The sequence below is a fragment of the Archocentrus centrarchus genome, chromosome 15 (assembly GCF_007364275.1).
Source record: "Archocentrus centrarchus isolate MPI-CPG fArcCen1 chromosome 15, fArcCen1, whole genome shotgun sequence".
Classification (NCBI taxonomy): Eukaryota; Metazoa; Chordata; class Actinopteri; order Cichliformes; family Cichlidae; genus Archocentrus; species Archocentrus centrarchus.
The window spans coordinates 21241925-21302872 of NC_044360.1; the positions used below are offsets into that span (position 1 = coordinate 21241925).

The 60948-nt window shown below is 40.9% G+C and overlaps 2 protein-coding genes across 2 annotated transcripts in view; both read left to right on the forward strand.

Moving 5' to 3' along the window:
- Nucleotides 1-10938, forward strand: part of golga4 (golgin A4) — a 22964-nt gene extending 12026 nt beyond the window's left edge. The window contains exons 14-24 of the mRNA XM_030748796.1: nucleotides 1-18; nucleotides 486-4267; nucleotides 4383-4504; nucleotides 4928-5058; nucleotides 5411-5497; nucleotides 6886-6912; nucleotides 7036-7104; nucleotides 7451-7526; nucleotides 9682-9779; nucleotides 10596-10682; nucleotides 10771-10938. The exon at nucleotides 1-18 is cut by the window's left edge and continues 138 nt beyond it. Of these exons, the coding sequence (XP_030604656.1) occupies nucleotides 1-18; nucleotides 486-4267; nucleotides 4383-4504; nucleotides 4928-5058; nucleotides 5411-5497; nucleotides 6886-6912; nucleotides 7036-7104; nucleotides 7451-7526; nucleotides 9682-9779; nucleotides 10596-10682; nucleotides 10771-10785 (4512 nt within the window). The 3' untranslated portion in view covers nucleotides 10786-10938. The remainder of the gene's footprint in view (nucleotides 19-485; nucleotides 4268-4382; nucleotides 4505-4927; nucleotides 5059-5410; nucleotides 5498-6885; nucleotides 6913-7035; nucleotides 7105-7450; nucleotides 7527-9681; nucleotides 9780-10595; nucleotides 10683-10770) is intronic.
- A 2344-nt stretch (nucleotides 10939-13282) lies between these two features.
- itga9 (integrin, alpha 9) lies at nucleotides 13283-60722 on the forward strand. The gene is made up of 28 exons (XM_030748799.1): nucleotides 13283-13470; nucleotides 13705-13832; nucleotides 15976-16082; nucleotides 18296-18419; nucleotides 20312-20379; nucleotides 22539-22668; nucleotides 22755-22840; nucleotides 22928-22990; nucleotides 23367-23504; nucleotides 23866-23971; nucleotides 25229-25323; nucleotides 25535-25625; nucleotides 25934-25979; nucleotides 26115-26269; nucleotides 28723-28883; nucleotides 46237-46389; nucleotides 47433-47509; nucleotides 47934-48081; nucleotides 51658-51744; nucleotides 51970-52049; nucleotides 52174-52257; nucleotides 52712-52820; nucleotides 52914-53021; nucleotides 54215-54340; nucleotides 54495-54614; nucleotides 54705-54800; nucleotides 57980-58099; nucleotides 60460-60722. The coding sequence occupies exons 1-28, from the start codon at nucleotides 13283-13285 to the stop codon at nucleotides 60556-60558; spliced, it is 3093 nt and encodes a 1030-aa protein (XP_030604659.1). The 3' UTR covers nucleotides 60559-60722.
- The last annotated feature ends 226 nt before the right edge of the window (nucleotides 60723-60948 follow it).

Below are 60948 nucleotides of genomic sequence, written 5' to 3' on the forward strand. Positions count from 1 at the left end.
CTTGAAGCTGCAAGGACAGTGAGTTTGTTTGTTTTTTGGATTATTTTAACTTTTTCTTTTAGATGGTGTTCTTTCAGTTTGAGAAAATCAACAGCTGACACACTGCTGAACTTTACTTTTACCTGTCTGTTGCATCTTGGAAGTTGTAATGTAGTGTAATGTCACTGGCTGAATGCTTCAAGGTTCAAAACTTATTTTCATTTAAATATAGAGCAAAAGAGCATTTATGTGATTTGGGTATTTATTTGGTCCTGCAGGAACACACCTCACAGACACACACACACACGCACACAGAAGTGAACAGGTTTCAACATTAAATCCTCAATATTCGTGAAGCTTTTCAAAAGTTGGTAGTGTCACAGCTTCATTGTTAAACAAATACCTTAATAACTGTCAGTGTGCTTTCATAGCTGTCTCATTCTGTGAATGATTAACTGTAGCAGCTTAGTAGAATAATCTAACCACCGACATGTATGTGATTGCAGCGGATACTGGAATTGGAGAGCTCTGTGAACAAAGTCACACAAGATGAAGCGAGTCTCTCCCATGAACTTTCCAGTCAGCTGGAGGAGCTGAAGAATAAACACAAAGAGCAAATCTCTGCATTAGAGGAAAAGCACCGCGAGCAGCTGGAAAAGCACAAGGGCACCATAACCCAGCAGCATAATGCTGCCCTTGAGGAGCTCAAGGAAAGACACAGGGCTGAAATGGAAACCCTTCTGAAAGACAAGGAGCTGCAGTTCCAAGTACACGTCGAAGAGATGAACCAGAAAACTTTGGAGAAGCTGGATGCCAAGCAGGCAGAGTTAGAGGCACTTTCTGCTGAGCTTTCAGAGGTGCTGAAGAGTAAACAGCTTCTGGAGGAGAAGCTGGTGGCTGCTGAAGATGTCCATAGTTTAGCCCTACAGGAACACGAGAAGAGGTTTCAAGATCAGGTGGCAAACCACAGTAAAGAGCTTGAAAATGTCAAACGTGAGCATGACCAATCACTTGGAGGAATAGAGAAAACTTTGAAGGAGGAACTTAATGCATTGAAAATTGTTCTGAATGAAAAGAAGAAGGAAATTGAACAATATATTCTTAAAGAAAAAACACTACAGGAAGAGTCACATTCCACTGCACAGGCCTTAGAAAGCAAGATTAAAGAAATGGAGGTGTTGCAGCAGACTTTATCAGAGTCCCAGCAGGAAAATGGGAGGTTAAAGGAAACTAATGCACAGTTAAGTAAGATATCAGAAAATCTTGATAAGTCAAAGAAAGAACTGACAGATTTGGAGCATCTGTTGGAAGCTGCAAAGAATGAATGCCAACAAAAAGAGAAGTCACTTCAAGAAATGGAGCATCAGTTACAAGAGACCAAGAAGGAGCTCTTAGAGAAAGAGAAGTCATTTACAAAAGAACTGAACACTAAGCTGGAGGAGCAAACACACCTCAAGAAACAGCTGGATGAGGAAAAAGCTGCCCACGAAGCAAGGTTGAAAAGCAGTATAAGTGATATGGAAGCTAAGCTGAAATCACAGGAAACCAAAATGGAAAAATTCAAACAGAAGGCCAAAGAAATGCAAGAGAATTTTAAGAAAAAGCTTCAGCAGACTGAAGAAAACATGAAGAAGGAGCTTGCAAAGAAGGAGGAGGAGCTGCAACAGAAAGAACAGCAAGTTCAAGAGAAAATTGTGGAGATGGCCCAGAAAAGTTCCCAAGGCCTCAGCAGTACAGTGTCAGAGCTGCAGGCCAACCATAAGGAGGAACTTGAGAAACTGCATGCCAATCATAAGCATGAGATTGAAGAGCTGGAGCATCGTTGGCAGGAGCGATTAGGACAGCAGGAGGAAGAATTAATGGAGAAACATTCAGTCATACTACAGGAGAAGAGTCAGGAACTGGAAGAACTGTCTCAGCAGCTGAGCAGAAGCAGAGCGGAGAACGAGCAAGTAAAGGGTGAAATAAAGGGTTTAAAGGAGGACCTGGTGATCCGAGAAACCACTGTGCAGAAGCTGCAAGAAGAGCTTAATGATGCGGCACTTAAGCTTGAAAGTTTGGCTCAGGGTGAGGCGTTGCTAAAAGAACAAATGGAGTCAGTGGAGAGGAACCTTAACCAGGCACTCAATGAGAGAAACGTTCTCCAAGACAAGCTGAACACAACAGAGGAAGAGAGCAGAGAGAAGCTGAAGGCTTGGTCAGATAAGTTGAATGAAGCGGAAAAACAGCTTGAAGCGCTGGAAGGTGCCAGATGTAAGGAAAATGCGGACTTCCAGAGCCAATTTGAGGATACTTCTATTCAACTAAAAGCCAAGGAAGCAGAGTTCCAGCAGCAAATGATTAAGATGAGCAACCAAGTGGGCCATTACTGTGAGGAGCTTCAGTCTAAAGTTGAGTGTGGATCTAATGAACTCCTGCAAAGAGTGGAGCCTAGGCTGAAAGAGCTGGAAGATAAACTGCTCTCTAGTCAGAACAAAGTGGGGCATCTCAAAAACATTATCCTTACTAAAGTAGATCAAATGTGCACTTTAGAGGAGAGTCTTCAGCAGCAAACGGAGGAGAATAAAAATCTATGCATTTCATTAGAACAGATGACTGCTCAGGTAAACGCTCATATGGAGCATATCAAAGCCTTAACACATGAGGGAGATACTCATTCTCAGTCCATTTGTGAACATGTACAGAAGATTGAGGAGCTCAACGAAGCAAACAGAGTCATATCAGAAACTATGAAAACACACGAGCTGCATATCATTAGCTTGGAAAGCATCGTCAGTGACTTGAAAAATCAGCTAGCAAGTAGCATAAAAGAGAAGGAGGAAGCCATAAATCAGCTGAAGCAGCAGTATGAAGAGGAGAGACAACAGGCCACTGCTCAAATGGAGAGATTAGAGCAGGAGAGAGAGTCTGCTTTAGAGCAGGCAGATGCACTCAGGAGCAGTCTGTCTGAGTTTGAGATAAAATTCACACAGAATGACAACACTATTACGTCTCTACAGACTAGGCTTGAAGAACTGGAGCAAGAGATCTCCAAAAAGAATGACGCTCTGCAACGGCTGACAGCAACTATTGACAATCAGTCCATCAGCAAGTCTGAGATGGACCAAGTGTTGAGTGAGAAGGAGCAGAAAGTCAGTGGGCTTACCTTGGAGCTTGAGAGCTCCGTCAGTCGACTTGGTGAGCTTCAAGAGCAGTTAGCGTTAAAGACTAAAGAGTGTGAACAGCTCACTTCTGACCTCAAACTGCAACACAGCATCAGGGAGAATGAAAAGCGGGAGTTGGTAGAGCAGATGCAGATGCAGTGCACTCAGAATGGTACTTTGGGGCAAGAGATGGCAGAAAAACTCCATGCCCTGGAGGAAGACAACCAGCAGTATAAACACAAGCTTGAAAGTCAAAGGGAGGAATTTGAAAGGCTAAAAAATGAGATTATCAAGAGCAAGGAGGAGAGTCTGAAGGAAACTGAGGAGAGGTTATCTGCAGAGAGCACTCGGAAAGTATCAGAGCTGAAGAAAAAAGCTGAGCAGAAAATCAGCCAAATTAAAAAACAGCTAACCTCGCAGCTTGAGGAAAAAGAGCAGATGATTACAGCTCTTCAGACTAGCTTGGAAGAACTTAAGAGTAATGAAACGTCTGGCAAAAAACACATCGAGATGTTAGAAGAGAAAACAAAATCACTCGAGGATGCTCTCATCAAGCTTAAGGAAGAGCAGGCCAAACAACTTGAGCAGATTCTGAATAACGAGAGGCTTGAGAAAGAAAAGTCTTTCGAGGAATTGAAAGTCATGTATGAAGACAAGCTGACATCACTTCAGAGCGACACAGTGCAACAAGGGCAGCTCAGAGAAGCCGAATCTGCATTACACGAAATTGAGGCGAAGCTAAAAGAAGCAGAGGAGCGGAATGGCGACCTTGTTGCAGAAATAAATCGCCTGCGAGGAGAAATAAATGAGAAGGATGCACAGCAGGACCAACATCAGGCGACTATTAAGGAGGTCCAGAATCCATCAGAAAGTGAGATGAAGGTGGAATGCAGCAGCGTACAGCAAACCAAGAGTGTGCTGGAAAATGAATTGGAAAACCATTCTCCCACGCAAGAGGTGGATGATGATGATGACTCTTTACAGTCTCTCAAGAACAAGCTGAGCCAGGTGAAGAATGAGAGAGAGAAAATCCAGAAGGACTTCATCAGGCTACAGAAAGACATGCGATCACTGAGGAAGGAGCACGAACATGACCTAGAATACATGAAGAAGGAGCTGTTGGAGGAGAATGAGAAAAAGCTAAAGTAAGGGCTTACACAGTTACAATTAAAAAAAAACTTCTGTTCATTTTCTTGTATTTATAATGAGATTTATCTAAGTAGTTAATGATTACATTTCCTTTGCCCTCTGTTCAAATAGGCTGGAGTTAGAAGATTTGGAAATGAAGCACAACTCTGCTATGAAGCAGATAATGAGGGAGTTCAACACACAGATGTCTTTGAAAGAGAAGGAGCTTGACACAGCAGTGAAGGAGGCCATTGGTGAGGCAAAAGAAAATAATCCTTGACCAAATTAAACTGACAAGATTTACAAGCAGAGGAAACAAGCGGTTGAAATTGTTCGCTTTTGCTGTGGTCGGAGTCTTTCAGTACTACACTCTGCCCATGGTTAAAACAAATGACTGGCTTAATCTGGAAGATAAAAGCAAATATGATTCACATTCTTGTACAACAGTAGGATGGGATGACTGCATTGAGACATTATGTACTTTTTAAAAAATCTTGACGCAGAGTGGAACAACATCAAGGGATTATCGCTTGTGGAAGAAATGTGTTTTTCTCTATTGCTCTGTGTTAAACTCGCATTCCGAATGGGATGGGAGTGAAAATTTTGGAATATAAATTGTGTTTTTATGCGCCTACTCTGGTTTCTTCATCCTTTTTTTTTTTTCTTCCTTGACTCAGCAAAAGCCCAGAATGTTGAAGAAGAGCTTATCAGTAGCCATCGGGAAGAAGCCAGCCAGCTGAGGATGGTGATTTCACAGAAAGAGGATGATTTGCACAAAACTGTTCAGAAATATGAACAGGTTATACAGGTACTATGAAAAATCATCTTTTTTTTTTTAATGGGTTTGGTGATGGAAAGGGGATTAGCACAGCTGCAGCTAACTCCGATAGTTTAACACAAGCAGGCTCGAGTACTCCTTTGTAGACACCACCCATCAGCTGTTAATGTTTGGGGTTATACGTCATGTCAAATATTAAACCATCTTTCTGATTGCCTTTAAACATAATTAAAGTGCAAAAAAGAATCTGAGGTCTGAAACAAGGCAGTGCCCTCACTGAGTGATTTGCAACATACTTGAGTTGTGATGCTGAGATGATGCATGGGAAATGACTCAGTCATTGTTACTTCTTATTTATTTGTTGGGTTTTTTTTTTTTCCAGAGTCGAGAAGAGGAGATGGGAGACAGAGTGTGGCAAGTTCAGAAACAACTGGAGGAGTTGCAAGCAAGAACGCGTGACACCTCTGAGGTACAAATAATTCCGACGCATTGTTATTCATTGGCCAAACATCTGTTATAGCTGTCACAATTGGCTGTATTTTGGATGTTTTTACTCAGATGTAGATTTGAGACCGGGGGGGTTTGGATTAAATTTAAGTAGTGATTCTGTTGGAGTCATAAGTCACTTCACTCTAGCTGTATGAAATCGCAGTATTTCAGCTTCCTTCTGGGAAAAGGCTGGAGCTGAAGGGAAGCATTTCCAGTTTTGAATGGCAGCCTAATCCAGATGCATTTTTGTGTCTATAAAGCCCTTTTCAAATGGCCTATTAGACAGTTCACGTCCAGGTTAACAGGCTAAGCAGTTATCGTTCATCTTTTTTCTTTGGGTTGCTTCATAATTGAAGATATCCGTCTAGGAGCTCAGGGACAGTTTTCTTACATACTTTTCTGTGATCAGTCTCTCGCTCCGGTCGTGTGGCCTCTCTCCAAAGCACGCCGGATGCTGTGAGGATCGTTTGAATCACTCAGGAATGTTCTCCGGAGAAAATGGAGATTGTCAGGCAGCAGCCAGTGTATGTCCCTGTTCTCAATTAACATCATGCGAGGTGATTGTAGACCTTAGATTTATTCTGCAGCAATACTCTCATGCAACATGTGCATGATGGAAAGCGGCCAGATAAGACAAAAGCACTCCGGGGAAACATTTTAGCCAAGTGTTGAGGTGCCATGAGACCCCTGCAGTGATTCTTCTACCTTTTGCGCACATGTCTGCATGCACACAAAGACAAGAATTATGCTGCTCTCTCTGCTGCATTTTTCCCAGGTGAGGTAATAACTTTAGGGGTGTATTGTGTGGCGTTCAGCTCAGGGAGGCCTTTTCTTGGGCCTCACAGTGGGTCAGTGTGTCCCTCCACAGAGAGAGAAGACTAAATACAAGTACATTTTAGACTGTGCAGACTAGAGTGGATTTAAACAATGCGGTTCGTCCATCTTTTAAAACATTATGACTTTTGTCTTTGACTCTTAACTTAGAGTATATTAATTTCTAGTGGAGGCATCAGTCTTTGTGACTGGTCATCCATGTGTGTATTATATATACACATCATTTCCTAAAGCAGCTCAGAGCTTTAGTTTTAGAAAAAGTTATTCAAACAATACTAAATTGCCTATTCTTTGGGAACTATTTTCAGCGGTGGATAAATACACATTTGAGTCTTGGTCATGTGAGTAAATGCAATACTGTTCTCAGTGTGTGAGACAACACTGTATGTGTTGCTGTAGTTTTCACATTTTTGTTACCAGGTTAAAATAAGCAGATAATGTATTTTGATGGTATAAAGAATTAAAGAAACTGCACAAACATTTTCATTGTGGGTCTAACATACAGTGTCTTCTTTCTCTTTTTCATTTTTTTAGGAACAGATGACCCCAGAAGAACTAAAGGTACACTTGTTTGTTATATGCTGGTTTCACTGTTTCTAGTATACAGTTAAAATTACTAACAAGACAAAGTGTGCCCCGCTTAATGTTCATGCGTCATGTTTGTTCTGTCCCTCTCGACCTTAGGCTCAGCTGTCTGAAAAGACGACTTTACTGAGTGAGGCTCGACTGAGGGAGCAGGAGTTCGTCGAGAGAGTGAGTGTCGGACCCCCTTGTTTGCTCTTTCGGAGGACAGCAAATCCATCGCAGTGTATTCCCAGGATTCTGTGGCCTCCAGCAAGAGCAGCTACTGCTCTCCTGCTGCATCAACTTAATTACACAGCACATCTGTTTACATTTGGTTTAACCCCATAAACAATCACAGCAACGCCTCCAACAGTTTTCTCACACACATCATCGTTCTCACAAGCATCCATCCCCCGAGGATGACCACCAAAATGCTTATGTCCTATTCAGCAATTACTCTAATGCATAGAATTAACCCACTGGGTTAAAGAGTTTTTAAATAATCTGTGCGTGCTTGTTTGTTTCTCCACACTAGATTCACTCGCTTGAGGACAAGATTAAATGTTTCCATCGAAACACTGTTGTAACTCATCTCGGGAGCACATTTAAAGGTAACACCATGAATCACTTAGTTCTGCTACTTGATCCAATTTCCTTATAGATTATCCCAGCAGAGGACATGTGTAACGCTTGAGCACAGCCCAGTCTCATGGGAAAGGGGAACAAATGCTGCCTTTTTTTTTTTTTTTTTTTTTTTTTTTTTAAAAAGAGGGTCACCTAACCTTTTTTTTAATTTTTTTTATTGTAATAGGGATTTTAGGGATACTATGTGATTATATTTTGTGCCAACATGTGAAACTTACAGTAAGAGTCAAGCTCCTCTATAAGATCTTAGAGTTGATATATTGACACTGCCAGTAATCTGCCTAATCTGACGGTTAACACATTGCTTCACAAATCAGAGATCGGGCAGGAGATGCAAATCCTCAGCAGCGCGTGCCGGTCTGGTTTAGCTGCGCTTTTGATTCCCGTTCAGCCAACGAAGCAGGATTTTAGCCTTGCTGGTAAAGATAAGAGCTGTGGTTATAATTAAGGTTTGGTTAAGGTTAGATTAAAGGTTGAGGGTGTACATATGGCCATGGTGGTTTAGGTTGAGGGAAACCTCTGGAGGTTAACCGTAAGTCAGTGCAGTCTCTTCAAGTATACCATGACCCAACTGTGTTTCGTCTGTGTGAGCATATTTGGAGAGATTGAGTGAGTCCTCTTGGACCATCGCTGCTGCTGTAATAAAGAGAATCTGCTGTCAAAAGGGGGGCGGTGAAGAAGCCATGCTTGGATTTAATGGGTTTTGCAGATTGTGGCCCAAATGTTTCCTACACAGGAGCCTGCAGCACACAGATTGCTTGAACCCTTCATATCCAGTACATATACTATGCTACCATGTCTTTTATTTTCATATTGAAGCTCGCTGATGACTCAGTTGAGCTTGCATAAACCACTTTTAGTTGTATTTTTAGGTAGGGAACTGATCAGAAAGCTGTTGATATCTGCTCTCCTGTTGGTAGCTGTGTGGTTGATGGGAAGGTCGTCTTAGCTGGGGCAGCACAGGGTCAGGAGGACAAAGGCCATGGGATTTATTGGTGACCCATTACTCCACGCCACAGATCAAAGAGTTGTTTGCACTGCTCTATCACCTTTTCCTGTACTCTAATCGCACAGTCACTCTGGGCACACACAGGCACATTTGATGATGTTTGAGTGATTATTTTGAATAAGCACAAAGCAACTGGATGTTGCTCCGTAATAAAGGTCTTTCCTTCAGCGGTGAAAGTGTTAGCAGCCCTGTCCAAGTTGTAACTCAGTCATTTCCATTCATAGCTTTTAAAGGGATAATTGTGTTATGTCTTTGGGCGCAGAGTTAAAAACTCTTGTGATATTAAAGTGCTCGTGCTGAGCCTTGCCATTCTTTCCTGTACTCAGCCTTAGTGCATAATTTGAACTGTGTAAAAGGTGGTTTTGAATTTGTTTGCCTGCACAAACCTAATTGTTTTTGTTTTTTGTTTGTGTGTGTGTGTGTGTGTGTGTGTGTGTGTGTGTGTGTGTGTGTGTGTGTGTGTGTGTGTTCATTTTCCAGCCTGAGTATTAGACAGTGCTATACAGTAATCCCTCACTTATCGTGGTGTTACGTTCCAGGACCACCCGCGATAAGTGAAAATCCACGAAGTAGGGACGCTATATTTATTTTAATACTTATACATTATTTTAGTAGTTATACACTATTTTAAGTTTTTATAAACCTTCCCCACACACTTATACACCAAATATATACATTGCTGTACAACACGTACTACGCATGTGAAGAACGAGTACCGCAAAACCCTGCGAAACAGCGAAAATACAGCAATAAATATTTTACACTAATATTGATTGAAAACCCGTGAAACAGCGAGTCTGCAAAAAGCGAACCGCGAAGTAGCGAGGGATTACTGTACTTTAAAACTAGAGGAAAAGCACCCTACATACACTAACCTTCAGATCTCACAGCTATGATTTTTCTGGGTTAACTGTGTCTCGAGCCTGGATTTTCCTTCCCCAAAGAAATGCGAACAAAGTGTCAGCGTAGAGTAGTTGACATGCAGTCATATTTGATACATTTAAGGTAATTACAGGTGTCACAATAATGGGATAGAGAGATTTTAAAGAAAGAAAAGTTTGACAGTTCTAGCCATTATGAAAGATTTGATTTGTTTTTGCTTGTTGTTACAGATCCTGGACTCAGTGCCTCCGATGCCTTCTCTGAGCCCACAGAGATGGAGTACCTGAGGAAGGTGCTGTTTGAGTACATGATGGGAAGGGAAACAAAAGTATGTGGTTATTTTTTTTTTTTTCCCCATACATATTCTTTTTTTTGTGTGTGTGTGTGTGTGTGTGTGGGGGGGTTAATAATTCAGTATTTTTTTCTCATTTTTCTGTCTCTATCTTGGCTGATTGTCTTGAGCTTTGATTGTCTAAAAATGTCTGTAATTATAAACACATTAGAATATTGTGAATAAATTAAACTGCCATATTAAAAAAGTAGCTTTTTTTTTTTTTTTTTTTTAAAGCTGGTGACCTCCATCTGCTCCTCGTTTAGGAAGCTATATAAAACTCATGTTGTGTCCAGTCTTGATGGATATAATCAACAGCGATCTCCCTAATTATCAGTGCTGTTGACATGGTCCTAAAGTCAGCGGGAGTTTCCCAGCTCCTCAACAAACACCCATTATAACAACATGGCAGACCTCCTCCGTGTGGAGGATGTCCGGCAGGCTGCCCGCGAGCTCATACATCTTGCATGACGCAGATTTGCCATTTAAAGGCATGCTGGCCTTGTTTAGTGTTTGCTGAGCAGTTGGGTTTCCTACACAGCACAGGAGCCCTGTTTCTGATTAGCCCCTGTGTTTATAGGGAAATGCATGCTCCCTGGCAGATAGGCCTGGAGTTGATTATGCAGATAATTTTCATTCTTTTTGAGCTTTTTTTTCTTGGGCTTCAGTTGTATCAGAACAAGCTTGATTTGACTGGATGATGTCAAAGGCAGAGGTGCCAGATGACTCCTGCCTTGAAAGTAATTTGTCTTAAAAAGGTGACGATCAGGGGCTCATTCAGGAAAATTCTGCCTTTTTTTTTTTTTCCCGTAGACAATGGCCAAAGTGATTACCTCCATGCTCAAGTTTCCTCCAGACCAAGCGCAAAAGGTTTTGGACAAAGAAGACTCAAAAACAATTGTAAGCATCTTTTTACTACTTGAGGATATTTAAATGAGCTCAAATCTGTATCAATATTTGAATTTATTTCACATCCATCTCTCCACAGCCTTGGCTACGATGAGTGTTTGAATGATTCCAGTACTCCTGGATCTGCTACTGCTGCTGAAGGGGAAGACTGCCATTATCTCTTTGCATTTCTTGTCATTTTATTCATTTTATATGTGTGTGTGTGTGTGTGTGTGTGTGTGTGTGTGTGTGTGTGTGTGTGTGTGTGTGTGTGAGAGAGGGAGAGGGAGGGAGAGGGAGAGGGAAAGAGGGAGCAAAATCTGGGGCATAAGTGTGTGTGTGTGTGTGTGTGTGTGTGTGTGTGTGTGTGTGTGTGTGTGTGCAGTATGTGTGAATACGCTACAGGTATGAGGGAATAAGAGAATTTGACAGAAACACAACTCTTCCATAAATCCAGTTTTACTTTGAATCTAAGTTTAATTTATATGTTTTAGATGAGAATAAATGGGTTTTCCTTTTATTTTAGGATGTGTTTATAAAGATTTGCTTGTGCAATAAATGATCAGCATCACATGGATGCCGATGGTCAGTTGATTTGTAGATCTCTCTGTTGTGCGGTTGTCTGAATCACTCCCTTTGTAAAACTGTAAACGACCCTTTAACTGTGCACTCGCACCACATTAAAATACTGGCCTCTGGACCTCTTTAACACAGCTTTTCTATGCTTTATATTTTGACACTGACAGAAACAAAATTGTAAATTGTATTATGATAATTAAAACTGTACTATAAGACACTATATGTCTTGCTATAGTGTTTTTTTTTTTTTTTTTCAGAGTAACAAATTAAATCCTATTTACAGAAACAACTTTTGTCACTCCTTTATCCTCATCACAATACAGAATGTTATCCAGTAGCTTATTTAATTACCTGGTTTTGTATTACTCAAGGTGTCTGATAGAGGACAATGTATGATAACACCTGGTTAAAAAGACACATGGCATGCAGACAACAAATCTGGGTTTAAAGATCCCTGTCAGACATATCACTGCTAACCTTTGTTTGACCTTTATTTCTTTTCTCCACAACCGCAATACAGACAACACAAAAGTATATTAGACCACTGACACCTTCATTTAATAAGAATCAGAATAAAATTTCTTTTTGATTCTGTACATCAACATATCTAAAACATGTTAGTGTCACTGAAAATGCTTAAATCACAGATTTACAGGTGGATACCAGAAAGAAAGGGGTTTAAAGATTACTTGCTTTTAACTTAAGTTCAAAATTGTATCGCAAACTCTGAATCTTTGTATGTTGTTAATGCAGCTGGCAACTCGTGAAATCATGCCAGTCATTTAACGTTTGCTAGAAGATGATCTCCAGAAAGATCAGCTGACTTTCAAACTCGCCTTTCAGCAACTGACTGCACATGATTTGTTATGTGCAAGGTCAAATATCCAGTAAAATTTTCATGATGCAAAGCAGTGAGGAAATGGATGTGGGACTTGTAGAGTGCAGTAAACAAATTTACAGGTGCAGCTAAATACGTTACTTGCAGTTCGAGCTCTGCAAAAACTGCTGTATGCAGAGGTCAGCTTATCAGTATCTACTTAGCCTGTAGTACAGGCAGTTTATGGCTCTGTCCAAAGAATACTTAAGTAATGTATATGGCTCAAACTCGGGACATATTGTGTGTAAATATGTGTATCAATGCCTACAGCTGTGCACTGCAGTACAAGGGGATCCCAAAACGGGAAAGATCAAACTGATGAATGAAAGAGAAAAGCAGAAGAAATGTGTAAACATGATTTTTCCCAGATTATTCTTCAGTCTTTCCTCTTTTTTTTTCTTCTTTGACTTTCGAATTCCTTGTCTAATTGCGCATACTTTGAATGCATCATCTGATTTGAGTTAAGAATCTTCGATCCCTACTGAGTAATAGCCATGAGATGTAAATCTATAGCTTTTAAAAATTATGAAACTGTCACTGTTCATCGTGACTGGAAAACGTCAGGGGGCAGCAGTGCGCCCTCATCCCCCAGTGTTGGAGAATCCAAAGCCCCCCAAAGCCCACGGGTGAAATGTGATGCTTTCTAAACCATTCTCGTCTCTCCATGACCACGTTACCAGCGTCCGTGGATCACAGTAAAAAAAAAAAAAAAAAAAAAAAAAAAAAAAAACTCGTTCCGGCTGCACCTTTCACATTAAAACCTCAACTTTTCTTCAAAAGTTGGAGCCGTGGTTAAACCAAACAGCCATGCTCTTATTTTAAGTAAAACGCCCCTTACTTCCAGGATATCTGTGGTTAACTTGACAGCTGACTGCCTTTATCTCCTCGACAGGGAGCTTGCGAGCAAGAACGTCCTCAGATTGACACAGAATGGAGAGAAGCTGACGCACCGTTATTAACCGGACCGTTAACTTTTCCTTCTCGAGCCTTTCCTCATGCCATCACAGTCTGCATGCTGTGCAAGACCCAGGAAAAAAAACCCCTGAAAGCTAGTTTGTAACAGTTTGACCACTGAAGAACTCACAACTCCTTAGCTTTTTTTTTTTCGCCCCACTCTTATTATTTTTTTTTGGAAACTACTGCGTTATTACGCACGATGCGCAAAGGGATGGCTCCTCTGCGGAGGCACAGAACGGGAGTACGAAATGTTTTTTATGTTTATCTCTCCATTTCAGTGGCTTATTCTTACAATATAGACTTAGAACATCCTTTGGTGTTCCGCGGACCAAATTCTAGTTTTTTTGGCTATTCTGTGCTGGAGCATTATTATGACAACACACGCTGGTGAGTCCCATTTTGCGGTGTTCCTGGAAGTGATGTGATTTTCTGTCAGTGATGCAATGAACTTGTGCTTTTTGAGAAATGTTTAAATGTCTCTTGAGCTCAACTTTCATCCACACCCATATGCTTAAGTACCGGTAATGTCAGTGGTATATTAAAGATATGTTAAGTGTTTGTCCGATTAAAAAAAAAGAAACTAAACTATGCCCTTCCTCTCCCTTCTTCTCGTGTATGTAGGATAATAGTAGGCGCACCAAAGGCAAACTCTTCCTACAGTAGCTCTGTGCGCTCTCCCGGAGCTCTATATAAGTGTCGAGTTCACAGCAACCCTGAACGCCGCTGCACAGAGATGGATCTAGGAAGAGGTCGGTCACTACACCCCACAGCATCCATACAAAACACCACATATTGACGCACACTCAAGGCAATGCATACACTCATACACAACTACAGGTTAAAAATAAAAGAGTTCACCAACTGGTGCTCTGTCCCGCTGCTCTCCTCCTGCTGTTTCTCACCGTTAACTGCTTAAACTGCCCCAAGCCTATGTTTTGTTTAACCAGAATAATGAAGCCTTATACTGCCTGTAACACTGTGCACTGTTGTCTTTGTAGCCCATAACCTACTACATCAAGACATGCAAAAAGACAAGAGGGTTCTGTGTGCAGAGGTCCATCAATATTTTGATAGTTATGATTTATGCTTTTGCTAATATTTTCCAAGCAAGTGAGCCAAAAACTGGCGCTTCAAGACACCCCACCCCCCACCAACCATCCACCTACCCACCACACACGCACACACACACACACACACACACACACAGCCTATCTATGTATGGCTGCAACACAGTGCTACAGAGAAACACTTAGATGTGCAATTTCCCTCCAATAATTGTTGAAATAGAGAATATTGCTTGAAAAAAAATGTGCCTGAAATTGATATGTAATATACATATTTGTCTTTTGTTAACTTTATTCTCCTGCTGATGTTGATTTACTTATCCTGGAACTATGATCCTTATCACGTGTTCGTCCAGTATTTCAAGCCACTTGTGCTAATAAAGTATTAAAATAACTGCATATATATTTTTTCTTACACCCAACTGTTTTTTATATTGAGCTGCATGTTGCAGATACTGCACGTCTCTTGAAGCTTCCATTCAAAGTTTGATTTCCTGCTTCTGTGTTGATGAGTCCTGAACCTGCTATAACCTTTAAGCCCGCCCAAGCTGTACAGTATCTGCAAATATTAACTTGTTTAGAAGAGTTTAGAACAGTAGTGGGCGTGAGCAGCCTTTAACTTTAAAGCAAAGCATCAGTTCTCCTCAGTGAACTTTTTAAGGTTAGTGTTTTAAGGTGATTGGCAGATACAGTGCTGTGCAAAAGTCTTGAGCCCCCCAAAAAGCCAGACTTTGTTGTCTTTTTTTTTTTTTGTTAAAGTGGTCTTGAGCCACCTAACTCAAGGGATAAACCAGCGTTGTGTCTACCCATCACAGACACTTAGCAAAGAACCAATTTTAAATTGTATCTTTCAATAAATTGTTTCAGTGTTTCAATAAATGTTGCACCTAGTTCCCATTTTCCTAGCAAAATATAAAGAAATGAAGGGGTGACTTAAGACTTTTGCACAGTACTGTGGGTTGTTCCAATCATCTTGGATTAAGGCTTTCTCATGATGACAGCCTAAATCCATGTAAACCCAAGCTGACTCCATGATGTTGAGATCAGAGGCGTGTGGAGGCCATACCATCTGCTGCAGATGTTGTTGGTGACGATAGATCTTTGTGACTCTGAGTGTACACCTCGGGTTGTCATGCTGTAGAATGAATCTGGGACCAATCTGATGCCTCACTAATGACAGTAATAGATAAGAATCTAAATAGAGCCTGAAACCTTTGCACATGACTGTATCTTGGTTAGAAAGCTCAATTCAGAGATCTGGAGCTAAGGCAATCAATTGATCAGGTAGTCACTTCAAAGAAAATTGAACTGCAACAGTTGATGAATTAATCATTTGATTGTTCTGGCATTGCTAATGTGGGGATTTGGTTGTTGTCTGTGTTTCAGCATTACAGTGACTGTGAGTATTGTAAGTTGGTGATATTTTGTGGTATTTCCTTGGACTGAGGTCAGATTCGCTTACTGCAGCTTTTTTGTGCCTTTTCTATTTTTTTCATAATGATTCATTAAGAAAGCAATCAGCACTTTGCTTGAAAATAGTCATTGGTTACAAACAAAAATATCTGCTTATAAAAAAAAGTGAATGAGTTTTGTGTGTAAGAGCTGTAGAGGAGTCATTGCTAAATACTCTAGACACAGACCTTTTTTTATCTCCAGTTGTTGAAACAATCAGCTGTGTAACAATCACTTGCACATTCTGCAGAAATAACAGAGTAAACGCCGGATCTCTAAAAGCTGACAATAGTTGACGAGAGACAAGTCGCTCGCTCCAAGACGTCCTCCTTCCCCCGTGACTCAATGTCTGCAAACTGCCCTCATTGTCTTTCAGGAAACAGGCAGAGAGAGTCGTGTGGGAAGACTTGCCAAGGAGACAGAGATGATGAGTGGATGGGGGTCAGCCTGGCCCGCCAGGACAGCGCCAACGGCAAAATACTGGTGAGCGCAGGGGACAGAGCACAACGGTCGCTTCGGCAAATTGTTTAATGCAAACCATGTCATAAAAACAGGCCTGATTATACCAGCATCACTGTTACAAATGTCTTACCATTAACCGCACTGTCAAACCACAGCTGCTCTCACCATTACAGTCTTCCTTAAGCGAAAAAAGACAACTCCTCTTTTTGCGTGTTACATTCTTATAACTTTGACTGGTGCAAATGAAAACAAAAACATCTTTAAATTATGACTCCGAGTGACTTTCCGCGCGTTCAAAAGTGGAGTAACATCTAAAGCCAGACAGATTTGGAAACGGCTGCGTGGTTACATAATTCTGTGAAACATTCACCTCGTGTGTGGAGCTGGAAGACTTAGTGGAGCGGGGTTTTTAAAAAGCATATTGTTTATTAAAACAAAAGAAATGAGAACCTGGTTTAGAGAAATCAGAATGGTGCTAATCCCAGGGGTGCTTTGCTAAGTGTTTGCACAGAGATCATAGGGCAGCTGGCAAAGTTTGTTTAGGCTTCGGCCCCTCTGCGCCGGTCCCATCCAAGGGCAGCCTTTCATTAAATATTAACCCCTGCCTCCTGCAGTGGGTAGGAAGGAAACTAGCGGCATTGCAGGACAGTTTGAAGGCGTCAGGTGGGTGGGCAGCTCTCATCATGTTTGAATACCTGTTACTCATAGACATCTTAATAACTTTGCATTTGTCCAGCCTCTTTGCTTTTTTGAAATATTTGTCTTTGGTCTATTTTTTTAATACCTCACTGGAATGTACTGGCATGATTTTTAAACCAGTACCTTTGGCTTTACCCATCAGTGAAAGTTTGAAGACTTCTTGGAGCTGTCAATCTTGGGAATTTGAGCTCAGAGTTGTATAACAACAGACTTCGAGCTGCACACTCTCTGGCCATTCGGTCAGGGTTGTGATAAAAAAAGGTGGTGGCTTTCCAGAGCCACGTGCTGCTGGGCCTCTTTTTTTTTTCTTTTCAAATCTCATCTGAATGAACTCACGTTTCTGCGCAACAGAAGGGAAACGGCTGTTTGGCAGATGTGTACAGTGGTGATTTCATCTGCGCTTTCAGTGAAGGCCTTGTGTGTGACCAAAGAGGGCATTAAAACTGAACAGAAACATGACAGCAGCACAGACGCCATACTCCAACCATGAAATTCTCAGTTGCTGCAGAGCATGTGAGCTGCCTTTGCTAAGTTTTTATCATCTGATGAATCTTTGAGAAAAAAAAAAAACAAAACTTCTACTCTAGAGGGAGAGTTTATACTGATATGTTACTTCTGTTGGCCAAGCTTCCCTTTGAAACACAAGCGTTTTTCAACATAGCATCTTGCTTCCAGACAGTCATCTGATGCGTTTTGTATGCCCACAATCTGCCAAGCTGTTGTTTTCACTGAGACTGGCTGTGTATGCGTGCATGAGCGTGTGTGTGTGTGTGTGTGTGTGTTTGGGGCGGTAGGGATGATGGGTTTTTGGGGTGGGGGTGGGGGGGATGAAGTGGACTTAGTCTGCACAGAGACATCCAGAGCTGTCCCCAGAGCCACAGGGGCTCCACCACCATCCCCCCCCCCCAGGGTCCTAAATTATTACCACATTTACACATTTATGTGGCCTCTTTTGTGCAAAATTTTAAAATCTGCTCCGTCTTCCTTTTCTTTGCTTACCAAACACTTGGCTGTTATGTTTTTGAAAAACACAGTGGAAAGTATTGTTTTGAGAATTACTCCCTGTCCATTTCTGCACTCGCTGTTTCCACTGCAGTATAATGAAGCAGAAGTTTGTTTCTTTGTCTTTTGATCCACTTTATTTTTTTTGCTGCCTGTGCTTTCTGAACTTTTGGCCTCTCTAGCTTGACTGCGAAAGCCCAGAGGAGCTGTTGTGAAATTAAAACTTTTAAAACACACAAACGTCGATGTGAACATTTTCTCGCTGAGCATTAAATGCTGCGTGGGAAACACTGATCTGAAGCTACAGTGGAGATATTCACACCACAGACCATGGCTGTTTTGGTCAGGGTTATGGATGGGCTTTAATTCCCCCTCTCATTGACGATCATTTGACAGCCACAGAGACGCGCTGACTCCAGCCCAGCGAGAAAGGGGCTTCGGTCAGTGTTGTAGATCAACGCCTGCCTGTAGTTTGTGTTTACAGAACGCAAATGTGTCTGAATTTGTTGTTTACTCCTGCTTTTCTCTTGCAGGCTTGTGCTCACCGCTGGAAAAACGTCTTCTACGAGTCAGAGCATATCCTTCCGCATGGATACTGCTCCATCATTCCTGCAACGCTCCAGAGCAGGACAAAAGCACTTATCCCCTGTTACGAAGGTATAGTAGAAGCACAGTCATAGCACACATGTTATTAGGGTTTTCATTTGTTTTAAAACATTTTAAATTGGGGTGAAAGAGCTTGCTATTGAATTCCAGCAGCTTAATCAGTTAAAGCTATCTAAAAATCAAGCATAGACTTGGGTAATGACCATAGCGTGTTGTTGTGAGGAGCTGTAAAAGATGCCAAAAAAAACCCCTCCAAGGACTCTCAGAGAGTCCAGACCTCTGCCAGCCTGTTACCAAAACTGGCATAAATATCTTGATGTTTTTACAACACAATGTGGATCAGCACCAGCAATCAACTGGTTTTTCCAGAGCTAATACTCCATTCCAAGTTTCATGAAAATCAGATTGGTAGCTTTTCGTATTTCTGTTCAAAAAATGACTACCCAACAGATGGCTACGGACACACGACCTTATTGGTTGACTTTATTAAATGGAGCCTTTTATAGTCTTCCTTATTTTCCATCATAGTATATACTGTTATCATGGTGGAGGTTCATATCAAACAGCCAAAGTTTGAAATAATGATGACAGACTATGGCTTTAGAGTTTATATATATATATATATATATATATATATATATATATATATATATATATATATAGACAGAGGGGCTTCACCAAGGCTTAGCATAAGCTAAATAAGGAATATTTTGAACTGTGAATAATGCAAAGCTGTTCTAGCAGAGTCAGTGTTGGTGGAAATGGCAACAATAAGGCAAAATATGGTTCTCAAGCCTGTGGAGAGATTTTGTCAGTGCAATACCAAAGTAGCAAATCAAAATCAACATCTTTGTTGAAAAATGGTGCACCCTGGCACATGGTGGGCAACAGGACGCTGAGGCCGGAGAACTCATTGGTGTCGCAGCCAGTGAGACACCAATGAGATCTGTAGTTTTTATTTCATATTCCTTTAAATAATCCACAGACCTTGGGACCAGTTGAGAGACTCCCAGGTTTGGAATAACTGGTTTGTTCTGTTTGTCCTTTTCCTTTTACATTTTTTCACAGCACATTATTTCTGTAGCCAGGAAGGCCGCCTCTGGCTTCTGATTGGTGTTCTGGCACTGGCGAACAGTAGTGGTCGAGCCCCAAAGTGTGATTTCTCTCCCTAAGTTCAATTTTGGTGAGAGCCAGCTGCAGCTACGAAAGGACAACCAGTTTGTAAAGCCAGATATACGAGCATTTGTCCAGTGGAAGCGTAGAGTTTATATTTCATTTGCACCACTTAGCCAAAGAAAAGTATTTTCACAAAGGTGCAATACTGTCAAATTTGTTAAAGTGGTCTTGCGATACTGATTTTGGCTTAGTTTACCAGAAATCAGGTGCTTTTAAGGAATGATTTACACAAGTTAGGGAAATCAGATTTTGTTATAATTGTAGTAAATCTAATCCATTTGTCCTGCAGGTTGTTTCAGTATGGGAAGCCACTACAGCACTAAAAATGAAGTTCCGTTTGAAAAATAATGTGCTAGATAACATTTTATGGTGACTCTTGCAAATGTGTTCTTCACGTGTTTTGATATGTGTCTCAGAGCTATTTATCAAAGCCTGGTTTGTGCTTTAATTGTGCTCCCAGGTCAGGATTTCACTTCCTTTGGTGACTCCTGTTGCCAGTGTGGCCAGACACACTTCGCTTGGGACCGTATTTACAGCGCATTTTGTGCTGATCCAAGCTCAATATTTTTGTAACCTGAGAGCGCATGTAAGAGGTCGTTTCATTGAATGCGGTGTTGCACCCCTTCTTTCAGTCTGCTTTCTGCCCCTGGACTCTTCTTGGATGGGACCGGGACTTTGACTAGCTCCATATGGAATGCAGGAAAAACTCCAGTAAATGCTGGCTCAAGCACACAGTGAAATAATTTGTGGTTTGTTTTTTCTTACAGACTATAAGCAGAAGTATGGGGAAGAGCACGGCTCGTGCCAAGCTGGGATAGCGGGAGTTTTTACGGAGGTCAGTAACAGTGCTTGTTCATCTTCTGTGAAAACCCCAGTTTCTGTCAGGTTGACACAGAGTAGCTGGTTGTTCTCACTGTTTGGTAAATTGATATGTTTCATCACATCTTCACATGGTTGTGCTCCATGAAACAATACAACAATACGCTTTTATGATTTTTTTTCTTAAGTTGGACTGATCGTCTCATTTGAAATTATAATCGTTTTCCCCCTCACTCTTGGTTCACTCTGAAAGTCACGTACTCTGAAAATAATTAAGAGGTTTTAGACAGTGAGTTTTTCACCCAAATTTTAAACTTTAAAATGATGTGGAAAGTTAAAATTTTCCATTCAGATAAATGTATTTGTATCAAAACCACCGGTGCTCTGGTGATAAGTGTTAGCTAATGTTTCCATAGATAGCAGATAGTGTAGAAAAGGATGCAGCAGCCTCAGCTGACCTCTGGTGTGGTTCCACGAGATAAAACGTTTAAGAAAATATGAGTTTCTTTTTCTCTGTAGCTTTGATGCTCTGCCTTGTTTTGTATTGACACATGACATCATCCATGATCGCGTATTACCTCTGTGTACCTTACAAATACTTTTTGGCCTCCCAAAGATATTTGTCTGTGAGTCAGTGAAGCTGCTGAGCAGAGGTGATCAGAGGAGGGTCAAATCTATTTGACCCTCCTCTGATCACCTCTGCTCTTAGTAGAAATGTAGGTTGATAGTGAAAAAGGTGCATTTGAGGGCTACATTAAAATTTGAAAAATGTATATTTGACCAGTTTAGACAGCTTGTTTTCGATACATCTGCAGGGTAAGTCCTTCCTGATGTTCGCTGTGAGCCCTGTGTTCCTCAAAGGTTCTTTTCATGTCTCAGATTACAGTTATGCTTAATTTGGAACATACAGTAATGCACAGTAGACTGTAAATGACTTAAAATGTGTCCTCGGAGCACAGCTGTGCCCCGAGGGTAAAGCCGTTTTCACTGACAAGAAATTCATTTTGTATAATTTTTTGCAGTACTCCTTTATTTGACCAATACAAAATATTATTTTAGCTTCTGCTTAGGCTGTTGCTATTATTAAACTCTGGTCATTTTCAGGTTTGCTTTAAAAAATGTTTTTTCTTTCACTGATACTAAAGTGGGATCATTTTTACTATATTACCAATTTGGGGTATTGTAATATTTTGGTATTGAGGATAACCATGAAAAGTGATGTCATAACCATGTGGTTGACACTCCAGCATAGTGGGTTGGGGCACCTTAAAAAAATGGAATTCATGTGCATGGGTGTATACACACACACACACACACACACAGATTTTATTGTATGGGACATGTTTTAGTCCACCTCATCGGGGAGCGGGGCAGGGTGAGATTAACCGCTTCTGTTTGGAGTTTGTAGTTATTCCAACAACAGTGACTCCTTGGTTAAATGATTTAGATAAAAGGCTGCTATCTGCACCTCATGGGGGACCTCTAAATGATACCATGTTGGATTCTACAATGAACCTACTGTTTCCAAACCAAAGAGACTTCATCATTAAACCCATTTTTTTCTTCACGGATTACGGACGTCAGTGTGGATCTGTTAAAGCATTTGAACGGCCCCCCTTTAAAGAATGTGAAGAATTTAAAGAAATGATGTCCAACTGTTAAACCTTTATCCTTGTTTGAACCTCAGTCGGTACGCCTTGTGGTGCCCAGATGTTTGACACCACAGCACGGAGAGTGCATACTGCTGAGTAAGGTCCTCACTGTGTTTTTAAGTTTGTTTGCACAGAAGAAGAGTTCCCAGTGGTAACTTCACATCCTCCTTTATAACTGACTCAGGCGTAGTCAAAACAGAGCATCTTTATTGCCATGCTGTTGTCTGCCTGAATGCCTGTGGACCATCACAAGAAAAAGCTGTGAAGAACTCATTTTACAGCTTTCAGCTTTGCTTCAGCTCTGAAGTGCTCATCACAACAAAGGAAGCTGATACTGCTGGCATGCCAGCTGCATGTGTATTTAAGAACAGATAGTGAAAACCATTCTGTGGCCGTTGGTTAACCAGACATTCACCCAGCAGCTTTTTCTTTTTTTCCTCTCTGCAGCAGGCTATTGCAGTGCACGCAGTGGGTGAACGCCAGTCACATTTATCTGCATGAATGTTTGGGTTTTCATTTTCAGGAGCTTGTGGTGATGGGGGCACCGGGGTCATACTACTGGACTGGGACCATCAAGGTGTACAACCTGACGTCTGACTCCCTCTATAGCCCGAACAAAGACAACATCGACTCTCACAGATACAGCTATCTTGGTGAGAGCCAGTTAATGAGAGTATTATGTTGAATGTCATATATCAGGACGGAGGCGGCCACAGCTAATTATTGTCTCTGTCTCCAGGCTATGCTGTGACTGCTGGACACTTCTCGTCTCCTAATGTAATAGACATCGCTGCAGGGGCGCCTCAGCACAGCGGCAGCGGAAAAGTAGTGCCTTCATCTTCATTTTCAGCATTTTGATTTGAAGTCCTTTTGTGTCGGTTGCTGCAGTGATTCTGTTTTTCTCCTGCACAGGTTTATATTTTTAAAATCGATGGTGCGTCTTTGGTGAAGAGTTTTCAAGCCTCAGGGAAAATGGTACGAGCTCAGATGTGGTCCTGCATTGTTTCAGAGTTCTCTGACCATCCCGATGTGCATGAGGAGTCACGTCGTTGATTCTTTCAGACACACTGCTTTAATTGTTTTGTTGCCAGAAATACACTGTTTAGAGAGCAACAGCAGTTTAAAAAAAGCAGCACACTTGCCACAAACCAAAGCCAGGGGAGGCAGCTAATGCTTTTCATTCAGAATAAATTCACGGTAGCTTGAAGACACAAGTTGTGTAGATATTCCTTTAATATTAGTTTATAAAAGCAGAAATAATCCAGTCTGGATGAGAGCTGTGCATCAAATGAATGAAGTGATTGTGTTTCTGTGATCTGACCCATTGCTCTGTGGCTCGACTTGGTTCCAGATGGGCTCTTACTTTGGCTCCTCATTGTGTGCAGTTGATCTGAACCAGGACGGCCTGTCGGACCTGCTGGTGGGGGCACCGATGCACAGCCAGCTCAGGGATGAGGGCCAGGTGTCTGTGTACCTCAGCAGGGGCAACGTGAGTGGAATCTGGAGTCAGCGGGAACATGAGACCATAGCTTGCAGATTTGTTTTATTATTTTTCCATTATTATTTCCTGCCTGTGGTTGTCATCATATTAATAGAATAAACAGTGGAGCAGGGTGAGATTCAGCAGGGCCTTTATTTAACTGCTTCAGTTTGTACACTTTATGTTTAAGAGTTATTGCAACAAGAGTGGCTTCTTGGTTGAATAATTTGGGTAAAAGGCTCTCAGCAGCTGTGGCCAAGGAATTTAATCAAAGAAAGCTGAAAATCGTGTAACAGTACACTGTAGGCCTTTTCTTTTTCCCCGGCTGGCTCTGTGTATAAACTGCTTTCTTGCCTGATTCTGTTTTCAGGGAGTCATGGAAGAGGATGGCGTGTTAACTGGCGATAGTGCTTTCAATGCACACTTTGGAGAATGCATTGCTGCAATCGGAGATATAGATGACGATGGTTATCAAGGTCGGTATAAAGTGGCGTATTAAAAACCTTCTGCTTTATAAATGAAAGCATCATAATTATTAAGCTTTTAGGTGATCTTCACCAGCAGATGAAGTTGTAAATTAAATAGAAACCTTTTGTTTTTGCAAAAGTCTTTCATAGTTCTACCATTTTAATGCTTAAACAGTAGTTCATGAAGTTATATCTGTCACTGGTGGAAAGATCAGAGCCAAGCTGTGGGTTGTATTTTCAAAACTCTCCAGTGGACCATGAATCTCCAGTCTGAAGAATGCCAGTCACTTTATGACAGTGCAGTGCAGTTACACTGTCAGTGTCTTCATGTTATGAAAAATAGCCATTTCCTCTGTCATCTCCCAGATTATGAAGTCATCCAGTTTATACTCTTCACTTCAGCCCACAAGCAAGTGATGGTTGCGCAGTAGGTGCAACCATACCCATCGTTTCCACGCACATTTTGTTTGGATTACCCTGTGGCAAGAAGAAAGTATTGCCCTCTCTCACCCTTGTGTACACAGAGTCACAAACCGAATTATCCACACACACAGACACAAACGGTTATTCTGTCTGTTCTGCGCTTGCTTGGCTCCGCTCTGCGGGCTCCACTTGGCTTCCATCTCACACTCCAGGCTGGAAGCTTCTGCCTGCCTGGTTTCATCTCCGTGTGAGATATGCCTGGAGGCCTGCAGCCTGGCACAGCATGCGCGAGTCTGCAGCAAAAGAAGGCAGCTGGGAAGTATAACTCATTTTGTAACTCGTCACTCACTCGCCACAGACACACTCGCTGCCTGACGGACGATTATTTACAGCTTAACTGCTGGCATTTAATTTGCAAGAACTACTGTAGACACACACTGACACAAAGATGCTAATTCGATCTCTCTGTAGTACTTCCTTAAACTTCTTTTGCCATTTCTACTTTGTGCTGTGCAGCACCACATGGCATGGAAGTATTTTGGTTTGTAAAAGAAAGTTTATATCTAATTTTCTGCTGAAAAGGGCTAATGGGAGGGTGTTTCAGGGCTTGCCAGCACTTTATAGTCTTGTTTCCACTTTCTCAGAGGTCGCGCAAGTTTTATGGCCACTAACAACACTTAATTGTCTATCATGAGTCTTACAGTTAAGGCTTGTTTCCCAGGCACTGGCCAGCGGAAAGTAAACAGATGATTAATGAAAGCTTTTGTGCACTCATTCAGTTATTTATGTGCTCATTCATTTATTTTCACAGAAACACTTTTCATGCGTTCTTTGTCTCCTCAGATGTAGCCATAGGAGCACCCAAAGAGGATGACTATGGGGGAGCTGTTTATATCTACCATGGGGACGCCACAGGAATAACCAAAAAATACTCAATGGTAAGAACTGGCTCCGATGTGAAGCTGCATCATTATGTGACCTCCTCACGTCGAGATTAATGAGCTTCTTTATTGCTTCAATAATGCATGTTTATTAAAACACACACTGAATGTGTGCAGATGAAATAGCTGTGTAATGTATGTTGGTTTCAGAATAGTGCTCATTTTTTTCCCTTGCTGCCTCACACGTGACTGGTATCATGTGTTCCAGAAACTGTCTGGGCGCAGTGTAAACCCTGGTCTGCAGATGTTTGGCCAATCCATCTCTGGCAATGTGGACATGGATGGCAATGGATACACAGGTATGGTCATAACAGATCTTCCTAGCCACATCGGAAACGTCAAAGCAAAATGAAAAACAAAGTCTAAAAGAATGAAAATTTTAAATATTTATCATGGCTTTATCCTGTTATTGTCATGCAGCAACAGTTTCAGACTCGTGATAGAGGAATCTTGTTTACTGCATTCCACAGCTGACATGCAGACTGAGCCAGCATGACAATTAAAGACCTCTGTGCATTGTTGTGGAGGTGCTGCAGGTGTCAAGCGCGCTGTCAGCAGATGTTGCATTAATATCATAATATCTTCTTTATGCATGTTTGCATTGCAGATGTCACTATCGGAGCTTTCATGGCAGACAGTGTGGTGCTGCTGAGGTGAGTGACGGGATAATTCTTTCTGACACAGCAATATTTGTGAGAAGCAGAGTGGCGTTTTATCCTACTTCAGAGTCATTTTAATGGTCAGTCTCGCCCACGCTTGTGTTCCTGTGCTGGTTTCTGTGGTTTTAGGTCCCGGCCTGTGATTACAGTGGATGCCTCTATCTTCCTGCCTGTCTCTATCAACATAACTGTGCCACAGTGCCACGAGGGCCACCAGAACCTGAACTGCTTCAATGTCACAGTCTGCATGCGTTTCAGAGGAAGACAGCTACCTGGACAAATAGGTGATGATGTGGCAAAGATCGCACAGCTCAGGCGCCTCTTTGTAAATGATTCACACTGGGTAGTAAAGTAGATAAGTGAAGGAAAGATTTTAAAAAAACCTGATAAGTTGCATAAAATGCTTGAATTATATTTTAGTTTTTGTGCTTCAAAGGAATGGTTTAACATGATGGTAAATATGCTTCTGTGTTGGTTAATAGCACTCTCAGTAAAAAGAAAAAAAAAACCCTGAGAGCCCCAAATCATTAAAAATGTCAAATTATGGTTTTATATAGTTATGTACCCAAGTGCTACCAGTATTTTGATGTTGCTAAGTAACAACCCCATCACATTGGCTCAAAAAAACAAAACACAAACACAAATTCACAAATGACTTCTGTGGGTCATTCAAATATGGGAAGCTGGTTAAAATGATGATACCGGTTTACCAGAGCAAGAGATGGTTCTGTATTTTGGTCACATTGGTTTTGCCACTGCTTGACCCTTTAGGAGGCTAGCTAAGCTCCTGAGTCTGTTCACCCTTATACAGAACATGACTACAGATTGTTATAAATATAATTTTCCCCACAGTCTCTAAAGAAAATATTGGACTCATTTATTTTACAAGCTACATACACATTTTCTAAAAATTTTGACTGTAAAATAAAAATATTTTGCCACCCATCTCAAGATTTCAGGTTAGATACCTCAGAATGCTGACTTACTCAGAAGTTTGAGTAAGTAAGTTGAAATTTTCAGATAACTTAGCTCTGCCTGGCGTTTTTTTTTTTCCAGTAGTGAAACAAGCGTCTGTATTTTTCAAGAGGACAAGTCTAGAGAAAATTAACTTTGTTTGAGACCTGTCTTTATCTTAGCAGCACACACTTGTTAGACCTGGCAGCACCGATACTTAAATTATACAAATATATACCCTGTGTTGTACATATATGTTCTTAGTTACTTCTGTCAGTAGCATCATATGACGCACAACTCAATCAACTTTCATGTCCACACAATGTTCGCAACACTGTTACAAGTAGGGGCGTGGAAAAAATTGATACAGCATAGTATCGTGATATTTTGAGGGTGATATTGTATCATCATGGGGACACCAAATATCAATTTTTTTATTAAATAAATTAAAATACTTCAAATAAGAGTGCTCACCACCATCCTGAGATAATTTTAGCTGAGCAGACTTACATTAAATCGGCTTAACTGAAAAACCATCCAACACTGGACACACTTAGTTTGACAATAATCAGCCTATTGCAAAAAAAAAAAATCACACTAATATCGTATTGTGGGGTTTCTGGTGATTCCCACCTCTGCTCATGATGCAGGAAGTGTGCACCATTTCCTGCTGTTATTATAATGTGTTAGAGCATCACGTCTGCTGGCCATGGCTGAATGTTATGATGGTTGACGGTTTACCCTTCAGCATTTGCGAAGCGGCTCTTGGGTGGGGTGCCTGTCGAGGGCTGAGGTGCAGTCCTGTTCCAGTGTTTGGGTGTAGTCATTTACAGCCCCCCAGGGGAGAAGGAGCCCTGTCGTTACATAATGAATATGTCCTGACTCGTTGGAATAAAGCCTCTCTGTTTAGCCGTCTGGCAAAACACCATGGAAAGTGCAGCACCATGTGTTTGGTGACTTCTATAATGAAACCTTCCTTTACCTCCTCTGGAGTGAGATCATGGCGTCCCCTCTGTTGGACGATGGAAACAGTAGGCTTTGGTCCGACTTGGGTGTGTTTGCCACCCCGCCCACTCTTTTACCAGTATGACACCCTCTTCAAGAAATTACTACAGAATGAGGCCAATTCATTCAGAGGAAGGGATTTAAAAGGGCAAAGAAACGGAAACTTTGGTGTTGTCGGGCTTATGATTTCAAAATAGATTTGACGTTCTTCCGCGTCGCAAAGCCAGGTGTGGAAGCAGCAGGAATGTTATTACTACGTTTTCTTTCATAATAAGATTAGTACCGCCCCAGCAGCTGGAAAAGCCATCATTTTTTTTCATTAATTCTTATGTCAGTTGACCTTAAACTCTTGAAATATCATCACAAAAGCCAATTAAATGAAGAATGAATGAATCTTCCCTCCTGCATGAGCACCTAACGCCCAGCTCCTCTTTATATCTTCCAGTTTGTCGATAAAAAATTTAAGATTCAAAATCAGGATCAGTCAGGATCTGTCATAGGAGCAAATCTTCTGGGCAAGTTGCATTGAAATAAGCAACACTGAACAAAGAGCTGCTGTTAAGCTAAAGCACTATCTCAAAATCTGACCAAAAAATGTTCCCATCTTCCCTATTGCTTGTCTTAATTTGACTGCAATAAACACTTTTCCCCCTCCTTTCTCGTGTTTTAATGGCAGTTACCAGAAAACCAAACCCTGCATACTTCTGGTGGTCTTTACTCAAACAGCCATCGCTGTCAGCTGAGGGTATGTGTAACAGTGTTTTCTGCCTCTTCTCAGAGTTGCTGTATAACTTGACGGCTGATGTGGAAAAGCGCCTGAAAGCCCAGCCTTCCCGGGTCTACTTTGTTCAAAGTGGATCTCAGATCACCCAGATGAGCCATCAACTTAGCCTGGACATCAACAGAGAGGAGTGCCAGCGCTACACTGCCTACGTTAAGGTAAGTGTGTGGTCCTTCTGCTGGTCGTGTTCGGGTTGTGCACTTGCTCGTCATGTCCTCAACTGCTCTCTGTTGCGTTCCCATGACCCTGAGCACTCCCACCATGCAGTGTTGATTTGTGATATGAGTTATTTGCTTTTGTGGCCCGTTTTTCTTCTGTCTCTATTTATTTGTGTAGTTTTTTTTTAGGCCATCAAAGTTCACACATTTCCAGCTAAAATGTTTAAACAGACCAGAAAAAAAGGAAAAATAAATAATAAAATGTCAAGATAAAGTAAAAGTCATCACATGCCTCATCGTAGCAAGAGGATTTGCTTCTGTAGCTTAAGGCCACGGGTCAACAGGCATCTGCGGGGATGCTATTTGTGTCACCCTGCTGGGTTAGGTTAAAGGTAACAGCCAGTAGCTTGATGGTTCCTGAAGCTGTGCTGCTCAAGTGTGTCTGCAGAAACTGACAGAAACAGGAAACAGAGTCTCCTTTGTTACCGCATAGTCCCATTATTGTGCTCATGTGTGATTTGTTCTTGTAGCCACAAAGAGGGTCCTCATCCTGGGGGCACCATCCATGTTTCACCTCCTGTAATACGGAGGCCCACTGCATGCCTGTAAATTTCACTGGCGCTCTTAATGGTGCTCTCCAGGCGCTTTCACTGTGGGAGGCCGCACTGCCAACTGAGGGAGGTTGTCATTACCGTGCTTTCCTCTCATTCTTTTAACTATTCAGACTGTAATGAGTGTATAGCACAGAGAAGAGTTTTAGCAGTAAGCAGCTTTTTTTTTTTTCCCTAAGAAAACCTCATCACGGTTATCGAGGTTTACTTGGTGAAGTGAGCCCAGCGTTTATCCAGGCTCTTCAATGAGCCTGTATAGTTGTGCACACAGGAGAATCTTAGCATTTAAAACTTAATTTTCACTTGTACTCATTCAAGGTTCAACCCACATAACATTAACAGGAGGGTAAGTCATAAAGTAGTGTTTCTGCTCAGACTGACATTTGCCTTCTTGTGGGTGGGCGACTATCTCTCTAGCTGTTACATAAACACATTTGTACTGTAAGTGCCATCCATCAGGCCAGATGTTGCTTCAAGGATAGCTTCTATTTTGCAGCTTTTGGGACTTAACGGTGCACTTTGATGTTGGTCTGATCACAGCATTAAAGGAGCCAGAATAGCTGCTTCCACCTGTTCACACCTGTTTAAATATCTTCTGTCTGTAGCATCATACAAAGAGTAGTATTGTTCTTCTAACTCCTGCCCAGGGGACAAATCATTTTAATGCTTTAATGCCATAATGCTTGGCAAATGTTTAACTTTGCAGATGGAAAGTGTATTTTTGAGTAGCATATCGTGTATTTTGATTGGCTTGACTGAGATGTGAAGAAGCTCTGTGGTTTGTTTATTTATTTATTTAATGAATATGGCTTCAGGTTCCACCTGCTCAGTTGCAAAACGCAGAAGTGAAATCCCCAATGTTACCCAAAGGTGAAAAGCCACACAGGACTGTGAAGGTGTGGCGCACAAATTACAACCTCACTAGACTGTTTACAGGCTAAATGAGCTTAAATATGTATGAAAAGTAAAGTGGGCCAAAGATTAGAACCTAGCGTGGTAGCTATCAGTCATGAGTTTTTGTCATCAAACATTATGTGTTTGGGAGAAGAGCTAAAGAATCACCATAATCAGACGTGATCTGGCTCCGCTCTCAGAGAGGGTCTAGTGTGCTTGACCAATCGCGTCATTTATCTTACTCATGTGTCTGCCCACATGAGCCAGTCTTCCCATTCCCCAGAAGAGTTATGCTAATGGAAACCAGCTGGTTTCTCGGCTGTATCCTCAGGGGTGGAGGGATTGTGTGCCCCCACCCTTCTCTCAGCTTAAACGTGCAGTGAAAACACAGGAGTGAGACTAGCGTCACAGCAGGGTGCTGGGCTGCTGTTGTGTCAACTGGAAGTGCGCGCTGGTGCTCCTGATGGAAAACGCTTGCGTTGGGGTTGACTGCTCGAGCCCTGATGCATGAGAGGCCTTGAGCCATTCTGAGACACTCACGTTTGGAGCTGCTGACCATGTGTTGACCCCATTTATTGACTTTATACATCAGACTCCTTTAAATGACCTCAGTTAAGAACAAAACTGAATAAAATACTGTTAAAGTTGCCTTAGTTCCACACAATGTATATGCAGCACACACACTCAGCTTTAACCATCTGAAATCAAGTAAAATTAAAAAAAAAAAAAAAACAGCTGGACCTGCAGCTCAATAAATCACAAAGTGCTGAGAACACAGGGGCATAACAAGAGTTCTTCAGAGGGCACAGAGTACAGAAGCAAATAGTTCAGCGTCTAACTTGTTCAAGCGTAATTCCTTCTACTTTCATGTTGATCATTTTAAACATGTTTTCATTGGCATCGGCTAACAACATACCAGGTCTCCAGATGGCCTTTGTTTGGTTATTTTTAGCTAAATAAACTCCATGCTGGCCTTCACTGGAGTTATACCTCACATTTAGGGAGGGAAATCAGCCATGATGACTGATGAGTGATTAGAAGTTCACATGACCAGAGGTGCTGTGCATGACATGGAAATGATTCATTTAACAAGCAAACCACCAACTTTTAACAGGAATTCTTCAGTTTGATGTGCAGTTATGTTCACTTGGCATGTTACGTTTGTGGCACAGTGTCTCAGCTCATTGTGCCAGACTGAGTCCAAGTAGTAAAATAGCTTGAATGTTTGGAGCATTATTCACAAACTGACACTTGTGCAATTAACCTTTGTAAAAAGAAACAGTGCAAATGCTTGAATAACAGGTAAGTAGCTTTTTTCATTCAGATATTACATTAAAAACAAGATGAGCATAGCTACTATATTGTTACACAATAATATTTGAACCCTTTAAACCTTAAATTTTTTAATTTTGGTCTCCCTGTCTTGCTTTTTTCTCAATCCATAGTGACCAATTTTCAGTGAGAGGTTGCTATGGTGTTAGTGCTAGCATGTTAAATCAATTAACAGTACAGGAAAAAAAAATAACCTACAGTACTGTGCAACAGTGTTGAGCCTCATTTCTTTATATTCTGGAAGGTGGAAAATAAGTGCAGCAATTCACTGAAACATGCAAACATAGTATGGACATATAGTAAATATGGCAAAAACTAAGTTTGCACAATTCTAATGATCTTGAAAGCGAATATTTGGTGTGACCACCTTTATTCTTCAGCACAGCCTGAACTCTCTGAGGCAGCTTCTTTGTACGTTCTTTAAGTAGTCTTCAGCAATAGTTTTTTAGGCTTCTTGAAGGACATTCAAAGCTCTTTTTGGATGTTGGCTGCTTTTTGTTCTGATCTCTGTCAGGATGATCCCACACTGCTTCAGTAATGTTGAGGTCCGGGCTCTGGGGAGGCCAATCCATGACTGATAGTGGTCCACTGTGTGTTTTTCTATCCAGGTATGCATTTACTGCATTGGTTTTGTGTTTTGGATTATTGTTATCCTGAAAAATGAAGCTGTTGTCAATCAGGCGCTTTCCAGATGGTGTTGCATGGTGAATCAAAATCTGATGGTACTTTTCTTACCTTTCATAATTCTACTGGCTGAAATGCCCTAAACCAAGACAGAGCCTCCACCATGTTTTACAGATGGCTGTAGACACTCATGGTTGTACCCCTCTCCTGACCTCTAACATACATATTGACAGCGACTTGAACCAAAAACTTAACATTTGGATTCATCACTCAATAAGACCTGAGCCCCTGATTTTCAGTTCAGTTCTTGTATAATTTGCATACCTCAGCCTTTTCTGTTTCTCTTCCTTAAGAACTGCTTCTTGACAGCCACCCTTCCACTGAGAGCATTTCTGATGGGGCTTCAGTGAACATTAGATGGATCGAGTGAAAGGCCTGTGTCAGGTCTTTGGTGGATTTTAAAATATTTCTTAAAAACATGATTTTCAGATACTATAAATTTGCTGTAGATATGTTTTTTTTTTAGGCCTGAAACATCTTCTTCTATTTTCCACAAAGTGTCTAAAGATATAATTTAACACTGGTTCTTTACTAAGTTCTGTTATTTTTTAGACACAACAGTGGTTCATCCCTTGAGTTAGCTCACTTTTTTATGCTGGGTAGCGTTAAGTGGCTTAAAAAAAACATTCCTCTGAAAATATTCAGGTGCAAGGACTGGGCTGGAAATGAGTGAAAAAGCAGCCAATGGTCAAAGAAAAACTTTGAAAGACCCCCAGAAAACCTGGGAAACTTGTGCAAGACCACTTTAAAAATGCAAGAAAGTCTGGCTCCTTGAAAGCAAAATATAAAGAAATGAGGGGTGGCTCAAGACTGTATCATCAGGTAAATGCTTCAAAAATGCTCTGAGATTCCTGCCTGTGTTGGCACCATCATCACTCAAAGCAGCCACTTTACTTTAATCATGCATAACTTAAAAAATAAATAAATAAAAAACAAAGAAACAATACTTGTCTAGTTGTCATTATTGTTTTTATCACCAATGTCATTTTAGCACCTGTGTCACTTATAAACCATAAATATCTGTAAGAAATGTCAGGACATGTACATCCATGTGAAACAATTTGGTGTATTAACCAGTTCATATTGTCATACAAGAAAGTACTGAAATCATGTATGCTATATACACATGTTTAATGTTGAGTGTAGGTCATCAGTGCCTGTAGATTTAAAATGCAAAAGGTTTAATATCTGCATCACGTTGTGGTTCATTCACTGTGTCAAATAGTATTTGGCCGTATAAAGTGGCTTTGATTGATTGGTTGTTTTAATGAATGCAATTTAAATATTCCTGTGTTATATGCTGCACACTTCTTCACTGTTTGCATTTTAGGCAGTATGTCCATCATCATGCATGCTTTTACTCCAGCAGTCCCATTATCGTTGAGGCAGCACACGTGAGCCTTGAAATCATGCCAAAAGCCAGTTCCATTTGTGGTCATGAGTTTTGTGTAGCACTGGAGGTGCATCACAGGCTCCAAGGAGGAGCTAAAATAGGCAACTAAAGCCCTGCCTGTAACAGTTGTCTGTTTAATTTAGCTTGTAAAGTATCCTGCCAGGCTCCCTCTCCTCTGGCCTATATACACCATGTCCTACATCTCATGTCCTCCCTTAGTAACATTTGCTCTGCACCACTTCAATATTTAAAGGTCCAACAAACTTCATTCTGATGACTGCTTCTATTATTGGGATATCTACAACATAAGCATCTATCCGTCAAAGCTAAATGCTCCACGGTCCTTTCCGGTCGCAAATGACTGAATGATAATCTTGACCATCCAGTCGCATTGAGTAGTGTGACTGTTTAAGGGCAAATAGATGGACTAATGGTGGTCACTGAAGTCACAGAATTGAATTAAAAGTCCATTTACCTGCTTGTTAGTGTCGTATTATAAATCATTCATATCTCATTTGGCTAAACTCCAAAGGTCTGTCATTTTACCAAACAGCCTGTAAGACAACAGCGAATAAGAATATCTGGCTTGGATGATGAGTCAATGACTGAAAAGCAGATGATGTAGTAGAGGTTCATTACTGATACTATTTTTTGTTTGCTGCCATATTTAGCTAGCTGGTCTCTAGTTTCAGGCACACAATGAAGTGTGGCTTACTAGACGTGAGTCTGCATCCCAGTAACAGTAAACTACACCTTTGTGACTGACATCTTATGTAATTGTATTTAACTTGCGTGCTCCAATAAAATCAGCTACCTCAAAGTAAGTCAAAACAAATGTGAAGTCGTCTGAACTTACTGTTTGACCCTAGTCTGCTCTTCACAGACAAACCCAGCAGAGAAAAGCAAAGCAGGAGTTCCTGTTGCTGCGTCTCAAAGAGTCTCCAGAAGGACAAAGTCCCAGAGCCAAAGCACTGTTTGGCACGTGGAAGCTCAGAGCTGCAGCCACACTGCCTGCTTTGTTTGCCCCTTTAAAGTTTAACAGAAATGTGCATTTCCCTAGACGCTGGTCTCCTTGTTTCATTTACCTCAGGCCAAGAGAGCTGATATAATGGAAGTATATATCAGGAGGGTAATCAAATCCAGCTGTTCCGTTACACTTGGCAGCAAGTCAAGTGCCTATTTATAAAGTATATAATGAAAATTAAAAAAAAAAAAGTACTAGAGCTGTGTGCAGTGACAATAAATCAAGGGGAAATTGTCATAGACGCTATCATAAATAATTTCAGCTGAATGTTAATAGCATTTAGTGAATACTATAGAAGAGCGGCTCAGGTTAATTTTAGCTCAGGGAAATGTTTTCCTCAGGATTTCCCTACATGGCTGTGCCAGTATGAACATTAGACAGTTCTTCTGCAGGACTGTTTTTTGTGAGAGCACAGCCAACAGACTTTTGTTGCCATAAAACAAGTCAAAGTTCTTGTTAATTTTCTTTCATATGTGTGCATGCGAGCTGCAAGCAAGGTATTATTTTTGGGATGGCTGCTTGTTACACTTACTCTGTGCTGTTGCCATAGTAAATCTATCGTTGTTACTCATATCAAGGCGGCCAGAGGTTGGGTAGATTTGATGATTTGTTGATTCTGGCAGCTAAGCATGTCGGGCAAAATGTTTCTGCAGTCTTTTGGCCGGGCTACTGCCACATGATGCCACAGCAAGGCTACATAATGGGTGGCCAAGTCTGACCACAATGAAAGAGTTTCTCCTGCCATGTTTCCGACTTCACCGCAGAGGAAACATAGAGTATGTGATTCGTAAGAGCAGCCAGTGATGCCATGATACGTCTTAATGACGTTTTTTTTTTTTTTTTAAACAACCTAGCAGGTTTGCCATTACTATTTCCCGCTATTTGTTAAGACTGTACATGTATATCTGGCAGCGACAACTACAGATTCTGCTTCCTGTGTAAACAGACGGCATCTGCCACAAAGGAAATGGAACAAATATATACTCAAGATGTTTGTTTATGTGTGGCAGAGACTGTAATGTACCATCATCAGGTGGATTTGATACATTTGTGTTTGTGTGCTGCAGTCTTATCACAGGTTTGTCAGAAAACAATGGTTCCAACAATAACATTAAAAGTGCCCCAGATTTGAACACGGTTTTGAAATCAGCTGCAGGAAGCATCTGGAGACCTCCTCTATCATCAGGATGGGATAGACTCAAACACAAGCACAACTCAAACACAAGCACAAACGCGCCGAACTCCAATTTAAAAACAGCACTTTTTGAGCCGCTCCACCCTGCTGGTATCTCATCCATCACAGGAATGTTTTCTCCTGAGACTGAAATAGCCTTTTCCAATAAATACCCATTATTACAGTGTGGTATCTTTTAAGCTGTCATAACATGATGCACAAATTAACTAAATGAATCCTCAGCCTTTTAACAGCTGAGCTCTTTCCTTAATTAATTGCGTAAAAATACAGATAACGAGTTTCCTGTTTATGCACAGAGGAGATTAATCAGGATCAAGAAGGATGTTGGTCTCTCAGAGGGACACTGTAAAACCCTGCATGTTAATGTAACTCAAATAAATATCCTGAAACTGTCGTTACATTAATTAAAATCTATAAGTTATGTAATTTCTTTATGAAGTTGCACACTTACTAGGCATTTTTTAAATGTTATTAACTTAATTTAATATATTAAAGACACATTTTATAGTAGTATATATAAGCAAATATAATCTACAACACGTAACACACAATTAAATGCAGGTTGTATATTTCATGGCAGTCTTTACATTTGAAACCCTTGACAGATCACATAAAAACTGAACATAGTGCTCTATTAAATCCACTACCACAAACACGTCTGCATCTGTGGAAGAATGGGAAAATCTGGATATTGTCCAGCCCTAATCCTGTCCATAAAGCAGAAACACTTTATGGACCCTTTGGAAACAAAGACAAGCAAATTTAACACCTAACAGCAACACTAGAAATAGAAAAAAACAGATTTTTTTTTTTTTTAATATCAGTTGAATAACTGTTGGATGAAATAACAGATGTGAAAGTCTGACTGGTTATTTAAGAAAAAATAAATTAAAATTCCAGATATCATACCAATCCGTCGTAACACTTGGATCAAGCGTTGATTTGATCTGCAGTGATCCATGATAACCTTATAAACATAGTGTAAAGAGTATGGCAAAGTGTTACTGTTTCAGACATGCAGTAAAAGCACGATCGTTCAACAATAACACATTCAAACTTAGTTAAACAGTAATACTGGGGGATACACAGATCCAATATTTGGACTGCATATTTGTCTGATTATGTTTCTAAAAACTGTATCCAGCATTGTGGCAATTTACAACTAAATTCAGTTCATTTCTATGTTGCTCACTGTTTATTATGCCACGTTTCAGCAGTAATGCAACAACTGCTAAAGTGATGCTTGGAGGAGTCGGCAATTTGCTTGCATTTCACACCTACACCGAAAGCTTTCTTTGTAACAGCAAATGTTATTAAATGTTCATTGCACCAGCATTCATAGTTCATAGCATATCTGCATATCTAATCCAAGGCGAGCAGAGCGAGCAAGGCGAACATCTCTCACGTTCACCGTGATGTTGCACACAAACTGATTTGGAGTTAAAGTAGTTGTACTGATGCAAAAAAAAAAAAAAAATGAAGCTGAAATGACTTTTGTTTAATATTTTTGAGTGAAGTGAATCCTAACATTTTATCAGACTTAACCGTTTGGGCTTACAGTGCAGGAAGTCTTCAGAGGCTTGTTGTTCTTTCTGGTTGGGTTGCTGCAAAGCAAACAGTCTCACTATATGTATGGAAAAAACATTTTGCACCTAACTAGTCCCACACTGTTTGTTGTGGAAACACCATTTAAGCCCCGAAAACAACTAACTTGGTTGTGCAACACGTGCTTTTATACAGTTCTGGCATATGTTGTACCATTTTTGAATTATTCAATGATTATTCAATGAGCAAAAAAAAAATAAACCTCATTAGTTTTAATGAGCAGAATGTTAAGAGCTAGAGTAGGAGAAGCAGAAAAATGTATCTGAAATTTTTCTTTTCAACCTACAAGTGAGCCCACAAGTTTCACTCTATGGTCATTATTTTGTATTTGGTCATTATTGTATTGTATTGTATTGTAGGGTCTTTACCCGCAATTCAAAGCGCCTTGAGGCGACTTATGTGATTTGGCGCTATATAAATAAAATTGAATAGAATTGAATATTTTACCAACAAATTCCAGGAAAATTTGTCTTCTTTTAAGTGAAGCATTCTTCAAAAATGAACAGATGTAGATTTTTTGATACGCAGTCATTTAAGTGAGAGGAGTGCCAAACTAACTGCTAACTGCTCCAAAGATGCCTATAATAATTTGATCAAGGATTTTGGGGGAAAAAAAGAAACAACCTACTTTTTATATTGCTCCTGTGACCACATTTTTAACACAAAGAACACAAAAATGCAACAGATCTGTAGAGTAACTTCTGGGAACATTTATATTTTTAAATCATGTCGATACAAATTACATTTTGGATTTCATAAGCCATTTTGCAAGAGGAGTGCCAAGCCCATTTAAGAGAAATTTTGACCCAATGCCATTACTATGGTAACTTTAACTGCTGCTTAACTGACACAGGTGGATGGAAATGACTTTTCAGCAGTAAGCTACAGGCCAACAATCCCACCACAATTTCTCCAGAAATTGCATACTCTGTTTCAGCAATAGAATTTCAGCGCTTTTAGTTATAGTATTCATGAGGTACGCTCAGTCTATGTAAGTGCACTATTTCCCTGTTATATTTGCTTCGATAGGTGTGTTAAATATGGTTAATATGGTTAACGCTGTCCCACCATCACCAGCTAACAAGATCCACTCAAGATTCTCAGTCCTGCTCCAGTCATTCCATTTGTCTCCTAATGCTTCCCACTCTCTTGATATCTGCCTCCAGATATCAATACAAGTGGCCACATTTTGAAAAAATATTTTTCTTTTATTATCTTGGTTGGATAGAGATAAACTGTTATTTTCCTTGCTCTCTTTTTCTATATTGTGACTAGAATTACTAATATTGTTTCCAGTACAGAGTCATAAGGTGGCTAAAGCCACAGTGGTTCTGTTTGACTCCCGGCTGAGTTTCCTTAAAAGGATCTCTTTGGGATTTCTTTCTTTTTTCGGTTAGGTTTGTTTTGCTTCTTAGGATTTGCCCTTGTGGTGACTCTGCACTTGTCACTCAGGTTACAATAGACATCAGCCAAGGGATTAAAGGTAAATGAACATGACGGTGACGGCAGTTCTTATACACCATGTACACGTAATGCCATTTGTTTTCACTTCTTCTGCTGCTGGATTTCCACTGCTCCACTTTACAGCTTTAGGGACATTTCAAGAATGTTGCAAAGTGTTTAAATGAGATGTAGTAAATAGAACAGGAACAAATAATGTGTTGAGTGTGTCACAATGTGGGAGCCGAGTGAAGAGGAATTCACATATGAGGGAGCAACATCTGTGTATTTATAGGTGGCTGGCTAGATTTCAAATCCAGATATTACTCTAATACAGCTATAGTTAGCCCTGGCATTAAATCAAGTTGTTGTTGATAGAATGTAGTAAAAATAACACACTGATGAACTCGGTATGTTTGAGCAGTAAACCAATTCCATCTGTGAATTTCCACTGGGGAAGCGGGGCACCTTTCTTTCCTCCTTTATAAGTCCCAGCTGTGGCTTTAACTGTCTGAGGGTCAAATGCTGAATGCCTTCTTCATGATGCGTACGAGAGCATAAAAGTTTTCTGTAATTTGTATTTCGGTGAGCGTTGCTTTAAAAAGCAATAAATCCTTGAATTCTTGTAGGTGAGATCCATAGCTCCTTACCCGTGGGATTTTTATTGAGGAGGGAGTTAAATTACTGGAAGTCTGAAGCAAGGATGTGAGTGTTTTAGAGGAAATTTTACTTAGAGAAGAATTTCGAGTAGCATTTTCTATGCAACAGGATGTTGCTCGTCTGCATGCTGTCTTGAAAGCATCGCAAGTATGTTTTGATGTTATTCGTGATGTGGTTTCATGCATGACAGTACAGATGGTATACGTTTCCTGCCACTATTTATCTGTTTTAGCCAGGAGGAAATACGTGTTTGCTCATGGGAGATATTACAGTGCACCACAGCATCTAGCATCACTCAGTCTTGCTAAAGGTTAGGATTTGGCTGATTTATGTTTTCACAGAAACAGCAGCCCTCAATTTGTACTCGGGAGTCAGTGTTGTGTGTGTTAAATTGTACAGCAGCACAGCTCATCAGCTATTGTCATTATTTATTTTCCATCATGTTTCTGAGGGGTCAAAGCAGGGTTGAAACGAAAGATTATCTGATCTCAGTGGTAATTTGTCAGGCATTTGAAATGTATTTGTCAAACTGGACATAAATCAAAACGTGAAGACATGAGAGCGTGAAATGTAAGGAATGAGGAAACGAGTTAGAACACTTCATGACTTTCGGACTTTAACAGTACCATAAAATTCTGATGGGAAACTGCACTCCTTTCACAAAACAGCACCTTTTTTCCACTGTGCCCAAGTGGCACAGTGACCAGTAGAAGTTTATTTGTGTAGAAGTTCACAGTAGGCCACTCCTGTTTACTGAAAGCACGGTTTACTCCTAATTGCCATAGCTGTACAATCCACACATTTGTATGCATCTCAAGTTTAAAAAGCAGAACTATCTCTGGAGTTGCTCTTGTTACACATTTGCTTTTTAGACAAGACACGAAGTGCAATGCGCTGCTCTTTTGTCATCAGTCTGATGTGCGTCTGGATGGTTTTTGGCGCAAAAAGACAAGTTTGTGGACTAGAACTGTGTGATAAATCAGGTTGGTGCCTGAAGCTGGACTCGCATCTGAGAATCACTGCCTCTACTGCTAACATCAGACAGACTAAAATATTTTCCACTGGTTGGAGTAAACATGGCTCATTTTGAATGGGAACTGTTTTCAAAGGCCTACTGCATACATTTTGAATGACTGGTAGTCTAGCAGTTTTAGATTAGTCTGAATCATTTGGTTTTGGACAGACTGACGGTATTACAGCCCAACAGCTGTAATTCTGTTGAATTTTAACTTTTTTAAACCAGACAAGCCACAAGGAACATGCTTAGTTTCACGGATTCGTATTGTTATTTCAGTCGACACTTTTTCATAATTGGATGCATTAATAGAACACGTGTAGTGATTACCCAACAAAAGAATTATCATCTGAATCTGCAGTTCCTCTCAGCTTTATAGAGCTGTTTAGTTCCAGCTCATTGTTTCACAGTTGGGACAATGATCTTAATGCTTTAGTCTATTCTCACTGCTGTCATTTTCTTTGGCCAGAGCAGGCAGCTTTTTTCAGCTTAAAAGCTCGAAAACCCACCCGTACGCCACCAGTTCCAGCAGACAGAAGATCATTAAACAGCTAAGTTTACAGGTTTTTACCACAGGAATTATTGAAGAGCTGAAAACAGAGCTAAGCCTGAGTGAATATTGGTCTGAATTCAATCAAGTGGGCTCAAACTGAAATTCATTGTATGATAATACTGCCCTGCAACTGCTGCATAAATAAGCAACTATTTACTAGCAGGTTTACTATCTAAAAGGTGACATGATCACACTCTGCCCCTTACTTTGATGTTTTGTTGAATAATGGACAGAAAAGTGTTTTTGCAGAACATGTTCATGTCGTGGTGTCAATTTGTTTCATCCTGTGAGATATTTCAGTGCATAAATTCCTGAGTTCTGTCCATAAAGGTGTTTCATGTCACAGTGACCTTTCACCAAACTGTAACCAGTTCATCTTTGATAAAGAATGAGAACATTTCTGTGTTTTTGGTGTTTCTTTCAGTTTTATTTACTGAAGTTTGTTTGTTTTTGGTTCGTCCTCGTAGTTCATACTGATATTTTTTTTTCATTAGTCGAAAAGCTCAGAAAGACACACAAAATAGTTAATAGATGAGTGCATGTTTGATTTTGATACTAGATGTACTAACATTTTCACAGTATCCACTTTTCAAGGTATATTAGAGTTTACAGTTTCTTTGGCCATCCCAAATAATCAATTCATTCTCAGAATATTGCCAAAAGCATACAAAATCTCCTGTATGATGAGACAATGAGAGATCAATGATCTTCTCGTGTACAGTTAAAGTAACAAAATTAGGGAAAAACCACAATAAAAGCTTAACAGTGAGAAAACTCACAGGTCTGCTGTTATTCCCACTGCACAGTCCTTGACAGTGTCCTTGGAGGAAGTTATTTAGATTTCTAAAGAATATCCTGCCACTGGCAATGACAGTATGAAGAGTTCGGGGGATTTTAACAGGATGTAAAGGGCGGTTTTCGTGGATGAGAGTGAGGTTCATTGCATATAAATCAAGTGAGACTGTCAAATTTGTGTACGGCAAGAGAAGTGTGATTTTGATCTTTTCCGGTTTAAGAGTAAAGGCTGCACGTCTGCCTTTTTAAGGAATTAAGATGGTAATGGAGGCCTGGACTCTAATCTTTCTGCCATGACACATCAGGATCATTTTCACTGACAGAGTGAAGCTGCACCTACTTGACTCCTCCAAAAAAACGTTTCTATCCAAAACAACTGGACAACGCTCTTCCCTACTCCTACTCAGTTTGTCATTCCAGGCCTTTCAACATCTGCTAACCTATTCTGAGCCGAGCAGCTGCTGTACTTTGACCTGCAGTCACTAAAACTTTCTGTAATTGTCTCATTTCTAGACTTTTTTTTAAAGGTCAAGCTGAGATAAGCTGTGTAAGTGCATGCCTGCCATATGCTGCAGACATTACTATAAATACTTTCAATTTCAAGTTGTCTCCGAGTGTCTCAGTGTGCACACTTACTCCTAACCTTTAACAGGCTGGATCCATTCATCACTTAAGGAAGAAAAAAAAAAGGGTTTTCCATTTAAAATAAGATTCCCTGGCATTTAGCCCTCAAATAAAATGGCCTCAACCTGTAAGCCATCCAAACATCTATTGTCCATAAAAGGAGTGCTGTGTTCACATTTCCCTCACAACTTAATAAAGACTTCCCATGACTAGGCTTAAGCTATATGCTTTTGAGGGAATGGTTTGGCTAAGAATGGAGCTCTTCATTTCAGCCAAGCATGAGGCGTTTAAAGTGCAGATCAGAGCCTTTTGCAGTCTGACGTCATCCTCCCCGCACCCACCATGGTGGAGCTGCTCCGTGAGCATGAATGGGGCAGCCTGGTGCACTGCCATCTTGTTGATCAGATTAACATGTGAAAGTCAGCGCTCGCCACACTATGTTACAACCCGAGTGCTAGAGCTTAAATCTGATATGTTCAGCTAAGATGAATTCACACAGTAGCCAGGTTCCTAAAATCATGTAAGCCTTGTACTTTGTGCGTAAGTTATGGGTGTGTGGTAAATATCCGTTCGGGGAGCAGAAATGGATGTCAAGGGGAAAAAGTGGTCGGTAAGGTGTGAGTTATGCTCTGTTGTGCCAAATAAATGGGTCGTGAGTGTGAACCTAAGCACAGAAATAGCATTTTGGCAGAAGTTTTGTTCCAGAGTGAGGGAGTGCTCGGCTAAACTTGTTTTCTTTCAAAACATGCAGAATAGCAATCTGATCTGTGTCCTGTGAATTCAATATATATGAATAATAAACGACAAAGCAGTTATATCGAGTGTGTAGTAAAAGTACCAAAGTGCTGTAACACACTGATTTTTTATCCTATAGCCACAAATTTAGACTCAAGGTGGGTACTGCTGGAAAACATCTGCTTCCCGCTGAGTTTTCTGGCATCTCCACAGTATCGACTGGAACCCTTAATGAGTAATTTTACCCAGGAGATGATGAAAAGTTTCAGCCTATCGTTCTGTGATCATGCAGAACATTTACCCTTTCTGTTGGCAGTTCTTCCCTCTCCAGGGATGGATTCCAAAAAAAATCTTTTGCATGGTTTAAAGCCATGTGTAAGAAATTTAAGAAAAAAAAAGTCTCAGTGGAAGTATCAAAATGGGCCGGGAAACAGATAGAGATGATCTGCTGAATGAAAATCACATAAACTATAAAAAATGCTTTTAATCAGACAAAAACTGTTAAATATAATCAGCAATCCAAAGGGGAGGATTTGTCGTAATTCTTCGTGTACACAGCTGCGTATTTAGGTGCCTCTGGGCGATAGCCGTTGATGAGCACAATGGCAGACCTATTTCCGAGCAACTGGTGTTAGGGCTCATTCAGAGCTATATGTTTAACTCTAATTACTTGCCTTCAAATATCAGAAATTCCATCCATTTCATCCCCCCTATCTGATCTGAGACCCCGGGGCGCACCCTGCAGCTTCTGTGTTTGAATGAGGCTTACCACAGTGCAAGCCTGTTGAGTGGGAGAATGGCCAGTCACAAGTCTCCCTCTGAACTTAACCGGCATGCAAGGAGCAGTTGTTGCTTTGCTTTCCATAATAATATAGGTAGCAGGCAGTAAACACTAGCTGGTGTCTTTCTCAGCTGGACCTCAGGAGCTCCTCTGTTCCATAAATACAGGAATTAAAAACAGGATCAGGTGGGAGTAAATGACCCGTCCAGGGGTGTGGATTTGGGTGGGGCAATTGGCAGCATTGATCTAAGGATAATAAAAGCTCAGTTGTTACCAAACAGACTCTTCTAATGTGAGTGCTCTGTTGGTCTTGGGAGTTCACGAGTTAATTAGCAGTTTTTGGTACTGCATTTCAAGGAGAAAGTGATCCCACATCTGTGTAATTGAGGTTCTGTTAAAATTGATAAAACCACACTCATATATTGGAATGATTGTTGATTAATCTTTACATGTACATACTGTAAAGGTCAATTTTAAGCAGGAGATTGGGCAAAAAAAAAAAAAAAATCCACTGTTATTTGTAGCCACTATGTCCTCCAGTTCCCTCGTGGCTTGTGAAAATGCGAGATAAGCGGTGGGAATTTGGGACTGGAGACCCGAGCAGTTATCTCCCAGGGGGTCAGTTCACTCAGAGGCCAGCGGAAAGGAGTCATTTCATGCATTCGGCTTTAATTGCTGCTAACGCTGAAGGCTTTGCCAGGGCTTCATATGCCACTTTTGTCCTGCACCGACTAATTGTGTCACATTATGTGACCTCCTGGCTGAGGTGAAATAACACCAGAACAACATTAAGTCCTTAAGAGGAATTAATAAACATTTTAAAGATGCCATCTTGCTCCCTGATTAACTTATTGTTATAAATGAAAACTTTTTTTTTTTTTTTAATCCAGAAAATCCATTAGATTTTATTTTTAGCAGAAGAACCAAACAAACAAAGGCAGAAATCAATTAAAAGCACTCTGATATTATCTGTCTTTATCTGTGTGGAGCACCATTTCCCAAATGAGCCTTAAATCTTCTGTTTTTATCGTGTGCTGCGCTAAAGTTTGCTCTTTCCTGCTATAACTCTCTCACTGCTGATCATTTGGGTGGGTTTGGCCCTGATGAGGTCTCATGTGCTTAAAGCCCAGACTGGCCCTGTGCCTGCCTGAGGAAAGAGGATGGGTGGGTGGACACTAGAAAGTCCTCAGATAGCGAACAAAGAGAGAAAGTGCAAAAGAACGAGTGGCCACCGGAAGACACCAGGAAGCCCTCTGTGTTGACACTGTGGGCTTGGCTCCATGTTAGTTGACATCAGTCAGGGACTGGCGCACAGGTTGCAGTTGGAGCTCGTGTGTCTGTTTTTCTGCTGCGGCTTTTAGATAGCGAGACCAGAGCCAGACCCAGCAAGCTGCCTTCAAAGAGCTGAGTAGACAAAAGAGATGAAAAACCAACATCGGTATCAGCTTCTCCCATGTTTGTCTTTGAGTGCTGTCATCTAATGAAGATGCAGGATTTGATCACATTTAGCTCTGTTTTCATTTTGTCTGTGTTGTTTCCAAACCCGATGCCAAATAAAACACTTGTTTTATGGTCTTAGATGGAGCCGCCAGTAATGCCAATATAACTCTCAGAGGCAGTGCCAGCAGGTTTTTTTTTTTTTTTTAAAGATGCGCTTTGCTTAGAAATTGAACTGGTGGCCCTGCTTTTATTATATTCAGTGATAGCCAGTCATTAAATGATGATTATAAACGAATTCACTAACTTGTTTTTATCAGTGTACTCACATCTGCGTTCAGCCCTGTGAATTTCTGGCACAGGGATCACTGTGATATGACATTTTCAGACTATGTGATCTTCTGATATTCTGCAGCGTAACGAGTCTTTGCGCCAGGCGTTAATCAAAGAAAGATGTTAAATTACTGCAATCATTCAGACGGTTGCATGACAGTTGAGGTTACATGTAGTTTCAGTGGATTTGTGTCTGTGGTTGGACAGATTCTCTGCAACAGCTTTGTTTTCGCTCTCTCCAGAAAGACGTAAAGGACGTGTTCACAGCCATCACATTCGAGGTGGCTTACAGCCTGGGGACCCACATGCTGACGGGACACCGGGAGCGAGACCTGCCCGCGCTCACTCCAGTGCTACGGTGGAGGAAAGGGAGCAAGATTGCAGTGAGGAATGAGGTACAGAGAGGTGATTTTTTTCACTACTACACTGTGAAGTGTGGAGTCGTGCTTTAAAGTGAATCATGTTTTTCACAGCAGCATCCGCAACACTTCATAAAGTTTGATACGGACGTTTTATGGAGAAGTATTATCAGACGTTGGATATAAAGTAGCCTGCCTTTTGAGAATCATGAACATACTGACTGTGTATTTTATAAATATTTGACTTTTAAATCACTGCAGTGGACAGTTATTTTTCAACTGAATCAGTTTCTTCTTTGAGAAAAAGAAAGGCGATCCCATCATTAAGTAGGAATCAGAAGATTTGTTATTCTTAAAATACTATTTTGTGTCACAGTATCATAAATATATTCAAACCAAATCCAGTTTCACTCTAATTTTCATTCTTTTTTTCACAAATTGCATAAATACAGTAAAATCACCTTCATAAGATGTTTTGTCTCTCCATTTTAAGTGTGCCTTGCTCTTCTAGTAAATAAATGAGATCCTATCCTCTCAGTTTATATTTCATTTCCTGACTTATATTTCATTTCCCCCCTCGTACCTGATATAAAAAGAAAGACGTGTCTTCCTGTAGACCGCAGTAGGAATGGAGGAAATGGCTCGAATGTGGGGTTGTAATGATTTGGTGTTGGTTACCAGCTTATTGTTGACTGTGTGAGTTTTTCTTGAGTGGAATCCAAAAAAGACTGATTCATTTATTTTCTTTGCAAGCACCTCTAACCTGGACCACATGTGTTTCCCCGCTGTCTGCACTTCTCGAAAAAACCGAGGCAGTTGCATCTTTCAGCATCTACAGAATCCATTTATCCGAAACTCATCAACTTTACATCGGACTTTAACGCTTGACTTAAATTTCCCTTCACAATTTTAACCAAAGCCCATCCTCTGACTAATTAAGGGAAAGATGGATTTCTGGATGCAAATCTCCTGGATAGCTCACACACAGCAAAACAACACTGCCCCCTAGTCTGAGTGTGGCGTCAATGTGTTGAGGGCACGAGGTCATCTAACTGTGTACTGTACTGTTTCCTCTTCAGACTTGGTTCGAGAAGAACTGCCTGTCAGACGACTGTGCTGCTGACCTGAGGCTTCACGGGAAGCTGTTGCTTTCTGGGTAAAAACATTTAACTTCGCAGCTCAGATTCATTCTTATTCTTTTCTTCTGGTACTGAGGAAGCAAGCTGACATCATAGGCCATGTGGGTGTGGGTAGTGGAACCATGACGCATGCTTGGAGAATATCCATAGGGGTTTTTTTTTCCATAGTTAGGGAGTTCCCTTTCTTTTCATTATCTATCTTCTGCTCTCTGCACATTTTGTAACAGTTTGTGTCTGTCACGATACCAAGTACTTTTTCTCTGTCTATTCTTTGTTGTTCTCCAAAAAACAAGCAGCTATTCTCCTTCAGGTGCACTTCTCTTTGTATACTAAAAATTTCTAAGTAAAACGTAGACTACTTAATCTAAATCTTTGCTCGCTGCTCTTCCAGTGATTATTTTTAACTGCTGAAGTACACTGTTTATTTTATGCACCCACCAGATTGCATAGCAAACCCCATTTGGCCCTCGGAGGAGTGAAGAACGTCTCTCTGAACCTGACCATCTCTAACGCCGGCGATGACGCCTACGACACAAACATCTACTTGAACTTCTCCAGGGAAGTTTTCTACATCAACTTCTGGCAGAAGGTCTGTGGCTCTTGGAGTGTCTGCTGTTTATTTACCCTGGTTCACCTGTTTATATCCAAAACCTGACAGTTTGTTTCTTCACTTTAGTAATGTACAAGCAAAGCTGAAGCTGAAACGATTTACAAAACCATATTTTACACATACGTATTAGATGGATAGCCTCAGTGTTCCACTGAGATGTACATTTTCTCGAGGACAGTTTATTTAAAAAGACTATATGATTATATGTCAGGAACACAGTCTAAACAGTGGGGAAGACAGACTTGCGTGACGACCGAGGAACTTAAAACTCCGCCTGAGCTGTGGAGGTAGAAGTGAAGATGAAAGCATAGAAAGCGGGAAAGCAGCGGCAGCAGCTGTCCCGTGTCAGAGGGCAGCTCCTCTGGCTGAGCTGTCATACGCTTCTCTGACTCATTCAAGACAGACACACCATGTCATCAGCAAATGAGCTGTATGCATGGGAACAAGGCACAGCACACATCCTTCATATTTCCACAAGTTTGACTTATATGCAATTCAAATAGTATTATCCATGTCAAAAGAAACCTTTCACAGGGATGTATTTAATTGGTTATACGTGTATATAAAGAGAGGATTATTCCTGACCTTGATGGGGATACTGGTCAGATCCTCGCATAGTTCAACCTCTAATGATTTTAGCATTCTGTCACTGTTAAAGAAATATCTACCCACTGCCATCCCACACTGAACCTTAGAGATTTTCTCTGTGTATAGGTTTCACAGTGTCCACCTCTGTCTGTGCTCACGTCTGCTTGCTCACTTGTTGTCAAAAGGCTGCTTATAGCTGAGAGGGACGCCACGTCCGATGGTGCGCTTTGGCGACATCAGTCAGAAAGGCGTTTCTTCCCTCCCCCATTATGGACCTCATGTTTATCTTCAGCTAGGGGTTTTTTTTCATCCGTGTAATGGATAAGGCCATCTCAGTAAAGGATACCTGTGGCATGGTTTAACCCCCCTTCCCAACAAAGGTGAAATTGAATTTAAACAGAATAGACGCTGCAGGCAAATATTAGAAAAACAGTGAGTCTGTTTTGGTTTCAAAGTTAATCTAATGAAAAAGGCTGACTTTAAGTGTCAGATTACCAGCAGCCCTGGAGCCCCATTTTGTTCAGGAACTTAATAAGTCAGAGCGCTCTGCTGCACAAAGGGAGCAGGAAGTGAACAGTATGAGTAGGTGACAAAGAGGTCCAGGTTGAAGATTTACTGCTGTATGCTGTTTGAGACACTTCTAATTACTACTGGAGAAGTCTGAGGTGATGATGTGAGCCCCTTTTTGGCGAAGTAAAGGTCAGCTACTAACCCTCCTTTTAGGCTGTTTCTCCGGTGAGCAAAGCGTGAACTTGTACTTCCCTCATATTTAAGAGCGGAGTGGGTTATCTCTGTTGTTCTTGCAACACAAGCTGTCAGAAAGCTGTGGAGCTGAATTGCTTTCAGAGAGCACTGCCCTCACTCCGGCAGGACCCCAAAAACCAGCTTCTGTGTTTTCTTTTCTTTTCTTTCTTTTTTTTTATGAATATTTTAAGGAGTCAGTTTTAGATAGACTTGTGACAGATGTCTTTGTGTTTTTAGGACCACTCCACTACGTTTTTTATTTACTTTACAGGTTAAAACTTTGCCCACAGAGCAGAACTACATCTTAAATTGTGATTTGATAGATTAAACTAGACAACAGTGCATACAGAGATGGTTTCACCAGCTTAAATATCTAGATGCTGAGTATTTGTTCAGAAAATGTATTCAGTACATCACAGTATAACCAAAGTATAATCAAAGCTCTCCACACGTGTAAATGAAAAACTGCAGTTGCTAAGTTTGGTAGTAAAATTTAAACATTATGGGTTAATTGAAATATACTCAAAATTATTGGCCCGTGTAAGCAGTAATGATGTGTGAATTCACTGAGAGTTGCTGCTAGATTAATATAAATCACTTTGCGTAGTGAGTACTTTCACCTTTAATACTTCAAGTTCAGTTTGTTCATTTATTTTGAACACACACGTTTGTCATTCTGTGGGCTAAGACGCCTTTCAATAAAGGAAAGAATCTGAACGCTCCTGCCGCGGTGGGTTTCAGGTTATTTAACAGATGGACCAAATCAGTTTTGTGGTGAAAAATCCCAGAAGTTCCAGCAGAGAAATGTGTGAATTTTAGAGCAAAGAGTATATAAATCATTGATTTTCTTGGCTGTGATGCAACACTTTACACATGCTGTGAAAGCCAGAGGTACTGTAGCTCTTCATCTTCATACCTGAGTAGAAAGCAAAAAGTAGGTGATGACACTGACTTGGAAAAAGTAAACCAATATAAATCCAGTTGTCCAAATACCAATGTAGTTGAAGACATGAAGAGACGTGCAGAACATGCAGGAGACAGGCCTCCTGTGTATTGTCGTCCGCATTGATGAACTGCTCCAGTAGATGCTTGAGCTGACACTAAAGCAGGGTAAACAGTCCCGGTGATGTTTAATGGCCCTGCCATTTGCGAGAACTCCAGCATGTGTGTGTGTTGCTGACAGAGAAAGAGTAGAGAACTGAAAATATGTCCGAGTGGTCTGCTCTCTTTCAAGGGCTGCCAGGTGGGTGATGGGTAAACAGGCTGACTTTCTCAATCCTGCCCAGCCCCACGGGACAGGCGGTGTTTGCACAGCAGCACGGAGGAATACAGGAAATAGAGGAAATTCCATCATTGGCAGTTGTGCCGGGGTCCTTGTCCCCAGTTTACCGGGGTCGCCATAAAATGCGGTCCTGCTTATTTAAGCTGATTTAATGAAGCTGGAAGGCACGACCGCACCCTGAGCTGTGAGTAAGAACTGCTGAATAAGGGGTAATGGGATGATACCGTGGATGGATGTCTACACTTAAATGTGTCAGCACAGAAAACCCTCGCACCTCTTTCCTTTATCATATTTGGAAACATGTAATAAACATAGATTTAAACTGGACAACAGCCCGTGCATGCAGATGCTTTGTGTGACTTACCCAAAGCCTCTTTTCCAGGAGCATTAGGCTGTCTCTTTTTTTAGATTTATAATTGTGAAGTATCTCTGCCCTCTTTCATTCTCCCAGCACATGAGCTCAGCTGACAGCCTCGCAGTGAACTCTCGCTAAAGGAATTCTTACTCCTCATAAGGGTCAAGGCCCGAGTGTTTATACAGCGCAGCCGGTGAAGCTCTATGTTGTTTAGACAAGCTTCCAAACACGCAGCCTGGGGGTTGTCCAATTACCCACCCGCTAAGATGTGTGTGCCATCTCTGCTTTGAGCATTCTTTGTTTAACCTAATCTAGAGCTTCAGTAAGACACATGAGTCAGTTTGTTTATATTTTTTAATAATCATCTTTGACTATAGCACAGATACTGGCAGGTATGCCCACCAGTCACCATTGTTTTACCATCTAAAGTTGCTGCTGATCTTTTTGTCCTTTATCAGATCCAGTTGTTCTGTCTCACAGACTGCGTCTTGTCTGCTGGTTCTTCCTCGCTGTGTGTCACCCACTCTGTCTCCAGTCAGTCTGTCTTTATCACATCCACTTATTCTTTCTATCTTTCTTTTTGCAGGAAGAGAAGGGTATTTCCTGTGAACTTGTCGAATTGGACTTCCTCCGATGCAGAGTGGGATTTCCTTTCATGAGAGCACAGACTAAGGTAGCGCAAACTAAGGCAGAACGAACTGCACAAAACTGCAAGCAGCAGTCATGTTATTTTAGAGGTGCTTTAACCTCCTCTGTAACTGGCCTCCTGCTGACCACGTTGTTGAATGAGGAATATTTCAGTGTCTGACAAACAGACACTCTTCATCACATGGAATCTTTTCATGGTTGAGAATATCATCAGTGACACCCCGTATCATTCTTGTTTTTGTCTTTACAGTATCATTTTGCAGTGATTTTTGACACCACCCAGCTCTCTGGGGAAAATGACACATTACAGTTCTTAGTTCAAGCAAAAAGGTAAGAGGCTCGAATGTTACTGCATACCCAGAGATTCCTGCAAATCTAAATACTGATTCACACAAATAATTGTGCCCATACAGTAAGTCAAATATTCGGTTTCATGGATACTTGTTTCTTTTAGCGCCAATCCTGAGCACAAACTTTCCGACAACTTTCTGGATATCTCCATCCCTCTGATTCACGAGACCGACACCACTATAACTGGGTAAGAACAAGACAAATATGAACGCCATAACAGTGTAGTCACTGTTTTGCAAATGTAAAGCTATCTCAGAGTCTTGCTCTAGTTGCCCATCAGTTGGCTCTCAGGAAGAGAGGGAGTGCTTGTCAGTATGGAGGATATCCACTTGAAAAACCTTATCTCCAAATGCTTCACCATAGCTCTGCTTCACAGAGGAGGGAGAGTGAGAGAGAGAGATGTAAAACAGCCTAAATCTGCCTGAACTCTGATATCTGATAAAGCTGCTGTCTTTAATGTGAAGGGAGGCTTTAGAGCAAAGCTGGACAAATATCTCTGCTGATAAAGGAAACGCTTCTGTCAAGCTCAACGCGACTTAAAGCAGAAATTTTTGTGGAACTTTTCAGAATATCGTTTTTGTTGTCATTTAAACACATTTTTATGTTAATCAATCATCTTCCATCCCCTTCCTGGACTGCAGTGTGATTACGCCAACTTCCTTTGTGTATGGAAACTCCGTTGATGACTCGCGCTTTGTCCAATTAGAAGACATGGAGTGCAACTTTCAACCTCTCAATCTCACCTTCCAGGTACTACTCAAAGAGAGTGGATACAAAAATATGCATTTAAAATGTTTCTTTATATATTTACATATTTCTTCTTTCTGTGTGATGCATTTCCAGGCTATAAATAAGGGGCCCAGCAGGTTGCCTGGCTCTACTGTGGACATCAGGATTCCCAACCGGCTGGCTGGCAGCGGAGCCGAGATGTTCCACATCATTGAAACACAGGTGGATGCCAACAGCAGTCCATCTACATGATTCCTCCAGGCCAAATGGTTATTTATTAGTTTACTCACCTGCAGGAAGCCACATTTTTAGCTCATTTATCCAGCAAACGCCTGTCAGTTTTATTTGTTTTGCTTCTTGCGGCACAGCTGCTTGTATCCACTTCAGTGGATGCATTTATGTACCAAAATCTGCTAAACCGGTGGGCAGTTTGCTTAGTGTGGGGCACCACAGAACCAAAAATGTTGCTGCTGAAGCTGGCCGTCCATTTTGTTTCACAATATTTTGCATTTTGACAAAGAAACGCAATACTCCCACCAGGTTTAAATATTTTCTTAACCCTCGCATTGCTCCTTTCATAGAGGTAGACCATGGGGGTGCTCAAACTGTTAATTATATTTACTGTGAATGAGCAGACAGGGTTGACTGTATCCCACCCTCCTAGAGTCATCTGGAATCACTTTCAGGGGATCAGACGGCTTGCACGAAATGGGAGTGGAACACCTGCAGGGGCTGGCTACTGCTCCGTACCATCCCTAGCCTGGACCCACATATCATAAAAGTTGTTAAGACTGCGTCTAGTCTGTGGCACACTGGACAGTAGCACAGTTATGTTTTATAGTCAGGTATTCCTACATTTTACACAGATCTAAATTTTCTTGTAATATATGAAAGTTTCACACTGTTACTCCACATGTTGCAGTTTTCCCAGCCTGTTATCTGCCGGGAGATTTCACCAGGTTAAAGTTCAGTGTAGCAGCAAAGAGTATTCAAGCCAGCAAATGCAGCAAAAACATAGGACATCAGAAAACTGCAATAAAAGCTCAAACATGCTGGGTGGTACTGTGGCAGAGCAGACAGTGAGGAGATTTCCATCTCTAGAGCATCAGGTCCAGCTGAGGAGAGGGGAAAGGGGAAGTGCTCCCTGGGGGCTGGGCAGTAAACCAGACACCTCTAAATCACTCAATATGGAGAAAAAAGTCTGGGAGGGGTTCCCGCTTATTCTTGGTGAGAACTTCCTCTGAGCCCTGGAGACTCCTAACAATAGCGAGATAGGGCCATTTTAGGTGACAAAAGTGCGTACGTCAACATTTTCGATGTCACACCAAAATCTGTTTTCAGCATAAATTTGACAAAACACGTTCTTTCTTCTGCACTCATGTCACACATCCCTGTTTTAAATAACTGTGTTTCAGGTGGCCAGTGGTCGAGGAAACTGCACGCCTCATAGGAACCCAACACCATGCACCATCCCCCAGGACAAAGAGAGCATCTTTCACTCCATATTTGCCTTCTTCACCAAATCAGGACGGAAAGTCTTGGTAAATATACAGCCCTCATGTTGCACTTTGACATTTCAGAGGTCATTGAGAGTTGCCCCCTGTGAGGATTCTTGTTTTTATTTTCTTTTAGTCAGTGTAACATCTGTTTTCTTTCTCACTTCTTTTCAAATGCACCCGGTCTTCTTTTAAACAGGACTGTGATCGGCCTGGAAGAGCATGTATGACCATCTCCTGCAGTCTGGGTCCACAGTTAAAAGAAGAAGCTTTGGGCATAGATATAAAACTTTTACTCAACACTGAAATCCTAAAGACGGTGAGGCTCAAGTCGCAAAGGCAATAAATTAATTCACGGGTTACTGTGATTTTTAAAGCAGTCTGTAATTTACAATCTCTCCACCCACAGGATTCTTCCTCTGTGATCCAGTTTGTCACAAGGGGCAATGTACAAGTAAATGACAGGACGGTGGAAGTGCCAGATGGCCTGCCAGAGGACATTTCCGTGAGTATATCATGAGTTTACTATCAAATTGTGGCAATCTCGATGATGCATATCTAAAAACCTCTAAATTAATCCAAAATTTGGCGAAAATGGGGCGGCTGTGGCTCAAGAGCAGGTCATGTACCAGTTAGAAGGTTGGTGCATCAATTCCTCAGCTACTTGAGTCTAAATGTCGAATAACAAGATACTGAATCCAGAGTTGCCCCTGATGCATCCAACTGAGTGTGTGCATGAATGTAAGACAAAGTACTTGGGTATAGAAAAAAGAGCTTATATGACTGGGTGAATGAAGCTTGTAGTAAAAAAAAAAGGCTTTGAGTGCTCAGTTAAAATAGAAAAGTGCTTTATAAGTACAGTCCATTTACCATCTCCAAACTCTCTTGAGTGAATTTCAGTGAACTGCTTGTGTCTTTGTCTGTGTTGCCTCAGTCTGGATTAGCCTCGACGCATTTCATCTTGACAAAAGTGACACGCAGGACGAAGCTGCTGCTACTAATAATTCATTCATTTTCCTGACTGAACCCTCCCAAAGGGATTAATAAAGTTTAACGTAATCTAATCTAAAGTTGCTGTGTCTCGCTCAAAGGTGTTACATATATAGGTCAGATGCTGATTGGAGCTTTGGCCTTTCCATTTTAGGTGAAGGATTTTATGCTTTGCTTGCAAAAATATATCAAGAAACATATTTATGTTCATCTTTAGAATCACAGTCCACTGTGCTGCAATTAAACATTCCTTGAATTGCTGATGTGCTCCAGATCAGTTGCAACAGCTGGGCACTATGGGTTTAATGTGTGGTGGCACTCCTATTAGCTGTTTTCGGGGGTCCTCAGCTGTGCACAAGGACAGACCCTCCCCCCATTGTTGTGTGCCGAGTGATCAAATGGCCTGGCAGATCAGTTTTGCTGATTACGTTTAGCGCCCAGCATGCTTTCAGTGGAATCCTGGAAAAGATTACAGCACTGATTGGGTTGCAGGCCTGCTGACCCTGACTTCCAGTTGTGCTCGTAAAATTCATACATGCTATGGATCTGTCCATGCCATGCTGCTCTTTCAGCACTTTGCGGGTGTGCTCAATCCAGAGAAATATACTCTGCTGAGTTTTACTGAACATTTTTACCACATTTTACTGAACACTTTACCCTTTTCCCTCAGGATCCCAGCTAACTACAGAACACACTGCAAATATAATTTGTGGTCCCAGGCTGTGCAGTTCGCAGCAAGCTTTCTGGTTGTCAGCAGAACAACAAGCTTGACTTTTTTTATCATCCGTGAAATGAAAACAGATCCAGATAAAGCCACATGTTTTCACTAAGAATGCACATTTAAGGCTGCTAAAGTATGCAAGTGTGCAAGTTACAAATTTAGAAATGCAGGGCAGAGTTAAAGGAACTTCACATTAAGTGATTGCAAAAGTTAAATTGGGAAACTCAGTGTCAGAGAGCAATGACCAGTCGAGGTTTTTGTGCACGCAAATGCCTCGGCATGCTTAACAACAGTTACATTCCAGAGCTTGGGGTGACGGGGATGTGTTAATGTGAGAAACTATTCAACAGAGAGATTATTCTTCACTTGTCCGCTTTGTTTCGTCCTGGCTCACAGTTGGCGTCTCGTGCCACATTTGTGTTTAAAGCCCGTGCAGCCCTGGACGTTGAAGCAGCGGTGTCCCTCAGTCACTGACTGTGAGGGAACACACAGTATTTGTCTTTGTTTAAGAACATTAGTAAATAAATAAGCCCATTGATTTTATGATTGGGCAGTATGTTGTTTTCCATTTAAGGCCCGAGTGCTGATATTACAGCAGGCTTTGCTGTGATGCAGATCAATGCTGTATTTCACTCAGTCCAAACACTGTTAATACAGTGCAAATTATCCAATCAAAGTCATTTTGTTGCAAAAGGCTCAGAGGTATTTAATAGCTTCAAATTAATTTTCTTGCAACTTAGAAATGTGGCCTTTTAACTGTAATGGTAATTCGAATAAAAACAAAACAAAACATCAGCACCAGAGCTAGAAAGTGATTTAAAATAAGTACAGTAAGTTTACTCATTTACAGTATATACAAAATTTGTCACTCAGTGCCACTTAACGTCTTTTTTGTACTTAAGCCAGAGTACACTGGTTTAAGTAAGCTGAGTTTGATGTCAGTGACAGATTATCCAGCTGGTCAGCGTTCACTCATGTCATGGGAAAGAGTTCAAATAGCACTAAATCAGTGTGGAACCGGGCTAAGAGTTGCCAAGCCTCCCTGAATAGCAATAACTCAGAATCAGCCAGTCTAAAAGCATGACACAAAACTCAAAAAGGGAGTAGATGATGCATTGTTTTTATCTGCTCTCATAAGATAAATACTTGCTGATGTTTAACGTTACCATTATATATCATATTCACTATCTTGGTTTAGCTTGTTAGCATGCAAATAATGCTTACAGGAGGGTATGAATTTTTCAGCTTTGCTTACATCATGGGTTCATCAGATCTTCAATCTATGTTATGACACTCCATCTTATGGTTGTCAAAATAATTCAGTCTGGAACAGAGGCCTGACTAACCAGCTTATCCTGAGATGTCCAAAAATAATCACTTATGACTGCAAATATGTTTGAGAGTGTGAGCCGTTAGAATTTTATAAACTTGTTCATAATGTTTGTTCCATATGGACCAAAGGTCACCCCACGAGTCTGTCCTTTCCTGCTTGTGTTTAAAACTACAGTAGGGTCTGTCAGTTCAGTATGAATTCTGTTTTAATGGTGGCTTCCTGATTTATGATACTGTATAGAATTACACTTGGAATCTAAATTAAGTTTGATTTGTGTTTCCTGTTTGTATAACTGATATCTGTGTCCTAAAAAATCCTTCCGTACCAGTTTCCTGTTATTTGAGTCTTTTTTTTTTTTTTGCTTTAATGAGTGTAGCTCATTTGAATCAAGCCATGCATTCTGACAACAGCCAAAACACACTGAAATCAGATGTGTCTCCGTTGCTGTTTTGCACCAGATTGCATCGTTAGCAGAACATGACTTAATGTGTTTTTTTGTGTGTGTGTGTGTGTGTGTGTGTGTGTGTGTGTGTGTGTGTGTGTGTGTGTGTGTGTGTGTGTGTGTGTGTGTGTGTGTGTGTGTGTGTGTGTGTGTGTGTTGTATTTCACTGTGACTCACTGCAATGTTGTTGTATTTCAGCTGGTGTTTGAGGCTCTCCACAGTCAGGAGCCAAGGGGTTACGTAGTTGGCTGGATCATTGCCATCAGTTTGTTGGTGGGAATCCTCATCTTTTTGCTGTTAGCTGTGCTGCTCTGGAAGGTAAACCAACTCGTGAACACAGACTGTGGCTTTTCAGCTTACGGCACTGGTCACCACACTCCACTTAAATGGCAGCACGGTATCTGGTTGTACAGAAACAGGTGGCGATTAGGGAAAGAAGCAGGAGTGAAAGCTTGTTTGTCCAGTCTGTGATTTGTCCATGAAAAGGACAAATCACAGACTGGACAATAATTCACACCATACCACCTTTAGAAATATCTAAAGGGGGACATATCAATTACACTGCTAGTCCAGAGGCCCTTTTGCCACAAAACACAATGTCTTTTTCACTTTTTCATCTTCCACCGGGAATACCACAACTAAGCCTCGAAATGTTGGTCCTCGGATACTCCCCCGTCCCGATCCCCAGTTCCTCGGATCCTGCCAAAATAAACCCCACTTACAAGAGCGGCACATGTTCTGTATTGCTCTTTTCAGGAAATGCCTGAGGAGAGCACTGGTCTGTATCAATAAACTTTAGCAGCCAAATACAGATAAATGAATGGAGTCGTAGTGAGAGAGGCAGCAAGGCAGTGTGGCTGCTTTGATTAGATACACACCAAGACTCTACTGGTCTTTCCACTTTGTTATATCTCCTACACACCACACTCGGTAAATGCATGTTATAGCTCAATGAAATTTAAATGGGTAGTAACTATTACATTCCTAAAGAAACAATGTATTTCAATAAGGCAAATGCTTGAGTTGTGTCTAGCCTTGGTGGTGGTTTCATGTGGTTTTACTTACATTACTGCTGGCCATATTTCAGTCCATTATATTTGAAATAAATTGCTCACCTCATAGATCCATTATTTTCCATCTGTTTCACTGTGGGAGAAATATTAACTTGCACATTTTTCAAACTTAGATATACAATCCATCACGGTGAACTCAAGGTCTGAGTTGTTAGCTTAACAAAAATTATGTAATTTCTGTAAAAGTGCTGCTGAAAGAAGCTGTTTTAAATAAACTCTCCAACTGGCCACACATCCACTGACACTCCTGAGAGTTAGCCGGTGAATTGCATTCCTATTACATATTATGTCAAGAAGATAAACAAGACAATGGTGTTGCGTAAGTGCTGATTTTCTAGCATGAAAAATGTTGCTGCAGTTTGTCTCCATCTCAGTCTCATGTGTCTGAGCTTGTCCTGCTATAGCCAGTACAGACTTTGTTTTTAGGGTGAGACTGTTATTGATACTGCAAAAATAAATGCAAAAATAACTAGCAAGTGTTTTTTTTTTTCCTAAAGATCCCTAAAAAATAATATAGCCAGAACTTTAAAACAAACAAACAAAAAAAGCAATATGTGAGGAAATGTTTTTGTTCATTTTCTGAAGCTCCAGCCAAACAGCTTGTTAGCTTTATAGCAAGTACAGTTTTATAATTTTTTTTTAAGGGTGAAACTGTTAATGATACTGAAAAAGAAATGCAAAATAGCTAGCAAGTCTTTTGTTTTATTTTGTTTTCTTTTAAAGATCCCTAAAACATAATAATAATCAAGATATAACTGTTACTACTTAAAGAGTAAAATTCTACTTTCTGAAAACATTAGGCTCTGGCTCATGCACACTATGGTTGCGACTCCTATACAGCTTGTAGCCTGGCATAGGAACTACATCATTTTCAATGTCTCTTGTAGTTCCATGTAAACGGTGATCAATTTTAAAATGTCTGAACCCATTAATTTTTGAAAACAAAAACAAAATAATTATACAGTTTCCACTGAATCGTTCTCGTGTAAACGGGGCCTTAAAACGAGAGGAAACAGCTAGCCTGACAGTCAGCATGTTGAAAGCCCCTTTAACACTTTTCTGTTTATTTCATACAAAAACTGAAATGTAAAAATTTCTCAAATGCAGGATTATTTCTTCCACAGGAAAACACGGTACCTTGCAGTCTACAACAATCTACAAATATAAGCTAACCCCTTTAACAGGTCAAAGTGGTAGCAAACTATTTACAGTACAAACTCGAGAGTGTTATCTTCCCATCAAAATATCTACTCCGAGAGCAACTGAGGGTATCAGATATGACAAAAATATCATAATTGAGACATATTTGCCCGTACCAAAGCTAATATGGGGTGATAAAATCAGCTAGTGGTTGAACTCTAGGTCACAGCTATGAATTACATATGTCATGTTTTGCTTGAAAAATGACAATCTCTGGAGAGGAAAGGTATACCCTTAAAAAGTTCTGGTATGTTTCTGAAAATGTTCTGCGGTAATATAAAGTGAATGTGATTTGTAGTTACCAACTGAAATGCATAATTATTCTTTTTTTCACTTCTGAAGTCAGATATGACCACAGATGCACTTCATTAAGTCAGATTCTTGCTTCTTCTCACTCATTGACAGATGGGATTCTTCCGTCGACGCTACAGGGAGATCATTGAGGCCGAAAAGAACAGAAAGGACAGTGATGAAAGCTGGGACTGGATGGAAAAGGACCACTGAGACTTGCGGCAGGAGTCCCAGAGGAGCCAGTGAGATTAGGGATTCGGCTGAGAAAGATCCAATAGCACAGGGTCTCTCAGGCCGGCCCCCCCAGTGGCATTGGGCCTTTCAGTCTTCCATATGTGGAAGAAAAGAATATTCTCCATATTTTTTGGAGACTTAATATTTTGGGGGGGGGGGGGGGGGGGGGGGGGGGGGGGGGGGGGGGGGGTCAGGAAACAGGCTTCTGAGGTGACAAGGTGGCTTGCCAGCGGACACTTGCTGTGGAATTCAGCTAATCTCAAAGGAGGTATCACCCAGCCAGCGGAGCAGAGCTGTTGATGGAGACTCACATCCGTACAGGGATGTGGAGACGGCATGAATACTGGTGGACAAGAAAACCCTCAGGGC

What these genes read in the sequence shown, in the direction of transcription:
- itga9 (XM_030748799.1), top strand. Translation starts at nt 13,283, where the DNA reads ATGCGCAAAGGGATGGCTCCTCTGCGGAGGCACAGAACGGGAGTACGA. An exon ending in GACAGTGTGGTGCTGCTGAG is followed by an intron (nt 25,980 to 26,114) that starts GTGAGTGACGGG and finishes CTGTGGTTTTAG; the next exon opens with GTCCCGGCCTGTGATTACAG. An exon ending in TCATGAGAGCACAGACTAAG is followed by an intron (nt 51,745 to 51,969) that starts GTAGCGCAAACT and finishes TTGTCTTTACAG; the next exon opens with TATCATTTTGCAGTGATTTT.